Consider the following 72,089-nt stretch of genomic DNA (forward strand, 5'->3'; position numbering starts at 1 on the left):
CAGATTCCTCCTTCCTTTATCTCCAAGTCATTTGCACAAATATACAACACACTAATGTCCAGTTGCACAAGTCAGACTTTTAAAACAGAAATGCACCTCAAAATTGGGATCTGAGGCATTTATATTTGGGGGTTGGGATTTATAGAAAAAAACATAGGAAATTATCAATATAAAAATTGGATATAAATGATAATATTTGTGTGCAATGAGAAAGTATTTACAGCAAATTACAAATTTAAAGAATGGGATGACTACCATAAACACCATCTCAAAATGCAGATGGAATCAGGGCAAGATGCATCAAATACAAATGTATTCCAATATTTTTGGATGCACAAAATAGAGCACTTTGGACTCAGGTTTAAACATTCTTTATAGTAGTAAAATATTGAATATATAAAAGGACAACAACCAGTATATATATGCATATATATATGTATACACACACACACACACACACACACACATGTATATATATACACATATATGACCCATAATCCGAAATACCCAGCTAAACAATAACCCCTATATTATTGGGCCCCAGACAACTGTGTCTTGATTTCTAACCAACAGCTCTTCTAATGTTTGCTCCCTTTTCCAACTGAGAACCAACTGCAGAATGCCAACTATGCACCGCTAATCAATCTCATAGGATATCCTGCTTCTACTTAGCCTTCTTACAGTTTCTCCTTGCCAACAGCCTCCAGTGGAGACAGGTTAGTTAGCATTTTGTTAGGCAGACAGGAAGGTCCCTGGTGAAATAAACAAAGACAGCCATAGTCTGAAATTATAGGTTCTGAAGTAGCCCTGAGGTTAATAAATTATCTCATAAATTCCTTTTGTCTGGACAAAGGAGCAGATCTGATAGATAGGAATGCTTTCCTTAATCCCTTCAGGATGGACAAACAGAACAACCCTGGTAGAGGAATTCCATTAGAAGGCGCTGGCCCCCTTCCCCAAGCAGGAAAGAGAAGGTATAAAAGTAAGAACTTTTGCCTCAGTCACTGGAAATCCCATTTGGGAATCCCCTCCCGCTCAGGAGCTGCATTTCTTTGCCTTTTAATAAACTCTCCTCTTTTATAATTCCTCGCCTCTTTTTAGTCTGTGCTTCCATTCTTCGGTTTCATGAGACACAATCCCTGCACTCACTCACAAAGAAAATTTTCTACATCACAATCAGAGCATACCTGAAGTAGTCTCTCTTTTTCACTATAAATAAAGGCTTCCCATTCCCTGTTGCTTTTGAGTCTCTGCCAAACTAAAGAATGATGGCTGACTCACTTGCTATAGCAATCACTGAATAAGCAGCCCATGGTTGTTCTCATTTGTGTGGTCTTTGTTTATTTCTACAGTACTACTACCAGATTGTTCCCCCCAAAACAGAAATTTTAAATTAAAACAAACCAATTTTCCATAATTCTACTTAAAATAGAGAAACAATGTATGTTGAATTTAAATTCATCCATTGCAATACCAAGTACATTCCTAACAGGTGAACATGTCAGATTTGTTTGGCAATTCATTAGTGAGAACTATATATCTTCATATTTTTCTGATGACTGGAAGACTTTTTCATTGACTATGCTTTGACATTCATCACCTCCACCCTGTTTCCATTTCACAAGCTAATACTTCCTGTGTACCTTGTGACACAATGTTAGGTGACTTGGCACAGCAGGAGGTTGAACATTTCTAGAAGTCTTTTCTACATGAGTACAGCCAGTGATCAGTGTATGTGTAAGTAGCATTGGACTATATCTGAACAAAATATATCTCCTATTCCATCCCCCCCACTGAAAGCTGGATTCCTCCCCCCTGCACACACACAAAAGCCTACACCACTACCACACATAAAAGAAAATCTGATTTAAGGAGAGAGAGAGAGAGAGAGAGAGAGAGAGAGAGAGAGAGAGAGAGAGAGAGAGAGAGAGAGAGAGAGAGAAAGTGATGGTGGATTTAACCAATTCCTATTAAAATATCCTTTGCTTTGCAACTGTTCCATTAACTTATGGACACATACAAGATTTCTCTTGAAACCTTGGACTATCCCATGAAAGAAGGACCCAAAAGCTTAAACTGCATTACTTTCACAACTTTCACAGTAAATACATTTCTGATGTACTACAGCCATATTTAACATTTGCTTTTCTTTCTTGTACTCCCATACCATCGTCAAGGCATGTCTGTCAAAGAGGATCCATATAGATCTAAGATGGAAAATTCAGGCCAGTGTACCTATGGGAAGAAAACTGGAGACCTTCTTCTGGGAAGAGCAGATAGAGAAGGCCTACCTTGAGGCAGTGCATCAGCCTAGAATTGCACTGGGAACTAGTAATAAAAGATTGCTGCACAAGATTTTGCCTGTGAGCTCTGAGGGTTTATATATTTACCTATAGGTTTAAATGTTAGGTTTTCTCTTTGTAGTGCTCGCCCTGCCTTTTAGCACTAAGTGTTCAATAAAAGCATGATAACTATATACTTGTGCTTTTGGGAACTAAGGAATAGATTTATATCCTTTCTGGAGACAGGGTTAGTGAAGGGGCACTGTTCCTACATCTGCAAAAAGTCTGAAAATGGAACTACCCTATGATCCAGTAATTCCACTCCTAGGCATCTACCGGATAAATCCAAAACTCCAATTCAAAAATCAGTATGCACTCCTATGTTTATTGCAGCACTTTACACAATATCCAAGATATGAAAACAACTGAAATGCCCATCGGTAGACGACTGGATTAAGAAGCTGTGGTACATTTATACAATGGAGTATTACGCAGCCATAAAGAAGAAAGAAATCTTATCATTTGCAACAACATGGATGGATCTAGAGAACATTATGTTAAGTGAAATAAGTCAGAAAGAGAAAGACAAGTACTATATGATCTCACTTATATGCGGAATCTAAAGAAAAGAATATGTGAATGAACTAATCAGAAACAGTTTTGAGGAAACAAAGAAAATAACCGAGAGTTGTTAGGTGGGCGGGGCGGGGGGGTTGGGGATAAGGGGAAAGGTGAAGGGATTAGGAAGCAGCTGGTAACCACAAGATGGCCTCATGGTTTTTTGAAAATTAATTTGGGGAACCTATTTAATAATGCTGTAAAGATTTTGTTGGGTATCCGATGGACATGCGTCCTATTTCGGAGACCACCTCAGGGATACTGTGGATGCCTGATCATGGCATTGTACACCAGAAGCTAAACATTAATGAACGCCAACTATAATTTTATATATATAATGTGATGGCTCGGTGTGAGGTCGGAGGGATAGTGGATGGGGGGAGGGGGGTTCACAGTGTGAGGGATATAAATGATGAACATCTAAGTATTACCTTGTCTTGTACACCTGAAACTAATAAATTAAAAAAAAAAAAGAAGAAAACATAGTTTAAAAAAAAAAGAAGTAACTAGAACCAATTCAAGAGGTAATCTGTAGTGTCAAGGCTGAAAACAATAGGGGCTGAATACAGAGGAAAGGAACAGAAAATGACAGGAGTCACAGGCAGAGGAGAAAATAGCAAGAGAATTGGTGAGAAAAACCTGTTTCTTTATTTAATATTCTATGGAATTTGCTGGGGAAACAAGAAATTAAGACCCAAGAGAACATGCCACTTATCAATATAGAATTAGCCAAGTGTATTATTGATAAAAGGAATTAGAGTACATGTATGTAGGTAGCCCACAGGTGACTGCAAAGTTATTAAATAATGGTTTTAAGTATTGTTTACCTGGAATTAAACCTACTGTTAAACTTTCATTAGTCAGAAGTCATTTAATTTGAGTCAGCAGATGCATTAAGGTTACTTTGATATCCATATACGTATATGTATGTATGTATATATATATATACTTCTGTATCAGGACCTCCTATGGCTGCTCCAACAGTGCACTTACTACAATACTGGACATACAATTTGTCATATTTTCCAACCTTCCTCAATTGGGTTAGTTTAAGAATAGTTTCCCATACATTACTATACTCTACCACAATGAAGAGCAGTACTTAGGAACTTGTCAATAATGCAACTGCAAGGGTCTCATCTCAGACACTGTATCACAATTCTGCGGCCAGGGCCCTGAAATCAGGCATTTACCAAACCTCCAGGTGATTCTGTCCCACTCTTAAGTTTGAGAACCTCTGGTCTACCATAGCTATTCAGCTAGAGATATTCCACTACTATCTCTATAACTGTATAATTTCAAAAAATGTCACACATCAGCCAACATGATTTTTCCAACATGACAATGTCACCGTCCCACTCACCAGAGGGCTCTAAGCATAAATCATAATCTTCACATCAGGTTATATGCACTCCATTGTCATTAATTCATGGAAACTGAAATAGTTTGTCAAAATAAAGAGACAAATGACATATATTTTTTTCAGTCAACTACACAAATTTTATTTGATAAAAGAGTTTCTGTATTATAACTTCATTTAAATTTAATATTAGAATACCAATCCTTTTTCATTATGGCAAAATATTTTAAAACGAATATCCTACTCCTCATTTTCAAATGGACTTAAATATCAAATTATGTGGTCTTATGAGTCCTGGGCAAAGCAAGACCAAGTTTAGGGTACACCTAAAAGTAATGGAGAATCCCCAATTATAAAGCAGAGATTACACAGGGATACTTAATGTAAAAAAAGAAAAGCCCTTTCTGAGAAGCTTACCTATGAATATCCCACAGGAGTTAGTAGCCCCAATTTACACTATCATTATCTATGTGAAGGACTTACTGTAATTTATTTACAGAATAACAGTTCTTCTAGGCAAATGTCCTTTTGAAAAATAAATCTTGGTACTCGTCTTCAAATAATTTAGGCAGATAAGTTATTGAGGAAAATGAACAGAAAATCACCCAACATGTATTTGAGTTTCAAGAAAAGAAAATGAGAATGTGACAGTTACAATATGAGAAGATGAATTGGCTGAACATATTCCAAACTTAAGAAAGATACCAATATACAAATTCTAGAATTTCAATACAATTCCAAGAAGGATAAGAAAAAAGAAACCCATGCAGAGACACAACATAGTGAAAATGCAGACCAACCAAGAGAACAATATATCAAAGAAACAGTCAATGAGGAAATAAAAAAGAAATAAACAGGAAAAATAATAATGATCAGAAAAAGTGAATTGTCTTTCAAGAAGCAACAACCAGACCAACAGTTATCTCAACAAAAATTGAACCTAAAACTGCTCTAAAAAATAAAGAGTATTTAAAAAAATGACTGATATAAATAATCTGAATAACAGAAATAGCAAGATTGATCTCATGTACAAACATACAATTCATACTGAGTAGCTTAAAAAGACACCCTTTCCACTTAAAAAGATAGCATTTTAGAATATTGACAACCTACTGGATCATAAAACACACTCAACAAATGTCAAAGGATTGAAATCTTAGAGCTTTTATCCTCAACTACAATATGATTAAGCAAAATATCAATTCCATTTGCACCTCCATCCCCAAAGAATATACACAACATTTGGAGATTAAAATCCATACTTGAGGAATTATTTTAAACACATTCTCCTTTTTCTCATTTCCATTTAAAATATATGCATAAGTGGAGCACAAAATGTGTGTTATAATTTCTTATAATTCTTTGTTCTATTTTTTCTTGTTTTTTATCATAACTTTTTAAAGCTTCAATTGCCTTGTTTATCCCAAGTGTGGATTTTTAGCACATTTTTTTCATTAACTTGATTCTTTTTTTTTAAGTTTATTGGGCGAGGCAATTGTTAGTGAAGTTACATAGGTTTCAAGTGTACAATTCTGTAATACATCATCAATATACTGTTGTGTGAGTGGGTGGTAGATGAGGGTACAAGGGATCAAATGTATGGTGATAGAAGGAGAACTGACTGGGTGGTGAATTAAATTCTTATTAATTAAAATATTGCTTTATTATTTGATTTAAAAAATGGAGCTTTACAAACTAAGCATAAAACATATTTGAAAACAGGATTTTATAAAAATATATATATCCTACGCAGTGAGCATTTTTTCTATGAGTTAAAAATAAATCACCATCTGTTTATACTTTGTTTTCCATTATCTACCCACCCCTAAGTTCTTTTCTTTGAATGTACAGTTTTTAAAAAGCAACATTAGCCCTTTTTTTTTTTTTTTTGTAATTTTCTTAAGCTTCAACCTTATGTCATTAATTCTTATTGAGGCAAGTTTTTAGCCTGGATCATATTAAAGTATTGATTTTAGATGTTATCTTATTATCTTGCCAGATGGCATGAGAGTGAAATCTCATCTCGGGATTTTAAGAAATGAAATAACCTATTTTCCAGAAATAGAAGGATGTTGCATGAGGATGCTCTTTACAGATGTTTGATTTCTAATAACGTAAAAACATAAAAAACGAAATGCAGTTTAACTTTGCAGAAAATAAATTCTTTTATACAGGTCCCTGTCATAAGCTTTATAAGTTTGAAGTGACATTGCTACTACTAATTATAGCATCAGAAGATAGAAAACATAAGTAATATTATTTTGCCATAGAACAACAAAGTCAATTAAACTCCTAGGTTAAAATGGCATGTGGCTTGAAGCGCTTTCTTTGACATACATTACTTTTAAACTTTTACCTAAGTACACAAAAATGGGTATAAACATGACCCAGACTAGAATTGATGGGAGGCCAGGACTTACACGATTTTTTCATTTTCTAGAAGGAAAGAGGACTTGACCATTCACATAAAACAGAAGCAAACTAATCCCTTGACAGAACAACAATTAAAAAGAGCATTTCTCCTTTGTGGATTTGCAATCACAGATTAATGTGTCAGGGGTAATAATTGAAAATTAGGTTCTTCACTTAACTCAGTGCACACTTACTTACTTCTGCTGTTTCTGTATTTTAGGACTCTACTGTTAAAAGGTAGGGAAAAGGTTTAACTCAAAAAGGGTGCTTGCGTTCTTGGAAATATAGTGTCCCAATGTAAAATAATAAGGATAGTCAACAGTATTTTTGTGGTGGTCATTTTTAACAGTTCAAATTATTAGGGAATAAGAAAATCCACCTCTGTAAAGCAGGAAGACTAATCCATTTGCCAAGAAAGTGCTAAACAGGTGCCAACTACTGCCAACTCTTTGATTAAATGAACACATTTTTCCCCCCCACACATTTCTGAGTTAGGTGCTCCGGCCCTCATGGGTTTACAGACAGAGAAGCTAAGTAGAGGTTGTGTAACGTGTTCATGGTTTCACAACTTATATGGATTCCTTTCAACAATTGAGGATTAAAGGTTTGTGTGCAGATAAAGCTGTTGTCCAACAGTAGGTCTAATGTAGAAATATAACCAGCATCCTAGTGCACAGAGCACAGAGCTATGATGAAACCACATAGACTAGTTATTGGCAACAGTGTATTTGAATAGAAAAATGAACACGAAGGGAAAGAGATATTCATTCTGAATAGTTCAAAGTAGAGTCCTCCTGAAAATATATATAACAGAAGAATGTCAAAAAACCGGTGGCATCAACTTGCAGGTGTAAAAAAACACAGCCTCTTGATCCTGATCATAGCCTCTTTGATCACAAAGATGGTGACAAAAACTCAAAAGCTTTAATTAATATATTTGCACCTGTTTACTATAAAATGTTCTGACTTAATAACAATGTAAAACTTGTTGTAGTAAAGTTCATTTATCTAAATATTTTTCAGAAACAAAGGGAAGAGAGTTGTACAAGGAAAACCTGAACACATACATATATATGCAAGAACATTATAATGACAATAGAGTGAAAACATCTAATTTTCTGATACCTGGCATTGACAGGAAATAAAAAAAAACTTTTCCTCTACCAATGTGAGTTCACTAATTGGGGGCCTATGAATTAAATGTCAAAATTCAAAAGACATTTAGAGGAGAAAATACAAAGTTTATTCACATACATGTGAGCACATAAAGAAGGGGCTCCCCAGACAGCTAGAGTTAAGGGTTTAATAGGGGTGTTAAAACTTTAAGGGATATCAAATGGTGGGAAACTAATGAGAAAAAGTGGGGAAAAACAATGGAAGGTACAAAAGTTTTGTATATATGACTTTTCATCCAGGTCTGTCTCCTTTCTGTCTGTAGACCTCATGGAAAAGGGATTTATGATGGCTGTATTTGGGGGATGCTTTTGTTTATGTTAGGAAAATACTTTAATATGATTTATTTTTTTTTCTTTTGCTACTGTTTGTTCAGATTTTTATCTTAACATAATCTCCATAAGACATTGGCGGGTCCAAGTGGATCCTAAAACTGTGATGCTTAATACTTTTTATATCTCATTTTTAAATTTTGTTATGCAATATAATAAATACAGCAAGTTTAGACAGCTCTGAAATGATTCATTTCTTCATAAAATTTTTCAACTTTTTAGTGGTGTCTCCTTTTATTTGCTATTAACTTGAATTTCTTTTGAACAGAACATAATTTAATTACAACCAATATTTAATGGTTTTGATTCTTCTAACATTTACATACTTTATGTTCTAGTTACAAAAAACAAAAAAAAAGAATGGTAACACGTTCTTTATCTGTAATTTTTAAATTATTAGTTTTGCCCGTATTAATCTTCCCCTCAAATCCTCCTCAAGGAACATCTCATATGAGACAATCTACAAAGGGTAAAATCTGCTACTATGTGTTCACTACCTATTCTATTCAAACATTTTGATGGTTACACTCAACTTGCGGCTTTTCTTTTATTTGCATTTATGTTTGTGGTTAAAAAGTAGGCTGGAAGATCACTGTGGAAGGGTTCAAATCTTAGATCTAATTTAATTATGAAAATTTTGATAAGTGATTTCTAACACCGGCTGCTTCAGTGTCCTCATCTGTAAAATGATGACCATAATAATACCTATTTCATAGCATTGTTATGATAATCAAATGAGGAAATTTAAACAAAACATTTAGGATAATTTTTGGCCATCATAAACATTTAATGAACATTAGATATTACTATTATATCATGTAAACTATTAGCTCTTAAAGAATAAATACCTTATTTTTTTCTCGTTTTACATTTGTCCTCTAGGACAATCATATAAAACCATCAGAAACTATTAAAAAATTAATCATAATCTAATAAGGGATTTATTCTCGTAAGAATCTTGTGAAATTCTTGACCTTAAAAAGACTGCAATTTGCAAAAAACAAATTAAATTATAAAAATGTATAAAATTATAAGCTCAAAATTTTACACGTTTAAAAATAGTATATCCAATTTTACAATGTTTTTAAAAAGAGATGCCAAAATAATTATAGAAATATATAAATTACCAATACCTCAAAGTTTTGAAATAGCAACATACTATAACTGAGAGCAACAAAATATGTTACAATGTGAATTACATTTAGATTCCACTAATTTACTTAACTCCATTATTTACAGCACCATTGTAAAAAATGTGGAGTCATATTGAAAGTAGGATGATTTAAGGATACCTTTTTCCTACAGTTCAAGTGATAGTTTTCCAAGCTTCAAAATGCTTTAAAAATATTATCCAAGGGTCTGTCTAAAACAATTAGAAAATGAATATTTTTCAAATATCATCAATTAATTATTTCTTTGTCTTTTCCTAAGGTTCTTTGGTAGTTTCCACACATAATTTAAAATAATCAAACACTATTTTTATAAGATATGTGTAAGTCAGATTGTGTTTTCAAAAAGTAGTTCAAGAAATCTTTTATTATACAGGGATATGCATAAGGAATTGATTAAATAACAACGCAGGGCATTTAAAGTACATTTATTCATTATTTTTTAGTAATGTAATATTGAATGAGTTTATAGTTTATAGAATGAGTTTATAGAAACAGTTTATAGTTTTTTTTTTAATTTTGGTACAACGAAACTTATTTTTTTAATTTAAAATTTTTGATAAATTATAGGTGAGAGACTATTAAGATCATAAAGAATTAATAATTTGGCAATAAAGTAAAGTCAACAACCATTTAGAATCTACATCGTGTCTCTCTGAGGGTTTGCTAATATGCAAAAGAAAGTAAGGTTCTTAAAACGAACAGAAAAATTGTGGGAAGTATTGAAACATATCTGTGAATTTGGGCTTTCATTCTTACTTTAAATTCTATAAAATAATTAATGGATTTTGTCAGTTTGTTTAATATTTACAAATCTGCTATTTATTTGAAAACTGCTTAGTACCTACACTTAACCAGTTGAGAGTATCTCATCATAATAGAATGTAATTGTAACTTTATGTCATTTTTACTTTAAGAGCAGTAGCTTTTTGATATTTAGTTTTTCCAGGAGAAGTTGTTCTTTGCGGAGAGTTGGTAGAACTTTTTAAGAAAATCCTGTTGAAATAACATTAAAGATGAAACTTTAATAGAGCATGATAAAACTCTATTACCAAAAGGAATATTAGCTTGAGCACATATTAGCTAGACATTTCTGCTTCCTTCAAACAACAATCCATACCAGCTATGAAAAATGTTTCTTTTAAAAAATTTAAAATAATATTTTAAATTTCATACTATCATATATATACATATATATATATATATATGCATATATATATAATTTCTGTAATCAATCATTTCAAATAAAGTGGAGTGTTAGAACATATCTTAAAGCAGAGTAGTTCAAAAATATATTTTCGTTTCTTTACTTTGAAAAAGTACAACACAGTTTACAGTATTTTAGGAACATTTTTGATTAGGATTTTTTATATACAAATTTAATTAAATACAGCAAATACATACTATACAGCTCTCCAGAGGTGAATGCTCACATTTCCTAAGAATTTCCCTGAAAGTGATTAATTTTTAGACAAATAGCATGCCATTCTTCAATGAAAGAATTATGATAAAAACACTGATCATAGAGGATCTCGGTGTAATAATAGACATAACAAGACACAAAGGTATTCAGAAGTGTAACAATCCATAAAACTCTGCAATAATATACATTCAAGAATTGTGGCAATTTAAAGTACTGTGAAGTCTTTGAAAGTGTATAATTCTGCTAATAATTACTTATAAGATACTTAAAAATAACTTTATTAACTAGTGAATCAAGAAAAACATACTTTCTTAGTTAATAGTGGGCAGATATTCTAGACTTTAAGATATGGATATTGTTAAAGTGGTTCAGAAAAGCATACTTCAGGTTAGTGAATTAGAAAAAAGTAAGCCAAATAAATAGCAAGAGTCAGCGTTTCCATTCTAGTGTAGGAAAAAAAATATATTATTTACATTTCTAGATGCAAAAGAAAGTATCTCTCTGTTACAAATTTTTCATAAGAACATTGTAGGAAGAATGACACTATTTTGGCATATGTTCTAGAACAAATCTCAATAGCTTTCAGCGGATAGCAGACATGGAGTACGAATGGAAGACAGGGCTGCTAAATTTCATTTAAAATAGTAACTATACATGCTTTAAAAAAGACATATAGATGTTGACAAATAATATTTTTGGAAATAAGAAATTAAGAAGTCAAAAGGTAAACTTTTTTAATACAAATAATAATGATATTATTTGTCTAGAGGAAGCAGAATAAATGCTTTGAAAGTACCTGAATGGAATAAAAGGCAAAACAACCAAACAAAAGCCTGGATCTGGAAACAAATGCATTTGAAAAGTTAAGAGAAAGGTAAATAAAGATGGTCTTCCAAAGAATTGCAATTAAAAGAAAAAAAGATATTAACCTGCTAAAACTTGCAGAGACTTTTTTTTTCTCCTTAAAATCACATCAGCTAGAAATATACCACTTAACCTTGCCAAAGAGACCATAAGAATCATTGTTGAGAAAGTGTTGTAGAGATGAAGGTATGTAAAAATGTATCATAGCATTAAATTTTTACATAGTAAAGCCATGAAAACATGTAGAAACCTTGAGTTTTAATCATAAATGTGTAGCATTCTATTATTCCCAATAATCTGAGTTAACTGTGTGACCTCGAAGTCAATATTCAACTTCTCAGAGACTGTTTCTTTTTTATACATGTAATTGTAGAAGTCAGGATTAGGGTAGAGAAAAGGTTAATCAGATTGTTTTCTAAATCAAAGTTATCCCATATTTTTCCACAAAGATGCAAAATATGATTTGCTTTTACATAACACATACTTTCAAAGAGGCTAGCAATAGTTGCACTCAGTTAACAAGAAAACTGCTCAGACTACTCACTCAAGAAAAGATGTCAGTAAAAGTAATTAAAAGTCCCCTTTCAGTTACAATTATATTACTCTTTGATAGTCAAACTGTCAAAAAATATTTATTTTTTCCTGTCTTTCCTCTTATTCTGACCATGTCATGGACACTGTTCTTATCTATCCGTGATCACCATGTTGTTGAACCCAATTTCCAGTTACCATCTGACTTAACATCACCACACTCTCTATTCCTTAAAGATTGGCCTCCCTTCTCCTTTCTTTATAGAATCATGGGAACTGCCAAGATGAATTCTTGGAATTTCTGCATGTAGAATATTTTACAATCTTGTTGGAAATATTTATACAGGACGTTCTATGGTTGTTTCTTTTTTTTGGAAATAAATAATAATAATAAAAAAGATACAGTAAGCAGAGAGTGGTTTGAGGAAAGTTCAACCATCTACCAACATTTACTTTTATAGAGAATATTTCCTTTTAGGAATGTGCCACAAACAAGAACATTGTCTCATCTTTGCATCTCTGACGGCGATTTTCTAGACTGTGGAGCACTGTTTTGTCTTAGCACAAAACTCACATTTGCTGTTTAAACATTTTTCTACTACATTGATTAGGACGTGAAACATAACAGCTGAGGGGAAAAGTCACTCAGACCCTCTTGTTCATTAATTTTTCCTTTCCAAAGATGTGAGATATATTGGAGATTAATTTTAATTAGAATGCCAGGTTTTAATCTAAGTGGAGAAAAATAGTTGTCAAGATTATTAAACATCCACATGACCTTATTCTATCCTATCAGTTATCTTCTTAGAAAGAACACTAGGAATATGATAGGAGTTTCTTGCTGATCTAGGCAAAAAAAAATCACATAAATAACAGTTATACTAAAAACATACTTTACCTGTTTGATTTAAGAAACAGCCTAGAATTTAAGTTGACAGTCTAGTTTCAAGTTCTTCCTGTACTTTTTATTAGCTCGGATACTTTGGCAGTTCTCTTATTTAAATTGTCAGAGTAGCAATTTCATTATGCTTGGATGAAGGATAAATATCCCCAGCCTGAACAGCTCAAAAAATCACTCTAAGGATCAGGTGTAGCATTGTATAGGAAGCCCTATATAACCTAGAAAATGATGAACAAATACAACATAATATTTTTCCCCAGAGAGAAAGCAATTACTACTTTTACTAGTTAGCTAAGGCTGTAACAAAGTGCCACACACTGGGTTGCCTTTACAACAGGGATATATTCTTTCACACGCTGGAGGCTCAAAGTCCAAGATCAGAGTGTTTAATAGGAATGGTTCCTTTGAGGGCTCTGAGGGAGGATCTGTTTCAACCTCTGTCCTAGTTTCTGGTGGTTTGTTGGTAATTTCTAACATCCTTTGGATAGCTAGACATATCACATAGTATTCTTCGTGTGTGTGTGTGTGTGTGTGTGTGTGTGTGTGTGTGTGTGTGTGATGTTTAGAAGAACATCAGTCATATTGGATTAGCTGCCCTTCCCCCCTTCCAGTATGACTTCATCTTAACTTATATAATTACATTTATAATGATCCTATTTCTAAGTAAGGTCACATTTTTAAATACTGGAGGTTGGGACATCAACATATGATTTTTTGGAAGGACACAGTTCCATCCCAGAAACCATCATATCAAAAATGGTCTTAGAGTTCACCCTTCACTCTTCAAGTCAGTAACACACTTCTTGACTCACCAAGTGGAAATCACACAAACATTTTCTATCCATACTCTTTAAAACTTTATTACCCGCAGAAGAAAGATAAAAAAACTCTCCTAAATCCTTACTTATTTGCTAATGTCCCTGCTTAATTAGGCCATTAAACATTTTCCACTGTTTCCATTAAGAAACATTTTTAGTTAAAAGGGTTGTTCTCTGTAAATCCATTTCTGCAACAAATTTTGAAAGCCATAAAAATCTATGACAAATGTTTGTCATGCCTTCCAATATGACATTTTAAAAAGTACAAGTGATTATAAGTGTTTTCATATCTAAATTTCTAAATTGAGTTCAGAATAGTACCAGAAAAGCTCTTCCTGATAATGACCTCTCAGGCTTTCCTTAGTGTTTATCTCTTCTAACTTAGGCTAAAAAGTATGCCTAATTCTTAGTACCTTGTCTAGTGAATCGTCTCTAGAATAGTTTGAGTTCAATATTCCTTCAAGTTTCTTAGACTATTTAATGTAAGTTAAAAGACCTGAACTTATCTTGAGTTTCGTGTTTTTAAAGCATAAGTATTTGTAGATTTTAAACTTTCCACAATCTAACAGAAATTAGTAAGAAAGGTTTCAGAGAGGCAACTGCCATGGACCTTGAGCACTTCTTCACGTTTCAGCTGACATAACAAGAAAGCAGGAGCCTGGCTAACTTTACCCAGAACATTTCTCATGGTCGTGTTCACAGTGATTAAACCTGAGAGATGAACTAAGCCCCACTCACAACTACAAACCAGACAAAGAGAAGCCTTGGTACCACTTGCTATAAAGGGAAGCCCACAGTTCTCCTTCAGCAAACCTGTTGCACATGCAAGCATCCTTGATGGGCCCTTTGCATTACCTTTGGAGAACTAGGGGGAAAGATGGACCTGGCACGAACTGTTATGAAGGTCCAGCTATTGCTCTTGTTGTGAGTCAGGAAATACTTCTTTAGCCCAAGAATCTCCTGTCTTCTACTGATGTTCACAAACAGTTACACAATAGCTTATTAGCTTGTAAGAAGGATAAGATCTAAGACCCTACACAGTTCTTGACAGGAAGAAATTAGTATATGCTCTTTCTCTTTGTTTCTGTAGTTGAATTAGTGGGCAGACAGATAATTTGTGTCTTTGTAATTCTTGAGGACCATTCTTTTCTCACTTCTTCCCAAGTTATTTTAAAGAGGTGTGGAAACATGAAACAATACTAGCATCTTGCAATACCACATAAAAAGATCTTTGTATTCCTAGTACTTAAGCTTTCATTACTACTTACAACTAAAGAAAATTAACCTTATGCGACTTTCAAGGAAGAAGAAGAGAGATAAAAAAGAGAGACAGAGGAGGCAGTGAAAGATATTGATTTTTAATCCTCAGGTAAAAGAATTTGGAATGTTTAGAATGTCCATCTAATGGAAAATATAGAATTCAATAAACCACGTGGACAAGTTATAAATATGCAAAAAAGTAAACATAACACAATGAAACTAGAATATTTGTTGAAGTATGATGGCTTGTATAATAAATTCAAAAAGTAAAATGACATTTTATTCACTTATAAATCAATGCAAACATTGTTGCTATTAGCCATTACACACTAGAACTGCAATATTAATTTAACAACCTGGTACAATTCTGAAAACTGTTCTAAATATACTTGTATTCAGGTACTATGGCCTTTTAGTTGAAATGAATCATCTCTTCCGAATATCTGCCTTTACCCAAATTCATAGGGATTCCTTCAGGTGTGAGTTTAGTTCTTTCAGCTCTCATTTCACCAAAACCTATTACATGTCATATCTGAGGAAAGGACATATGCTAGGAATACATTTGTCTCAGAATCAGTTGAGTTGAAAGTTCCCAGGGAAAGAAAAGCACACATCTCATGGCACTTCTCAGAATTTTATGTTTATGTATTAATACATGTGAACTGTATATGTGCCCATTTGTGTATAACTACACACAATTTCGTTATACATCACAACGGATAGGTGGTTACATTTTAAATGGATTTGATCTGTAAACACTGATGATCCTAAATAGACAGGATTTTACTTCCTGAGTACTATAATCACTGTTTTTAATCATCATATGATATTACCTAGCATTAGCATTCGTATTCGTATGCTAGAGTCTAGGTCCTCATTCTAATTGTCTAAATATCCTTGAAAGATTAATAACTATAATATGGAAGAAAAATTATTTTGGGCTTATACTGTAAGAAATTAATTTTTCCAACAGTGAGTCACATGACATTTCAATATGGAACATTCCTTCAGAACAGTTTTAAATATACAATTAAAAATAAATTTACACCAATTGATGAGATAGCTTTACTGATCACACTACTTTACTTTTTTAGAGGCATTTAAGCGTTAGATATAGTCTGATAGAAAGCAATCCTATTTATGCTTGGAGTTTAGAGATATGTTGATGATAGCAAAGAAAAAAGAACTGACCATCGCATTGCTAGCATTTCCAAACTAAGTCTAAGATAAAGGGTCTGCAAAGTCATGGAAAGGATATCTTTGTCTCCATGGAACATCCTGCATTAGGTGTTTTTGACTACTGTCCAAGTCCACAGGTTATTATGGTAAACATTTATTATGGTGTAATGTGTTCTGTGCTATAAGGTATGGCATTCAACATAGGGAAGAAAACAAAATGATGTTATGAAAAAATTTATGTATTTGTCAGAAAATGTGAGTGCTAATTTCAGCTCCACAGTGTTGGCTGTACGATTTGGGGAAATTCACTTCATTTCTCAGGCTTTGGATTTTCTTATCTGTAAAATAAATACTTTCTAAAACCCTTGCCCAGTGCAATCCTTCTTCATCTATGCAGTAGACATTGAAAATATATTTGAGACACTAGCAATACAAAAATGAACTAGACATGCATTTCTAGAGCTCTGTGATTAGTTTGAACATATTTTATGACAGAACACACAACCAACTAAGAGAGGTCGTATTTAGATTGAGCCTGGAAAAATGGCAGGAAGAAAAGTGTTCTAGGTTGAAGGAAACCCTAAATAAAGAGTGAAATTCAAGAGTACTACCTAACACGGCAGAATGATTGTGCAAGGTTTTTATTGTTGATGGTCGTGTTGGTGACGATATTAATCATTGATGTGTGGTTTTAAACTATTGGAGGTTTGAAGTTTTTCTAGGCTAACAAGGCAGCTAAAAAAGGAATATGATTAAAAACACAAGCTAGCCTAGTACAGACCCTATGGAAAACAGTATGGAGATTCCTCAAAAAACTGAAAACGGATATACCATACGACCCGACAATTCCACTTCTGGCTATTTATTCAAAGAAAACAAAAACACCAATTTAAAAAGACAAATGCATCCCTATGTTCATTGCAGCATTAGTTACAATAGCCAACATATGGAAGCAACCGAGACATAGGTGTCCATTGATAGAGTAATAGATAAAGATTTGAGATAGATAGATGATAGATAGATAGATAGATAGAGAGAGAGATTGGATACGTATATGAGAGATTGGATACGTATATATATGCAATGGAATATTATGCTGCAATAAAAAGAATAAAATCTTGCCATTTATGATAACATGGGTGGATCAAGAGGTTATTATCACTAAGTGAAATAAGTCAGGCAGAGAAAGACCGTATGGCTTCACAGTCATAGATGTGAGTCTAAAAACAAAAGAAAACAAAAACAGACTCATAGAAACAGAAACTAAAGGGATGGTTACCAGAAGGGAGAGGGTGAAAAGGGGAAAGGAAGAACAGTCCATAATACTGTGATAAGTTCATACAGTGATAGATGAGCACTGGAATTAGGGGGTGATCACATTGTAAAGTATAAAAACGTCGAAATACTATGTTGTACACTTGAAACTAACATAACTGATATAAGATGGTTTACCAACTATAGTAATATTAAAAATAAATAAAAATAAATAAATACATTTGTATATAAAACCAAAAATAACAGAAGCTAGAAAAGTAAGCCTTGGAAAGTGTCTTTAGTTGAGCAAGGAAGGGAATCTATAATCATCAAGAAAAAATAAGGTATATATACTGGGACTATTTGGATGGTGAAAAGTTAAAAGAATCTAGATATCTAGCACCAGACATTGCATACATTGCCATATACCTGGCTATAATGAGTAGGAATTATTAAAACTTTTTGAAATTATTCATTTAGCTCTAAATTGAGGTATTTCTTAAATTTTTAATCCTTACGTCTGCTATAACAAAAACATACATGTTGTATGAGAGAAGAAAGTTATTGAAAGTCACTCATAAATGTTTAAGATTACTTTTTGTATTCATATATTTCTAAGTTACTAAAGTGAATTTTGAGTTGTTTTCCATGTTTACACATATAATATGATTTGGGAATCTAACTTAAGGACTTTCCAAGCACTATTTAATGAGATGATCAGGTTATTTCAACAGATATTTCTTTGATGTTGTTGATGAGATGAAAGTTTAATTGTTAAATACTTATATCCTTTTCCTTTTCATAGCACTGTATATTTCCTTATTATTGCCATTAAGTTAGGTTTTTAGTTTATTTGTCCCTCTACTTGGAAAAGAAAAGTAAACAATTTTGTGTAAAACAATTTATTCCATAGGGTTTAAACACAAGACTTTTTAATCTACTGTTTTCTACATTAGGTTCAGGTTTCAGTGTTGATAGGTGAGAAAAATATGTTACTGAGGGATCATGAGAAGATTTGGAACACCACAAAATTACATTGCTACCTATATTTTGGACCAAATCAAATTCAACAATATCCTATCTTAGGGCTGTATTAGATTTTCTCTTCAGAACTCTGTTACTTGCCTCAAAGAGTACTGGCTTTGAAGGGCAGAGTGCTGCAAAGAGAGTTCTTTCTTTTAGTGTTTTGCTTTTTTCTCAGCCTTGTGTACATTTGTGATAACACCATATCTATATATGCATTCATAAGACAAATTGTTTTTTGATAATGTTTTGCATAAAAGTGCACAGTAAGTGTTTTACAAAGGAAATATTAGGATATACTTTCTCTTTTTTGAGTTGCTAAGCAGGAATATATGGCATTGATTGATGTATCATTTTGAAATCTGCAATGGTCTTTATGGTTTAAGTTTTGAATATGCATGAAAAATCAGTTTTAATTACTGTGCTATTAGAGATGGTCTAGGACTATAATTCAATAGCAATTTCCTTAAAAGACAAAGGAACTTGAATTACAATAGAGTCAGTGTTGATAGCTGAATATCTTATTGAAAAATAGCTTCTTATATTCAGAAACATTTTCAAATAGTGACAAGAAGTAACGGCCAAAGGGGAGCATGCTTAGAGATATTTCAACTCCTAGTTGAATTACTGAAGAAGAAATACATTCTGTCCACCTATGTCACTTTATTAATAAAAAAATTGTGAAATCATCATCACAGCACTGTTATATTGCTGCTAAAGGACCATAGTTTTACATTTCTCATGTATGCATATCCACCCTAATTAGATAAAGGAATATATTTTGACTTTTTTAAAAGTTAGACTTAAAATACAGCATTCCTTGCATTCCTAATCCTTTTTTTTCTGACTAACACAGCAACAACAATTACATATATTCTGTTGTCAAATCAGCCTTTACTTAACATTTATATGCCTTCTTGTTAGGATTACTTCAAGTAAAAAAGCTCAAATTAGAGAATACACACATACCCATGCTAAGCTCAGCTGTCCAAATATGATTTATCATAATTAAAATGAAAACAATACAAAATCACTGACTATTTGGTAACACAAAGTATTTTATGTTTTGTTGTTGTTTTGTTTTGTTGAATTTGGTTTTTCTTTGAACTAATTAAAGTTCGTTTGATACAGACACAAACACACATTAATATACAATCTTTTAGATCCAAATTTCTGACATAATGTTTTGCTAAAAACCCTGTCACGTCTTAAAACCATTAATTTACTATACACTATAGAAAAAAAGTAACAGTTATGGTTATGAAATAATTGCTCTTTTTATAACTTCTTATTTTATATGCAATAATCTTCCATACTGGATTTAATTTATATAGAGGGCCCTATGTGATAGTATATCAAAGCAGATTAACTTCCTGATCACAAGGTCAAATCCTGATAGAATGGGGAAACAATGGGGGCTCTTCCTAATTGTGGAAGTTTCAGCCTTCTTGTAAAGCATGTGGTTAAAAAAAATAAAGGAATAAAGAAAACATATACTTATATGTCCGGGTAGTCACAGTGAAGAATATTGTTACACAGCCACAGAGGAGACTAGGTAGGCCAGCTATGCTGCATCTATTATTTAGGAAACAACATAAAATGTTAGCGCCACATAATGGATAACTGTAAATGAGTCAACCTCTTGACACGCAGACTCTCAGGCACCAGGTTAATGTCACAGAGTCAAACTGGTCAGCACGCAGGGCAAGGAGCCAGATGTAGTATCTAACTACATTCTCTGAAAGAATGCAGCTCCAAGAGAAAGTGGAGCAGTTTCAGGAGGCTTATGAGACAGTAATTTATGGTAGAATTATATTGGGCAGGTGGAGCCTATTCTGACTAGACAAGTCTATATAGGACTCCATTTCTCCACTCACAGCAGCTAAAACTACAGAATGTATCCTCTGCAAGATCTTAAAAACAATACACATTTATTTGTAAAAGCAATTGTAATTAGTTACCTAATACTACTATTCTGTTCCTTATTTTCACATAAAACTTTCATTCTATGGCCTCCTAAACCCATATCATTTTTTTTCTGTAATTATAATATTAGAAGATGTCATCATTTACTTACAACTGAAAAAAAGTTAGAGTTTAATGTTTGACCACATTTGTAGTCAATCCAATGAAAAATTATAATTGCATTTTAAAATATAATACTTAGTATTGAATTCTTTTTAAATAGCATTGTTTATTCAAAATTAATCGGTAGTACATTTCAAAGTATTGATATAATTGTGCTTGTTTTCTTTTTATTTCTAGTGATTTCTATGATTGATATAGACAGTGAACATATATTTCATTTATAATACAATGCATTTGAATATATTGTAATTTACTGGAAATTATTTTGAAGATAATTTGTTATTAACCTGAAATAATCTATACTTGCTTCCTTATACTATATTGGATTTCCTTCTTATATGTGTATTATGTGTAGATTATAATATTGATGCTATTCAAGTTACCAGTGTTTGTATAAAATTTATTATAACATCAGATTACATAATGATATCCCAGCAGGTCGCAAAATTTTGAGTTGTATATATATTTTTTTAACTTTAAATAGATGGAAGTCAGAAAATGTTGCACTCTTTTTTCATTTCATAATATCATTGCACTAAGCAAGCAGAAGTAACTACAGCAATTTTTTCCCAGTTCTCTACAGAATTCAAATCACAATTTCAATGAATGAAAAGCCCTACTTAAATTATTCTTAACACAATTTTCTTATTTGAATAGACTTATTTTAATATAATTATAATTTAGGCATTAAAGTACATATTTAGTGGCCTACAAATCCCATATATATTTTTGAAGTAAAAAGTCAAGTAAAAGTGAAGTAAAAAGTGAAGTACAATACAAACATTCTTTTTTTAAAATTTTTAAGTGAGTTAAAATTTTACGAGTAGTTAATTTAAAAGAAAATCTGTGGAAAGAGAGAATAACATTAATCAGTTGCAGAGAAAAGCAGAAACAAGAAAAAGAAGTAGATACTCTCAAATGTTCAAATAGCTAATCAAGATATATCCCTGATTTTCCCAAGAATAACTTTGCAAGATATTTAATGATACTGGTTTAATAGTGATTTCTCTTATTTGCCAACCAAACAAACCTAAGTAATCCCATCACATGCTGTGTCTCTATTCTAGTTATTTTAAATTAGAGTTTCTCTAACTGCTTTTATTTATATTGTTTAGCAGTTGTCAAGAAATCATGTCCAATATTGAATTTCACTGTAATACATTTATAAACATTTTTAGTTAAAACAATGATCCTGGCTTAAATCAAACTGCCTGTGATGCTTCGAATAACAATAATTCAAAAAGGTTGATAATTAGGTGAATTGGACCATTTAAGAACTGCTAAGTTTTCTTATGTACACATCATGCCAAAGTTCTGAATCATAATGTATTTTTCTGCCTACTAGCTGCAGTTTCTTTGAACATTTATTGCAAGTTGTATTATAATTACAGAATCTACAAAATGTGAAGAAAAAAAACAAACTATTTTTAAACTTGTGAAAATGTGTTAGTCTTTTGCAGTGGCCAGCAAACATGCTTATACTCAAAACCAATAATGGATTTAGACTAACTAAGACAAATTTGAGAAATCAGTAAATGCCAGAGCTACACAACACTAATGACAATAAAATTTTGTTTTTCTCCCAAATTAATATTTAAACAAAAAATAAATATATACTTTTTAATAGCTTGGCACTATTACATTTAGTTACCCTTCTAATTATTCTGAATTAAAATCATAAGTCTCTTTAGTTGTAAGTTTTTTCCTCTCAGGATTTCAGCTAGTTAAGTACATCACACCAGTAGTCTTTGTTCTTCAATCAGAATTAATCATCACACATACTGCAGAGGCAGTAAGTGGCCAATTGTAAAGCTATGTATATGATTCACTTTCTTTTCTCTGTTTCATTTCATCCTCCGACAACTTTTAATTAATTCTTTCAGTTTTAGGGTTTCTGTTTTTTCTTCCACTTTTTCCTATTACATTACTTGGTATTGTTTTACATTTATTCTGTATTTTTAGAAATATACATTTATGAAGAGAGAATTATATACAGGTAATGAAAGAAATGGATATGCCATAATTGGTTTTAAAATACTTTGTGGGGATTAGTAGGTTCAATTTTATCTAGTTAATAAAAGAAATATTTTTTAAATCATAATTTATACAGTATTTATTATGTAAGGCTCATAAGTGTGATTGCTTTCTAAGAGAATACTTAAATTTAAATAATATGTAAATTTAAATAATATGTAAAATAATATGCAAAATGAATTTGTTGAGGATTTTTGTAAAATTATTGTAATATTAAACAGGTATCCCCTGAACTCTTGATGAAGATATTCATGGAAATAGCAATATTTAATCAAAACTTTATATAATTATAATAGAACTCATAACAAACTAAGAAGAATTCTGTAATTTATTTGAGCTGTACTACAAACGTCAAAAGGTTTGTCTGAAAACTGAAATTAAATTGTTGATATCAGTTGGTCTTTGTCTATGAATTGATATAGAATTATCTATATCTAATATGAATAGTTTATACAGAGCATCTTTAAGTAAAATTAGTGTTTCACCTGAAATTTCAAAAAAGTTAATTTGAATTTTAATAAAATTATAACATGTTTTAATTTTAATAAATACATAATTTATATTTTTCCAGATAACTTTTCCTTTATCTGATTGAATAATGTGTTAAAATAAATCAACAGGACATGTTTTCATTTAATTAATAAGTACTTTTAATATATAAATATATAATTTGACAATTATATAATTCATAATTATTTAAATTATATGGGATGTAGAAAATTTATAATGTAATAGAGATGTAGGTTTGGTAGCTTGATAGCTCCTTCACTTACGTAAAATATAGCTAACACAAAGCTGACATGCATCATAGAATTTTGGCTAACATAATGGCCAATGTATGGAGTATAACTTAGAACCCCTCTCATTCTTCCAACTGGTTATCCCTTATCGTGAGAACTTTCTTACAGGACATCCCTCCTTGAGTTTTGGCTTTCTTCAAAAAGAGACATTCTCAGTCTTTATTCAATATCTCTTTCTGCCCCACCTTGTGGGCCAGCCTTTGGTCCCCCATTTCATTATCAATCCATACAGGTCAAATTAGCACTCCTGCCCATTTCTCTTCCCAAACTAGACCTAAAATCCACCTTTCAATATATAAATGTTATTTAACTTTACAAAATTAATGGCCATCTATAGCAGATCTCTGCCCTTAGCAGAAAATGTCTATGTCATTGGCCTACATTGGTAATAGTAAATTTTTAACATGCATTTTTTAGATGGGGTTCCTGTATCAATCATCCAGATTAATCATACGGGTTTAGGTGGGGATGGGGATTATTTCTTGCTCCTGAGTAATGTTTCATTATTTTGATAATTTATTCCACAGTGGTTTACATCCCAACTATACGTTAGGCATTGTGTTTGGTTCTGGGCATTCAATAGAAAACAAAAAGTGCATTGCTCTGAATAGGATATGGAGTACAGCACAGGGAATAGTGTCAATGGAATTATAATAGGGATATACGATGTCAGAGGGGCGATAGATGATGGGAGGGGAATTATCACTTTGTGAGGGGTGAAATGTCTAACTAGTACATTGTTTTGTATACCTGAAACTAATTTTAAAAAGTAAAGAAAGGATATTGCTTTTGCTCAAATACAGCTTGCAATTAAGTATTAAAGAAAACAACATGGTAATTTTTAATGAGAAAAAGTCACTGCCCCTGAGTCCCTTTGCCAGTAATTTTAGTTACATTTGGAGTATAGAGTATAGTAGATTTATTGGTCCAATATAATTTAGACATAAGAACAGGGAAATAAAGAAATCATAAATAAATGGTGGCTTTCGAGCGGGGATGATTCAGAAGTGATTTTTTAGTTGAGAGATAAGGAAAGACAGGATGTGAGGGCTCATGAGAAGTAGAACAGATTTAATTTTAGATGACAGTGTTTTATCTATATAGAAATGGCCAGCTAGAAGTTAGAAGTCTCGGTCTCTATCAAAGTGTAAAGTTCAGTGTTCTAGAAAGGTTAAAAAGGCAAACAACTCAAACACAGTCCATATTCAGGAATTTCAGTACAAAGCACAGGAGTCCCCTTCACTGGCAACCAGCCTGGCCTAAATTTTCATTCTTCCAGCCTGCACCCCAGGGAATGATTTTCAATGTCTCTAGCATACAGATGTTTCAGCCAGAAGTCCTTGGCATTCCCTTGGTTCCTGAGGTTCAACCTGACTATTACAGATCCTCTTCTTCCATTTCAATGCCCCAACCCATCCACATGGGAACTATTCCAAAATGTATCATTTTAAGTTGCATATTTCACCACCTCCAATACTTTTTTTTTTTTAAAAATAATTCTATTTCTGATTCTGATATATACCAAAGACCTAGAGGACAGCAGTCCTTAGAATATTTTAAGCAGGGAAAAAAAAATAAAGCCAGTAGGAAGCATGACTCTCAAGGTAGCAAAGGAAGAAAGGGTGATGATACCATGCGGTCCAAGTTGGAAGATGGAGGCATTGTGCAGATAGAGAAGCATTGTAAGTGGGTGGGAATAAGGGCCCTGCAGGGACAGAGGTTTTATATTTGCATGCCTTATTTTAAAAGTTGTAAACACCTAATATGTTTAAAGTTCATAAAATGTTCTTTCCTTGGGTTAAGAGCAAAATATTACATCCTGCCTCTTTATGTTCATTTGTATATTTTGCCCCACACTCTCATCCTGTAGTTATTTCATTTTGGAGTTGCGTCTCTTCTTGTTTTAGCTCCCTTTAGTATTCTTCCATATATATTTTTTAAAACCTCAGAATTGGCTGTTCCTCTGCTTAATATTTCTTCTTTAATATTCGGAGAGAGGAAAACATAATTAAAGGCAGCAATATTTGAGCATACCATATGTGGATAAAAAGTAAGGGTCATTAAGTTTTCCAAGTAGAATAAAAGAAAAAAATATTAACCTTTCTTTATCATCATTTAAAGGTACATACAAACACAAAAAATATCCAATACATGAAGGAAAAATTAAAAAAATATATATTTAAACATTTTAGTATTTCAAAAATCAGGTAGCTAATTTGTTAACTGACTTTTTTAGAACGCTTTTAGTTTTACAGAAAGAAGTGAGTTCTCAGATAGCTTATCTACCCCAACCACACAAAGTTCCCCATGTTATTCATTTTTTAAATATTTATTTATTTTTATTAATTTTAGGCATACAGAAGAACATAGTGATAAGACATTTCCATAACTCACAAAGTGATAATCCCAACAAGTCTATTACCCACCTGACACTGTCCATAGTTATTACAACATTATTGTCTATATTTCTCATGCTGCACTACACATCCCCGTGACTATTTTTTTTTTTAATTACAGTTGACATTCAATATTTTTTTATATTAGTTTCAGGTGTACAGCACAGTACATTTACATAATTTATGAAGTGATCCCCTCCATAAGTCTGGTACCCATTTGACACTATACATAGCTTTTACAATACTATTGACTATTCCCTATACTGTACATCCCCTTGACTCTCCTGTCACTATCAAATTGTACTTCTTAATCCCTTCACCTTTCTCACCCAGCCCCACAACTCCTTTCCCATCTAGTAACCATCAGTTTGTTCTCTCAATCTATGGAACTGTTACTATTTTGTTTGTTTATTTTGTTCTTTAAATTCTACACATTAGTGAGACCTTATGGTATTTTCTTTCCTAGTCTGACTTATTTCCCGAAGATGATACCCACTAGGTCCATCCATGTTGTCACCGATGGTAATATTCTGTTTTTGTGGCAGAGCAATATCCCATTGTATATATGGATGATAATTTCTTTATCCAATCATCTATTGATGGGCATTCTGTGTTTTTTTCCATATCTCAGCTATCATAAATAGTGCTGCAGTGAACATAGGGGTGCATATATCTTTCTGAATTAATGTTTTGGATTTCTTTGGATAAATACCCAGGAGTGGAATTGCTGGATCGTAATGTAGTTCCATTTTTATATTTTGAAGAACTTCAGTACAATTTTCCATAATAACTATACCAATTTGCAATCCTACCAAAAGTGCACGAGGGTTCTCCGTTCTCCACACGTTGTTTGTGGATTTATTGATGGAAGCCATTCTGACAAGTGTGAGGTCGTATCTTATTGTGGTTTTAATTTGCATTTCTCTGGTGATTAGTGAAATTGAGAATTTTTTTCATAGGTGTACTGGTTATCTGTATGTCTTCTTTGGAGAAATGACTAATCAGGTCCTCTGCCCATTTTTTAATTGTATTGTTTGTTTTTTGAGTGGTGAGCTGTATGAGTTTTTTACAGATTTTGGATATTAACCCTTTATCAGATGTATCATTGGTAAATATCTTCTCCCATTTAGTAGGATGTCTTTTTGTTTTGATGGTTTCCTGCTGTGCAAAAATTGTTTAGCTTGATTCCACCAACAAACTATTAGGTAGAACTGATGGATGAATTTAGTATAGTAGCAGGACACCTAATTAATATTCAGAAATCTGTTGCGTTTTTATAGATCTATAATGAACTATGAGAAAGAGAAATTAAGAAAACAATCTCTGTTACAATTGTATCAATCAATCAACAAAATACTCAAGAATCAATTTAAGTAAGGAAGTAAAAAGACCCGTACTCAGAAAATTATAAGACATTGATGAGAGAAATTAAAGATACAAATAAATGGAAGCATGTACCATGGTCAAGGATAGGAAGAATTAAAATGTCCATACTACCCAATGCAATTCCTATCAAAATTCCAATGGCATTTTCCACAGAACTAGAACAAATAATCCTAAAATTTATATTGAACCGTGAAAGACCTAGAGTATCTACACAATCTTGAGAAAGAAGAACAAAGCTGGAGGCACCAGTCTACCTCATAGTAATCAAAACAACATAATATTGGCATAAGCGACAGATGCATAGATCAAAGGAACAAATAGAGAGCCCAGAAATAAATTCATGCCTACATGGTCACTTAATCTATGATAAAGGAAGCAAGAATATACATTGGGGTAAAGAGAGTTATTCAGCAAATGGTGGGAAAGCTGAACAGATACATGCAAAAAAAATGAAACTGGACCACCTTCTTACTTCATATAGAAGAAAAACTCAAAATGGATTAATGAATTAAGTGTAACCATAAAACTCCTAGAAGAAAAAATAGACAATAAATTCTCACACATTATCCTTAGTAACATTTTTACTGATATATCTCCTCAGGCAAGGAAAACAAACACAAAAATAAAATAAAAAACTGGATTACATCAAAATAAAAAGTTCCCCGATTATTGGCATCAGTGTGGAACATTGTGTATCAGTATGTTTCCACCATTAGTTATCAAAGAGAATAATTTCACCACCCTAAAATCTCCTGTGTGCCACCGATTCATTTCTCTCCCTCTCTCTGGAACCCTCCCACTGAATTTTTTACTCTTTCTACATTTTTGCCTTTCCAGAATGTCAATCTGTTGTAATTATATAATATGTAGCATTTTTAGACTGGCTTCTTTCACTTAAAATATGCATTTAAGTTTCTTCCACATCTTTGTGTAGATTGTTAGTTAGCTTATTTCTTTATATTGTTGAATAATATTCCATTGAATGTCTGTACCACAGTTAGCGTTTTCATTCACCTATTGAAGAATATCTTGGTTGCTTCCAATTTTTGGCAATTATCAATAAAGGTGCCATAAATATTTGCATCAAGGATTTTGTGTGCTGATAATTTTTTTTAACTCAATTGAATAAACATCTAGTATTTCTATTGCCTAATCATATGGTAAGATTAAGGTTAGCTTTGTAAGAAACTATGAACTGTCTTCCACAGTGGCTGTTCCAGTTTGCATTCCCACCAACAAGGAATGTAAATTCCTGTTGTTCTGCATCCTAGTCGACATTTGATGTTTCCAGTGTTTTGTATTTTAGACACTCTAATAGATGTGTAATAAAATCTCTTTGCTTTTAAATTTACAATTCCATAAATGCAGGTGTTATTGAACACATTTTCATATGTATATTGGCCATCTCTGTGTTTTCTTTAGTAAGGTGTTTGTTGAGCTCTTTCACATATTTTTAAATAATTTTCACATATTTTTAAATAATTTTCTTATTGTTGGGCATTAAGATTTATTTATACATTTTGGATTCCAGTCTTTTACCAAATATGCTTTGCAAAGATTTACACCATCTGTCACTTGTCTTTCTATTCTTAACCATGTCTACACAGAATAGAAGTTTTTAATTTTAGTGAAGTGCATCATTTTACTTTTTTCATGGATTGTGCTTTTGTGGTTTTATTGAGTCATTGCACAACCCAAAGTCACCTAAATATGGTCTTTGAATTATCTCCTAGAAGTTTTATAATTTTGCATTTTAGTCACATGATCCACTTGGAACTTAATTTCTTTAATGTGTAAAAGGTGCATGGTCTGTGTCTTGATAATTTTGGGTGGGGAATAAACTAGATTTCCAGTTATTTCAATACAATTTGTTGAAAAACTATATTTCATTCATTGAATTACTTTTGCCCTTTTGTTAAACATTAGTTGAATATACAGGTATGACTTGATTTATGGCCTCTCTATTTTGTTCCATTCATTTATTTTTTCATTAATACCATACCATTTTGATGTTGTAGTTTTAAAGAAAAACTTGAAGATGAGTAGCCAATCACGAACTTTTTCTTCTTTTGTATTGTGTTCCCAATTCTGGCTTTCATTTCTTTCAATATAAACTTTATAATCAGTATGTTGGTATCCACTGGGATTTTCGTTTTGATTCCATTAAATATATAGATCAACTAGGGGAAAACTAAAATGATTCTTACCAATATTGACTCTTCCTATTCATTTTCATGGAATATCTCTACATTTACTTAGTTATTTCTGATTTCTTTCACTGGAGTTTTGTAGTTTTCCTTGTACATAGTTTGTGAAATCTATACTTAAATATTTCTTTCAGTTTGGTACTGATGTAATTGGTACTTTGTTCTTATCTTCAAAATGTATTAGTCCTATATCCCACAACATTGCTATAATCTCTTGTTAACTCTAGGAGCTCTTTTTTGTCAATTCTTTGGGATTTCCTAGTTTGACAATCTGTCATCTGTGAACAAAGACTGTTATATTTCTTCTATCCCATCTGTATTCATATTAATTCATTTGCTTGTTTTATTGAATTAGCGAGGACTTTCAGTATGATATTAAGTACGAAAGATGACAAAAACGATCTTTGCCTTGTTCCAGATCTTACAGGGAAAGCATTTAGTTTCTCACCGTTAAGATTATAGTTGTTTTGTTCTTTTCCTGCCCTCTCTTGTTTTAATTGAGCATTTTTCTAATGATTTTACTGTCTCTGTTACTGACTTATTATCTATACCTACTTTTTATTTAAAAAAAAACTTTTTGGTATTAGAAATATTTTCGTTTTATAACGGAAAAATAAAATTCGTTAATAAAATTAGAATTATGCAAACTTACATGAAAACCCACATTCTCTTCACATCAAAATGAGAATAAACTTTACATATACTGTCTTATCACTTCGATACATATAGACCTGTCAGACACATAAAGGGTCTTAGACAATCTCTAAGACATGAAAAGTAGTAAAATTATTACCAGAAACAATTCTCTACGATCCCTCTATTCATATTTCCTGGAGAACTTTGGAAACTATTTGAGGTAATCTATTATTTCTATATTTCTCTTGAAACCAAATGCATTAGAGTACAGCTAAGACTCCTCAATAAAGACTCAAAAAATAAACATTTTTAAATAGAATAAACATATTTACCATTATTCTTACATAGCAGTTCAGAAAAGATACAGTTCTCGATTTCTCAGCTCATTAAAGCCCTTAGTCTTTCTATCTTATTGTTCTATTTTTCTTGATTGTCTACAAAATCAAGCCTTTTGGCACCACCATATACATATTCCAGGTCCCAGGAAGGCATAAAGAAATTAAGGGCACAGGGCAAATGACCTGAGAGTTACTTTGCTTTTACTCACATTTTATTAGCAAGAACTTAGTCATATGAAATCAGTGGATAACTAAGACATATACGAGCAAGCAGAGGATGGGAGTTTTTACTTAAAATAAAGAAAAATAAAGGGATGGTAGAAAAAGACAATTAGCACACTAAGCATTTAATTTTATAAAACAAATGTATCTTTGTAGTTATTGTTTGTTTGTTTTAATAATAAAAAAAAGTAGTATTGCATAAGTTGTCAGCACTGGAATAATTAAATAACATAGATGAATCTCTATTATTTACTTGGGGGCAAAGTCTAATTTTGGGGACTGTAAATCAATATTCTGTAAAATCAATATCACGTATACATATATATGTCTTTATATTTATATTATGCATTTATATTATTTATATATATTCCTATGTATTTATGTTATTTATTAATATTACTTATATTATGTATTTATATTATTTTATATATTTATATTATGCATTTATATATTCATATGTATTTATATTATATATATATGTGTGTATATATATATATATATATATATATATATATATATATACAAAAACTTTGTAGCCAGCTATCCAAAAGCAGTAGTAGGAACATGTGTGCTACTGATACTACAAAAATATAAACACTTACAATGCCTGCAGGTAGAACTCAGCAGGATTGAGTAAGATATCATTTATTATCTATAGAGTAATTAAAGCCTTTTGGCAAACTGTAAATTGAATATGAAATCTATAAAATGAACCAAATCATACAGAACAATTCTATGTGTTTTTTTCCTTGCTGTATATTGATTTATTTATGCTTATGACTTTAGCAAAAATTAATGTTGACAATGCTTGAAAGAATACATATATCATATATGTCTATATTATATATATATATATATATATATAAACTGTATATATATATATATATCTATATATAATCTGTATATCTGTATAGATTCACTCACATGCAGACAGAGTATCGGAACTAGTGGATTGTAACATAGGTTAAAGTGACGACAGCACACAGAAGACTTAATGAAGCTAAATCAAATTAATTATAACTGTATCTGTGGCATCAAATGCCCCCAAACTGCCTCCTGGCATTGCACAAACTTTGGCATATGTGAGCATAGGTCACACTACTCAGAATCAAGGAACTGACAGACCAGATTTTCTTCCCTAGGTTTTGCTCGTTAGCTAAACCGTAATACTTAGTACATCAGGTTACTCTACTTGAATTCCCCAACAACACATGACTTTGGGATATGATGCCATGATAACTCATTGAAAGTGTCTACATACCTGGGCCTGGTATAATGGGACATAGATGACAACTTAGGAAGAGGATTTTTTTTTTTGGCCTCTGTTACATATTTTTGACAGTTTTACAATCTGCTAACAACAGCCTTCAGACTCCATCTGTATATTTTGTTTGTTGCACAACCATGAACTCTGTTCCTTTAAAAATCCTTATAGACATTATTATAACAATCATTTGTTGGTTTCAAATTGAATGAATATAATTACAGATTAAATTGCAGATGTGAAAAAGAAAACATTAACACTGATTAGAAGAGAAAGCAACATTTTCTTGAGCAACATATTTGTTATATATTTATAGCAATATATATTTATGATTTATGTCTCATTATTGTAAGGTTTTAATTAATACATTGTTTTCTATAATATGTCTAATGCTTCTTAACATTTATGAAACTGTGGGCTACTTAAGGGAATATATTTTTTTATAGATTGTACCTATTAGAACGAGATGCAAAAAACATATTCTGTACTCTCTTAGGAGATATATAGGGCAACACAGCACTTAAGACAAAATGTATAGGACATTATAAAGATCATATGTGAGTTTTCAAAACTGTTGAAAATCACCAGAAAACCCCTTAGCCCTCTTCCATACTGATAAACAATATATTTGCCCATTAAGTGAAGTGATCAGGAGATCTGATTCAATTTCCTGCTACTGTAATAATGAGATACATGCCAATCTCTTCCTTTCATACTTTCTTCTATTATAGTAAAAGAAGTATGACTTCCCATGTCAGAAGTAATTTCTCTATTTGTGTTTTGGGAAATATGACTTTTTATATTTCTGGCACACCACGGACAAAGCTTTCTCAGATATAATCAGTGATTTCTCTTAGGGATTCATTCACTTGAACAACTAAAGAGAAATAGATCAATTCATTAAACAAACAGAAAAGCACATTCTTTCCCAGTAAATATCTCTTCACATTCATAACCATAATTACTGTGAGTTATTTATACTCCTCGCCTCCTCATCTTACTCCACTACTTAATGTATTCTGAGACATACCCCTATTTAATTTATTTTTTTCAAGAATCAAAAATCACTTTAGTATTACTAGTCAAGTTTGAACTTTTCAGTTACCCTCTCAATTTCCCCATCAGCAGCATTTGAGATACACTTTACTAGTACTTCATGCTCTGATACTGATTCCTGTCACAGCATGCTCTCCTTATTCATAGTCAGATATTTAATTGTATAACGGAAGTCTCCATTTGAATGGTTCTCAGAGAACTTAAAGAAGACATCACCCTGCACTTTCTCACTCCCAACAAATTAGTTCCTTTGTGTTCCTTAGTTTACTGTCCATTCAATCGCCCATGAAACCTGTCTTATTGTTTACCTCAAATTTTATTTCCTCAATTCACGTTAAATAATCCATCAACATTCTTCTATTATATTCCCTCACCATGGTTCAAATCTGTCCACCTATATGCATCATTTCAGTTGTCATCTTGAGTCAGATTATGTATTTTATGACCTGATTCTCACCACCAGTCTATGTTTCTAACTACAAACACAGTAATCTTTACAGTTCAAGTGAAATCATGTGATTTTACTATTTAGAGACTTCCCATTTTCTTTATAGCTCTAATTTTGAAGCCTTGCACTGAATTTCCCCAAAACCTAGACCTGGTTGATGTCTTCAGCTTTTCAAATGTTTCTTTACATTTAAAATACATCAATGACCCTCCTTTAAGTAACCCTCTTCCACGTCTTCACAGTAGCTCCTGAACACAACCCAGAAGCCTCAATCCTTCCAACTTTCTCTACCACTCCAAACCTGAGTTATTTTTCAAGTTGAAGTATTATATTAATTGTGAATACTTTAATCAGTTAACAAGTGTAAAACCATGCTACTATTTTTTACTAGATTCCAGTATGTTTAATTTTTTTTTTTTTATGTGTCACTGAAAATTTTTTCGAATGTTGTGTCTTAACCCCACTTTTTCCACAAGCTCTGTGGTTTTTACCGTGTAATTTTGTATATTGTTAAGATTTTTAGAAATCTGTAGATTACACCATATATTATTAGTTGACTATAGTATAGTTTTGCCATTGTACACATGAGAAAAAAAGATAGCTTGCCAATTTCAATAATCTTTTCAACACCACTCAGTATTAAGAGTTAGGATGTAAACGAGGGAGATTAGCACAAAAGCATGTTCTCGTAAATAAGTCATCATAGAATCCATATATTTTCACAATTTTATCTTCAGTATCTACCTAAGATAAATATTTTTAATTGAAGTAATGAACAAATAAGTAAAAGTTTAAATACAAAGTAAGAGTAGAAGTATGTAAGGAATATTTAATTATTTCTCAACGTTAATTTTCCTATTATGAGCTATTTGGAAACATATTCAGATGCTCTGAATTCAGAATTTGAACAACCATGTATCATTAGGTGAGAAATAAATTTAGTGTATATTGTACATAGTATGATTCTACTGGTGAGTTTATATGTATTACACCCACACCTTTATGTAAAAGATATACAACTTTCACTGATACTTTTATTCTTTGCAAACATGTGTTCCCCACAGTGTGAGATATTGTAAAGAAACATTTATTAATGAGAAATATTATAAGAAAGTCTTACTTATTCAATTTCAATCTACTTTTTTGTGTCATCTCCAAGGATACTAAATGCTTGTAGGATGAGGTATTTAAGGTTATTTGCTTTAAGTATTTCACTTGTTAAACAATATTTTACCTCAAAGATAATGAATATCATGTTGTAGAAATTTCTCGTAAATAAATTCTAAAGAAAATATATTTTACATGGTGATGACATTCATAGTGAAGTACACTCTAAATGTCAGATATTTTTTCATAATTATTTAATCTTAAAATACATGTCTAATTTTCAAAATAAAATATTATATTATATTAATATTTAGGAGTTTTCAAAAAATTGAATATTTTGTAATTCAATATAAAAATAAATGTATTTAAAATAATTTTCTGCAGTAGAATCTTATTATCTAAAAAAATCAGTTTTTCATCAAGAAATTTTTATCAATATATTTTGTTGAGGATTATGCTCATCAGCATTTTAATTACTTTTTTGGTAGAACTCATAAATAGTCTATATTTTGTTTATTTTTTATTTACTTTTTCTTTATTTTTATATTTTCAATTATTTTTCAATTACTGTTGGCATTCAGTATTATATTACTTTCAGGTGTATAGATCGTCTATATTTTAAAGTACACTAATATAGAAGAATGATGTAAGCAAGGCGGAGAATAGTTTTGTTACTCTTTAACGGAAAATGCTCTGCATAGTCCCTGGCTGGTCCATAGCTAATATGATTGTGTAGTCCTTCTGATTGGCCCTATCATAGCACTGAAATGATTTGCCAAATAAGATTTTTTTTTTCATGTCTGAGTGAAATGTTACAACAGGACATTGCAGAAAGCCAGAGGGTAAGTGGGGACACACTTAATGAAGCAATATTATAACATGTTAAGTACATTAATTTTATTATTTGTAAAGTTTGAAATTTGTCCAAGACTCCTAGTTCAAATACTAAACAAAACCATTGTGAGATACAATCAGATACCTGATAGAATGGATATTATCAATAAGACAAAAAATAACAAGTGTTGGAGAAGTGGGGAAAATAAAGGAACCCTCATACACTGCTGGTGATAAGGTAAGTTGGTATAGCCAGTATGGAAAACAGTGTGGAGGTTCCCGGAATAATTAAGACCAGAGCAACTGTATGACATGGCAATTCCTCTTCTGGGTATCTACCCCCAAAATTTGAAAACATTTATCTGTAAAGCTACATGAACACCTATGTTCATTGCAGCATTATCACTGTGGCCCAGACATACAAACAACCAAAGTGTCCTTTGATGAATGATTGGGTAAAGATGTAATATACACACACACACACACACACACACACAATGGAATACTACTCATCATGCTAAGAGTAATAAGTCAGACAGAAAAAAGCAAGAACTATAAGTTTCATCACATGTGGGATATACAACAGAAAGCAATGAATGAACAAACAAAACAAACTCATAGACACAGGCAACAGATGGGTGGTTACCACAGGAGATGAGGGGTATGAGGAAGATGAATAGGGAAAATGCGGTCAAATATTTGGTGATAGAGGAGACTAGACTTTGGGTGATGAGCACACACTGCAATATACAAATAATGTAGTATAGAATTGTATACCTGAAACTTATATAATGTTATTAACGACTGTCACCCGAATGAATTTAATTAAAAATAAAAACTGAAACATAAACTTTGCATGATAGCCAGTCACATTTCCTTACTTTTCCCATAATCCATATGCTCATTTTGCTGTGGTGGATATGATGTTTTTTTATGCATCTGGGAAAGAACTCTACCCTTCCTTCCCATTACCCACAGCCATCTATGAAATCTCTCTTCAACCTTCAAAGTTTCATTTATTAATACATTACAACAAACCACCACCATTCCAATAAACTTCCCATTAAATTTTAAAAATAAGCAATAAATAAATAAATAAATAAATAAATAAATAAATAAATAAATAAATTTTTAAAAAATCATATACCTAGCCAATTAATTGGTTTAGTTCTAGCACCCTCCCAAGCATAAGAGGATACCTTAAATCTATGTAACTTTGCTAACAATTGTCACCCCAATAAACTTAAATAAAAAAATAAAGGATACAAAAAGAGGCAACAGAGTAGATTATTTCCGCTTTAATTATTCCTGGTTTTATTTGTTTTTTAAAGGTTTTTACAACTGTTGGAATTACTGAGTCCTTTTGATAGTTTTTCAATAATTCATAAAATGAATGACTATTAATTAATACTCTAATATATCAGAATACATAGATGTATACTACATATACACACACACTACATTTATGTATGAGTGTATAAATCTGTGTGTATATATACACATATTTTCAAATTCATTGTTAGTAAGGATTTTTAAATATAAATGAATATTCAATATGTTTTTCACACATTTGATTACATTTAATACCAAACGCTTCTTCCAAAAAAATCTTCTTTGGAATACGGAGGAGGGATGTTTATAAATTTCCTAGTGAACAATTTGGGGATTAGAGAAATAATTTTGTTGAGTTCATATTTTAGTCAGTACTGTCTCTGTATATAATGCTGGTATCTTACATATTTTTTTATTTCTTTACATAAAATTACATTAGAAAAAAACTACAGTATATGAAATCGGTAGATATAGATTCAAATACCATTTGAACTGCTGACTGTGTGATTTTTAACAAGTGAGTTGATTTTTTTCAAGCTCATATCCTCATTTGTAAAATGTATACAGCAACAGGTAATACATATAACAACTACACAGATCATAATAGGTCCTCATCAGTGTTGGGCCTTTTCTTCCTCCCTATTTTTCTTAATTTATGGTGAAGAAAATCCATGCTTACAAATAAAAATTTTATATATGTATATCCATATGTGTGTGTCCATGTTCAAATATGTACGTATATGTATATATCTTTAGTAATCACACGTTCTTACAAAAAGTTGAAATATCCTTTCTCTAAATACTTCAAAAATATTTGAAAGAATAATCATTGGAGTTACCTTTGAAAAATTTAGTGTAAACACAGATTACATATTTGAGAGATCCTTAAGTGTTGTGTAATTTAGAAATCTGTGAGAGTTAAGATTTGACTTGAAAGGAAAAATATACATATAAATCAAAATACTCATCTGGTAAATACCAGATTCAGTGGATTCACTGAAGTGATAAAGCAATCTATGTCGAGGCTAGCAGATAATGCAAAAACTAAACCCAGGCTAGGAAGATGAGAGACCTTTCCATTTTGAGGGAAGAGATTAGTAGTCTTTATTGGCATGCTACTTAAACAGAAAGATGAAAAAAGTGCTTGATATGTGTATTTTTAGATCTCCCATCTTGTCTAAGTCTGGTTAATAAACAACCTCAGCCCACAGACAAATTGGCCCACATAATTGGGGGATGGTGGCTTCCATTTCCTTGGTGGACATCTTTAAATTTGAGTCCTTAGAATTAAAGATGAAGATGAAGTGACTCAAACACAAAACATCAGTATTTTCATGCTGGCTTTTAGGAATAATCTGTATTAATATTTAAAGTGCATTTAATGCTTAAGTGATATATTAGCTGTGAGAAATACCAAACAACAGACATATGGAAATGTTTAAGGTAGCCTAAGATTATCTAGATTTGTATGATATTTTACTATATTTACTGCATGTATCTAAATAGTTGGGATGATTTTGCTTGATTGAAGTATTTGAAAAAGAAAATTGACCATATTATATATATTAAGCAAGTTTACATTTTTTGAGAAAACTCATTTGCCTAACTAAAAACCCTAAGAGTGATTTCAAATATTTTTTTGAGTTTTATATAAATAGTAAGGTTATACAATTTTAATCTAAAAGGAAAAAATTCTAGGTTTTTAAACTTATTTCAGTAAATTGAATCTGAATTTTAAAATGCAAGAAGGTGAAAAGATTTTTTTTGCCCCAAAAGCCAACTTCAAATATACCAAAACATGGATTGATTGATAGGTAGGTGCAATTTATGTAATTTAAATTGATATAATAATTTCTCACACAATTATAATATTTCTTTTTTGAAAAAAACATTGTTAATGAGATCCTCTGAGGAAAACAGAAAAAGTGATGGTTAACTTTTTTTACTATTTCATATATGTTAGCAAAAATTAAATTTGTGTGTTGTCATCACCTAGCAAATCTAAGTGACCATCAACTTTTCCCATTATGTTATTATTACATTTAGCCTGTTTCTAGGTGAAATTTCCTGCTCTGAATCACCCACCATTACACCTGAGGAATTATATTTGTCCATGAGGACTATTCATGTAGTCTTTCTCAAATTTTATTATCAAAATAATGCTGGACTGGGAGATCATTTTTTAACATTTTGTCAACTGAAAAATCATGTATCAGTCAATCTATTTAACAAAGTGCATGAAGTTCTGGATAATTATGCACTCCACTGAATAAAGTTTAGTGAAGGTCGTATGAAGACAAGCTCTATATACTATATACTTAGCTCTGTGCTATGAATTTAACTTTTATCCTTATAGTAAATCTTAATGACGACTCTACGGAGTAGGTAAGATTATTATCTTTGCTTAAGTTTAGGTTTGTTGCATTATAAACCCCCTCAAAATTTAGTGCCCTGTAAAAACAATCATTTATATGGTAATTCCCATGAAACTGCAAACTGAACAGGGGTAGACCCATCTCTGCTCTACATGGCATCAGCTGGGACAGCCTGATTGGGGACTGGACACCTGATGATTAAGACTGTCAGTTACGCAGAGACTGCTGTCTGAGTCCTCAGCCATGCCTAACATCAAGGACCCCATCTCCACTATACATGGGCTCTCTGTGTGGTTTTCTTTCAAGGGCTAGTGTTGGCTTTCTCACACATGCAACAGAATTCCAAATGTAAGAGACTCAGAAGAACCCAGTGGAAGTTTTGTATGATCTAGCTTAGAAATTGTCCATTGTCATGTCCACCATTCTATATATCCGTGGCAATCACATAGATTCACTGAGGTTCAAGAGCAGAGGGTGTTGAATTCACCACACCAAGGGGAAGAAGACCAAGTCATACTTTAAGAAGAGCGCGTAAGGGAGAAAACGTTATAACCATATGTGCAAAATATAATGCTTTTTAAAGTTTGAGGGCACAGAGACTGTGACATAAAATAACCTGCCCAAGATCACAAAGTTTAGCAAGTAGCAGACCTAAATATGTTTTGTACGATATATAGATGACTTCTTTAAATGTTGTATTTTATTTTCCATATTACTCTTAAGAGTAATAATAATAATACTGTTTGCATGGATCCTAGTGCTTGTCATCGGGTCATGTAATATTGGACAGTGTATTTAGTTATAAAACAGCTCTTCTTTTCAGCCTCATATTACATCGATCAGCTCAATGTATGCTTATGATAATACAACTATACAATCATACAATGTATGATTATAATATTAGGCACTACCGTGGCAAACAAACTGGGGAACACACCTTAAAAGATTAAGTTCAAAATGAATTGGTAGGAGCAGAAAAGAGTTGATTTATTTGAGAATAGTTGAACCGTGGGCACCAGTCAGCGGTACTGAGTGAATAAATGTTCATCAGGCGAGTCAGTTAAATGGAAGTCAGCTTTTGCTGCATTTGGAAATTTAAGAAGTCACATCATTCATTCAAATGCTTAGAAATGTTTAAACCACATATATGACAAATGAATGTTCTATACGTAGAACTATTGTATTAAATATATTCTATAAGTTTATATTATATACAATATTATATGCATAAACATATGAAGAAATAGTCCGTGATCACCATCTGAAGACGTTTTCTTTGGTAAATGGTCAACCTTTCCCTTGATGGATAGATGGTGTCCTAAATCTTCTGTGGGTTGACTGAAAAAGAGTGTCATTCTTATCTGTGCATAAAACAGAGATTATGACCCAACTGTCATGTAACAGAAGGGATCATCTGTCTTTCCTGTTTTGAGTCAAGGGATTTTGGCAGGAACATAATACTCCCTTCAAAATCAGTTTGTCCCTTTGACTTTTTTTTTTATAGACTCCGTTTATCTGATTCTGCCTCTTCCATACAGTCTTTGGACCTCGAGACTGATTAGATCCTAATTCTTTTGGCATTCTGTCAACACATTCCTCTCAGAATAAAAATTAAGCCTTTGCTTTGGTGACTCCCCTGCAGTTTTGTTTCCCTTTTTGTGCTTCATGTCTCTGCTTTGTGATTTTCACCTATTTTTGCCTGAAGCTATCTTCTGACAACGTGTTACCACTACTCTCTATGAATTTGTTTCTTCTTTACCTATGTAATTGATTTATGTCTCATTCCTTATTTCTGTGACCCACCTCAACTCAAGATCCAAATTATTAACTTTTTCTGTAAATGTTCTTTTATTTTGCTTCAAAGCATTACGGATATTCAAAAAAATTAGACATTTTAAGTTACCTTAATTATGCAAACAGTTTATTTTTAAGACTAAAAATCTTCACCTCTAAATACTTATATTTCAACGACAATAAACCAGTCTCCAAATATTAAGGGGATTTTTTTCCACTTAGAAAAATGAAATGCTAATGTAAGCTAAATAATTCACTCAGATTATGAGTTAAGTTTTTCCATTCCAGCATTTGTATGCACTGATAAAATTAAATTTAATTTTATCAGTGCATACAAATGCTGGAATGGAAAAACTTAACTCATAATCTGAGTGAATTATTTAATTTTATCAATTTTATCAATTTTATCAATTTAATTTTTTGGAGACTCACTGGATACCCTGCAAGACGACCTCAGCTCAAACCATTGATCACCTGACCTCCATAAGTCCCTACTCTGTCAGGAGGAACACAGTGACATGTAGGATCTCCTATAGTTAATGACATTTCAGAGCCATTATCTAGTAGTCCCTGAGATTTCCAGTTATTTTATTTTCTTCTATGCACAGGTACCCTAGTAAAAACCCATAATTCCTTTTGGAAAAAGCTGAGAGAAAGATTAACAGTATTGATTTTGGGTAGTGTCCTGGTTTCCTTTGTCCAGGAGACCCAGCCTTGCCTTCATGGGAGGGGAACTAGGTCTGTAAACTGGCTCAAGTCTGGGACTCGATTGGGATGCTGTGACTCTGTTTTTATGATTTGAGTTAGACTTTTATTCACTTGACCTAGAATTTTTTCTGCTTAAACAGATCAAGTAAGAACTTTGGCTTTCTATGTATCTGTTTTGCTCTAGGACCACCATGATTAACTTGCCAAGGTCATAGGTATGCACAATTCAGACTATTCTGAGTGCTGTTTTGACTCTGCCAACCATTTGAATAATCATGCCCACCTTGCCACTCAACCTTAACTTGGCCCTTGTCACCCAGATATTCAATTACTCCCACAGCATTTAGGTTTTCCAATTGAGTTCATCTGGACTATTATGGTGAACGATCAAGGAACTCTTCAAGGAAGATGGAGCTCCTGTCACAAATTTGTCTCAAAAAGTTGTTGAAACACATGTTTTTTAGACGCTCCCAATATGAGTAGGTCTTAACTATTACTTGCTTTAACATTCCAGTCTCCCTAAGATTTGCACCCTTCCTTTACCTTAACCCAAGGGAGGTCTAGCATTTTAGTTTGCTCAAGGTGTGTCATCTTTTGATACATGTTTCAACCAATGAAACAAATTCTTAGAGGCCTTTTGAGCTCCCTCAGTTGAAACATTAAATATGTAATCTCTGTTTAATGAGCCCATGTCCATCAATTCAAAGTTTACCAACTTTACGTTCCTTTCACCATTATGCCTCGCCCTTAATATTCATTTCCACACATGTTCTCTGGATTTCTGTTTGTATAAATTAGAAAGCTCAAGTAGTTCTTTTTGAATGTAGCATACCCCATCAGGGGTCATACTTTATTCCTTCCTTTTAGAGGCCTGCCAGGACTTGAGGTGGAGACATTTTACAAGAAATCTCAGAATTAGATAATTTATATTGATAAGATGATAAAATCCCTTCAAATTCTGACACCAAACACTTGTATAAAGAGATTGAGAATCATATAATTTTCACTTTGAAAGTAGCTGAGATTCAGAATTAAGTGATTTTGCAATGACTGTTAAGTAAGTTATGTATGACATGCATATACATGCATAAATGCCCAAAAATGGGGTAGCATCATTTGTGCATATGTATGTGTGTTGTGTATGTGTGTGTATGTGTGTGTCTGTTTTTTAACCAAAAAAAGAAACGTACTAATTTTCATTGAGAAATTTGTTCTAAATATGAGAATCTAAAATGTAACACATTCCTCTATTTTTCATAATAAACTATCAACACTTATCTGACATTCAAATCTGGGATGACTTAGAGAATTTGCAATGTATTTTGTCTAAATGCCCATCTCCCTTTATTTGCTTCACAGGCTCAAATCCATCATTCAAGAGTCAAGTAAAATGTGTCAGATTTCTTGGAGGCTTCCACTAACTTTCTCTCCCTAATCTCTAGGCATATATTCAATATTCTTATTTCCCCCCAAATGTATTATATTTTATTAAATTGATTTTTCAATTTTTTTTACATTAAACCAGGAGAGTCAAAGGTGTGAGGACATATCTCTTTTTCATTTGCTGACACTTAGCATGGTGCCCAGAATTTTAAAATCCACAAAAGCTTGAGTGAATGAACTACTGACACAATGAGTAAAGTACAATTCTAATATATATCGCTTATCCTGCTTAATTCATTCCATATTTATGCTTTCAAATGTGAGCTTTGGATCATGGTATTAACATTTTCTACTTTCTTCTAACATCAAAATTAGTTTTTAGTCCCATCTTTTGGGGAACACGTTCTCTAGATTTTGTTTCTGTTCTCTCTGCATGTGTCTTTTATACTACATTCCCAGGTACTACATTTCCAACCCAAGTCTTGGGACTGCATAGGGCATGGATTTTCATCTAAAATGAGAAATTGGCTATTGCTTTTCCATTTGCACCATTTTTCTGAAATGGAATCATTAACTGTCATGATGATTATTTTGAACACAAACTGAGATTATATTGTTGAGTGTATTTTAGAATATTTTCATTTGTTAATTTCAAGGGTGAACATCTTCCATTGTTCTTCAGCTTTGGCTATCACGTTATTTGAAAGACTCTGTAGCATAAGGGTGGGAGGGCAAGTCAGAATTTCTTCAGTGCATTTCCCACAAATATTACCATATGCAGACTGTGTCTTAGATAAAGTGATTCAGTCATGTGGTGAATTATGACGAGCAAGCTGATAGACATTCTGACACTTAGAAAAGTAAAGAATGATATAGTGAGCTGAGAAAAAGCTAACTGATATTTGACACCTATTTTAAAGACAATGAAGAAAAGAATCACCAAATATGTTTTAAATTATATTGTTTAAAACACATACTGCAATACTGTTTATCAAAGTTTAGATTTTTTGCATTTATAACCTTTATCACTTCATATATTTTAGTATATTGTAGTCTCAGAATTGGCAATCTTGTATCATGAGTCAGTTGTTTTTAGCCTGCAAGCAACCAAAATCCAAAAATGGCAATAAAGAGGTACATTTTTAATACATATACTCTCAAGACATATTTATGTTCATGGCTGGAAATGCCCAGAATTAATTAATTTATTGTTATAATAAAATTTTATATTTAATTCAAACAACATGAATTAAGCAGATAGGTTCCAAGTAGAATGTTTGACTCTAAAGATCCAGAGATGAATGTGCACGGAGTTTGCTTTCAATATACTTTCAAAGTGCTAAAGAAAACAAATTCAAAGCATTTAATGTAACGGATTCAGATTTGTTCTAAGAAAGATAAATATAAGTGCCATGAAAACATTGAAAGGAGCAAGATTGCTTCAGGACGGAGAAATGAAGTTATACCTTGAAGAATAGGGTGCATTTGAGCTTGAGCAGTTGAAAAAATGTAAAAATAAATAAATAAAGCCCAGGGTTTCCCAACAGTGTTGTGAAACTATATACAGGGAATAACAGATATCCGAGTGTGACTGGAGCATTCAATAAAGAGAGTGAGGAAGACAAGCTTTGAGAGGCAGTGAACGGATTAGGAGGAGTAGATACAACAAGGCATGCAAACAATTGTAAGCTTCTGGGGGCTCTTCTGGGGACTTTGATGAGGAGCAGGTAGCGACAGAGACACGGAGAGTAAGACCACCCTTTAGGAGCACATTCCAGCATGCCAGACCTGAGAGAGGAAGAACTTGACAAGCACAGCGAATGTGCAAATAGAAAGGAGTTCAAAGGTTTGAAGAGCATTTTGTTCCTTACGACAAATTATAACAGTAATCGATTCTTCACATAGCAGCTGGAGTTTTTTCTGTTTTTGTTTTTTCAACGTTAGTAGTATCAGATAATGGCCAACTTGAAATCATATAGTCATTTTTCTTTGCACCTAGAATAAAACCCTGCATTCTATGGCCTCTTGAATCACATCTAACCTCGTCTCATTCACACAACACCCAGGGATGTTAGCCTGGGCTTGATGGACCATATATTTTTCTCTCCAGGACATCTAAGAAGCTGGCCTCTGCCTGGAAAGCTCCAAATCCTATCTTCTCTCCTCAGAGTCCTTTCTCAGCCTTCATATCTTATCTTATGTGTTGTTGTTTTTCACCGATAGCTTTTCTGCTCACTTAATGTAAATTTCTTATATGCAGATATCTCATTTTTTTGTTCTTAAAATTTACTCTAATTTGTACCTATTTGTTTCTGAGTTTGATTACTTTAATACTATCTATCTCCTTCTCTGGACTATTACACACTTTAGGATAGAGTCCATATCTTCTTTTCTGCATCAAGAACCTTGCACCACAGTTACTAAATATCAAATGAACATGAAATGAATGTTACATAAATATTAAATGAATAACTGAATGAGATACTGAATTCAGCATGAAGGACAGGCTTTGGGGAGAAGAATGTGTGTATGGTTCTGAACGTTTGGATTATGAGATGCTTATATCCCCAATCACTTGGTCATCATTCTAATCATCCCCACCATGATCTGCGCATTCAGTGTGGGTAAACCAAGAGCTTTACATGCAAGTTTTTATTTTATTCTTAACAAAAAGTAGAGGAAGTAGATTTAAAGGTTAAGTAACAGTCCTAAGATGAAAATTATTGAAAGTGAAAAATTGTAATTTAAATTCAGTTTTTTTTAAACTAAAAAACCCACTGTCCTTAGTGCTATGATATCTTGCTGGAATTTCAAGCCAATCCAAACCTAAAAAGTATATTGATCTTTGAAATTATACAAACTAGAAAAGACATATAAAATTATTTGCAATGTAAAGCAAAATATTAATTTGTAGGTAACTTTTATACCCATTATACATTCATTTTTATTATAAAAGTAATATGTGGATTGATACCAATTGTGGAAAACAAAAATCAAATGGTTGGACGTATATTGAAAGAAAAGAAAGCCCTGCCTTCTCCCGTACCCCAACGAATCTCACATTTCTCTCTCCCACATAAGAAAGATATGATTAAAATTCAGTTTATATAATTCTGGATATGTATAGATAATAGATAATAGATAGATAGATAGATAGATAGATAGATAGATAGATAGACAAACTGCCACTCACCACTGGTTTTGATCTTTGAATTATGTCTTTACCTTTATTGAATTTTAAATTTCCCAATTCTCTTGAGCTTTTGCCACATTATCTCTGCTTCATATTATATTTGTATTAAATATTGAAGAGAGAGTTCACACATACAGTGTATGTTTTCTGAAATTTTTTGTTTACTTAAATCTTTATTATATTAATATATATTTCTTTTTACAACTGTATTGCTTAGCAAGTCATGCATTATATGTTTCTTTAGTGATTTCCTTTACACATAAGTACTGATGGCTCTCATTTTTAACTCAAAATACAATTCCCTTTCCATATTTTCACTTCAAATCTCTCAAAATTAGGTTTTATATTTTGTTGCAATCATCTATTAAAAATTACAGTTTAGAATATTAAATTTAATTAAGATTTTTTTCAGGGTTAATTTACTTAGTGACACATTGTGTGTGTTGTTTTAGTCAACAGTTTCCTGTGTATCTTTCTTGTATTTGGAATTATCTTTCATTTTGCTTAAGAACATTTATGTATAATTCCATCAGCTTTTAAATGGTAAATTTTTATATGTGAAAATGCCATATTTTATGCATCTAATTTAATTCACACAATTGCATCAGTTTCAAATTTTAAAAAATCCTTTGAAGATGAATACTTTATTCCATTTCTTCTGGAAGGTACATTTGGTGGACATTATCACTCCATTATTTAATTAATTGTCTGGTTGGTTACCCGTGGCTGTTTTTCTCCCACTCCCCACTGATTTTGATCTTTGAGTTCTTTCCCTTCCTCTCTGTTGAATTTTGTATTTCCCATCTCCTTGGGTTTTATCTTCATTCTCTCTGTTTAATAGCTTCCAGAAAGTTTTTACCTTTCTCATCTGTTGGTTTCATGTCTCTTGCTTTCAATGGCTACTTTGGCATTTTTTCTTTCTCTATCACATCTACAAGTTCCATTAGCTGTTGGAATAGATGAAATCTTATTTTATTCGGTTAGATATCTTGGATTTAAGTCTTCCACTATGATTTAAAGTTACGAAGATTTCTTTATTTGTTTCAAATACACTGGTGTCCATACTCAAACACATCAGTAGAGTTTCACAGAGTCTGAATGACTCTTCTTTATTTAATTACCCTAATATATGGTGCTCTAATGACCCAGAACCCTACAGCTCATTGTGAGTTGAGTTATCCTCCGAAACTACTAATAAAAGGATGTTGTAGAATTTTTATCATCAAAAAATATGGCATCGCTCAATTATTGTCCAACTTTGCACCTTACATCACACTAAAAGTAAGGAAAACATACTCCTCTTTCAAAACTCAAATGTTTAACACTGGTGATTTTCCATCCACAGTATGGGTTGTGTAAATGTCACCAATGTCCACCTTACTCTAATGCTCTCCAAAATCTCAATTAGTGAAACAGCACCTAAATAATTGAATTACAAATATGAAAGAAATAAGAAAAATACTTTATTTATTTAATTTCTTCTACTCAAAATGACAGGTCTACACAGAGGTTTCAGGTCATCTTCTGTATTGATGCAACATTATACTTTGGAGACAGCAGTAGCAGAAAGCATAGATATGCAAATGTACTGCAAAAGGTTCATGAATTTTTCACACAGCAGATATGAAATCGTTGAATATCAGAGTCATGGGCTGCTGCAGCCAGCAGGGATGTTTGATAATGTGCTTTGTGACATACGAAGTAACACAAAATCAATGACTTCTGTATGGCTAGGAGTTTTTTTCTCTGGTTATACTCAGCCTCAAGTTATTCTTTTCCTGCCAAGATGTGAAGTTGAATATGAACTCATTTAAACAGTGCCACTTAAACCGAGAAGGGAACCAACATAAAGGATTTAGCACACAGATTGAGAATGTGGAGGCAAAAAGCAACTGCAGTAGGCATTTTTTTGAGAGTGTACCTGAAGGACAGCTGCCGTCTTATGCCCTAGAATGAATGGCACAGATTTATGTATTATCTACTAAAAACAGCAGTAGCTAGAGCTCGATAAATGCAGAGACAAAAATATCTCTGTAAATGCAATGGATGAAATGTGTGGACTAATTAGGCTTACAGAAATAAAAAAGAACCCTTTGAAACAATTGATAAGATATTCAGCACCTGTCTGTAATGCTTATTTCTGTAGAGTGGAATATATAAATATATTTTGTTTTTAACTTTTTTATATTTTATTTTATTTATTTATTTATGGCTTTTGTGAATTTTCCAATTTTACAAAAATATATAGGAATTATTTTGCAGAAAAATAAAGTGTTTTATTTAGATGTTTTTGTTGTTATTTTTACTTGCTTCTTTAAAATTTTTAGAAGAACAACAGAAGATAATTGAGGATTGAAGGAATGAAGAAAGGATGACATTCTAAAGGACCAGAATAGAAGCAGTTCATGAAATTATACTTGACAAATTTTTCTGCCCAGAGAAGTTGCTTAGTATTATACTTAGCAGTGCATCCAAGGCAGCAACCACTGTCAGGAATCCCTTAATCATCAGTGCAGATACTGCCTACTGAAAAGACCTTTGTCCATTAAAACTCTCCGAACCTTCTGTGAATGGGTGTTACTGGATAGCAAATATTTCCCATGTTAGGGCCAGAGCCTACTTGAATGATTTAGTTTCATTCATTAAGGGCAGTCGTCTCTGTGGGAACTGAAAATGAACAGAATCAACTGAGTATGTGCCAAAATGTTCTCTATTATAGCATGCTAATAATAATTATATGGTCTATAAAATTGATTTAATTTCAACAACATTCTGTGCATCCTATGCAAATTATTTGGAAAATGCTAAAAGTAGTATAAGTCATAGCTACCTAAAATACTTTTTGCATTTTACTTATTTCTAGCTTTATGAGGTGGTACAGGTATTTAAATATTTCAAAATCCTGACAGGGCATATTATAGACTTCTGTATTCAAACTTTCTATACAATGTCTGGATTTGAAAAATAATACATCTGGAAGCACTCTTGACCAACTCTATCATAAGAAAGAAAAATTTGCAGCAAAGAGCCAATATGGTCCATTTTATAGCATATCATCTGGATGCCTGAACTGTAGAGAACTCTGGGGAATCATTACATTTCCATATCTTATATGGAGTGACCATTAAAGAAGATAGTGTTATTTGTGGACCTGTTAGAAAGACTTGGGCTTATGGCACTTTCCTTTGTAATTCTATGGGTTTTCAATGAGTTGTAATTTGAAATTCATGAATATAAACCTTCTTTTGGTATCAAACACAGGGAATGGATATACACAGTATTAATGACAGTAGAAAGAATGGTGTTTAATAGTAAATCAAACTGAGAATACATCCTTGAACTCCTATTATTTGTCTGTGTAGTTTCCTATTTCATTTTTAGCTGTTTATATTGAAAGTTTGAGGCTAAATTATGTTAATTCTCAGAGGACATGAGTACACTCAGAAAGTCTTTGGAACACTTTCCGGACAACAGTACTCTTTCAAGCTATTTAGTCAGCTTTTATTGCAGTGCCTGTTAGAAGGAAGTCTGTGGCTTGAGAAAAAGGAAACATCTCTAATAAATTGAAAGAAACAGAATGTTGAAAAGGTGGTTGAAGACAAGGTAGGAAACGGCCAGATAAATAAAACTAGGCAGCTCAACTGGAAACTAGGAATTCTAAAGGGATGTATAACGTTGACAACAGGTTTATAGTTTCGCCTTGGAAAAGGGTCTTAACTGAAGTGCATATATTGAGTACCTGGTAGCGGTGCTTCTGAGTTCCTCCAGCTATGTTCCTTTTTCAGTAGTTTTCTTTATGTAGTTTTTCTACCTGTCAAAACCCAAGTTTCTTCTAAGGTCCTCTTCCTACAAATGATTGCTTATTCCCTCATTCAAGATGAGGTGTCCCTGATTATATTTTATGCAACAAATTATACAGTAGTTTGCCATTTATCACAGACCATGCTCTATAAACAGAATATTATCAAGAACCAAAATGTATAATAAAGAAAATAGGTCTGATCTGCTCCAAGGAGCGATCAATGCTGACTGAAATAATCGTAAAGCCTGTACGAAGGAAATATTTGGGCCAGGCCTTCGAGAAAATGCTGAAGAGCATGTTCTTAACATAAAAGTCACTCCAACTTACCTGTAACCCCGTTGAGAATTAGCTCAAGTGGTGAAAAGAGAACAGTCTTTCATAAACTGACAATATATGTGGGTGTGTTGGAAAACTTAGAGGGCATGGGGCTGACAATCCCCAGCTTCTAATGACGGTTTGGCCCTTCAGGCTGACTGGTCCCCATCTAGATGCCCACCAGGAGTTGCCTCCATAGAAGAAAAGATTCTCCTGGTGCTCTTAACACTTAGGAATTTAACAGGATTATAGGTGCCTTGTACCAGGGACAGATGACAGATCAAATATTAGCACAAGAGATGCTTCTCCTATTCTTATCACTTAGGAAATTGCAAGGGTTTTAGGAGTTCTGTGCCAAGAACCAGGGACAGAGATGAATTATGCATGTTTTCTATTTCATCACAGCAAGGCTACCGGGAAATTAAGTTGAAGAAGTCTGATCAACAGGAGTGAGGAAGATTATCAAGATGATAGGAATACTGCTGATAGGATGATCAATATAGTAGTCCCCACTTATCCTAGGGGTATCCCTTCTAAGACTCCTACTGGATGTCTGAAACCACCGTGATAAAGTTTAATTTGTGAGGTAGACACAGTAAGAGATTAACAACAACAATAAAACAGAACAAGTATAACAATACACTATAATAAAAGCTATGTGATTGTGATGTCTTTCTCACTTTCAGAATATCGTATTGTACTGTACTCACCCTCCTTCTGAGGGTGAGATGATACAGTGCCTCCGTGATGTGATGAAGTGAGGGGAATGGCGCAGCATTGTGAGGCATTTGGCTACTACGGACTTTCTGATGATATGCTTGAGGTGGGACAGCAAAACTAGCACACATTTCTTTTTCCTTCTTCACAATTTCATGGATAGAAGATTTGTTCTTGCTGTAGATCTTAGCAACCTTGGCATACACATTTTTTTTTCCTTTCATTTCTTATCAAGTTGCAAAATTTCTTCACCTTTCCACTTAAATGAAGCACTTCCCAGCTTCTCTTTGGCGTATTTGAATTGCCAGCATTACAACTTTTTCACTTGGGGGCCATTATTAAGTAAAGTAAGGGGAACTTAAACACAAGCACTGCGATACTGCTACAGTCCATCTGAGAACACAGAGACTGTCAGTGACTGAAAAATGGGGAGCGTTTACAGCGTGGAGACCCTAGACAAAGGGAAGAGTCACTTCCCGGGAGACAAAGAGCAGGAGAAGGAGATTCCATCACATTACCCAGAATGGCACACAATTTAAAACTTATGGTGACTTTTTGTCTTCCAGTGATTAATCCACACGTCATTATACACATATGGAAAGTCAAAAGAGGAAATTGGTCAATAAGATAAAAAATGCAGTAAAAAAAAAAAGAAAAGAAAAAACTGATAACACTGCAAGTGAAATTCAAATGGAATGCAGAATAAACCCACATATATATGGTCAGATAATTTTTAACAAAGAAGTCAAAAACATACAATGGAGAAAAGACAGCCTCTTCAATAAATGGTGCTGGGAGAATTGGATAGCCACTTGCAAAGGAATGAAAGTAGACTGCTATCTGTTACCATGTACCAAAATTATTTCTAAAATGGATCACAGACCTAAACAATAAACTGCATAGAAGAAAACATAGGTACTAAACTTATGGACCTTGGGTTCAAAGAGCATTTTAAGAATTTGACTCCAAAGGCAAGGGAAGTAAAAGCTAAAATAAATGAATGAAACTATATCAAACTTAAAAGTTTCTGCACAGCAAAAGAAACCATCGACAACATAAAGAGGCAACCTACCAAATGGGAGAAGATTTTTGCAAACAACACCTCTGATAAGGGGCTAATACTAAAATATATAAGGGACTCATACAATTCAACAACATAAAAAACAAACAACCCAACTGAAAAATGGGCAGAAGACGTGAAGAGACATTTCTCCAAAAGGGATATACAAATGGCAAATAGACACATGAAAAAATGCTCAACATCACTAATCATCAGAGAATTGCAAATAAAAACCACAATCAGGTATCAACTCACACCAGTTAGAAGGGCTATCATGAACAAGACAAATAACAACAAGTGTTGCAGAGGCTGTGGAGAAAAAGGAACCCTTATACACTGTTGGTGGAAATGCATATTGGTGCAGCCACTATGGAAGGCAGTGTGGAGGTTCCTCAAAAATTTACGAATAGAATTACCATATGACCCAGAAATTTCTCTCCTGGGTATCTACCCAAAAAATCTGAAAAAATTTATCCACAAAGACATATATCTTCCAATGTTCATTGCAGCCTTATTTACGGTGGCCAAGACATGGAAACCAAACTGTCCTTCAACAGGTGAGTGGATAAAGAAGTTGTGGTATATATACACAATTGAATACTATTCTGCCATAAGAAAAAAAAATGAAATTGTACCATTTGCAGCAACCTGGATGGATCGTGAGATTATAATGCTAAGCAAAATAAGTCAGACAGAAAAAGTCAAGAACCATATTATTTCACTGACATGTGGGATGTAAAACCGAAAACAACAAAAGAACAAGACAAACAAATGAAGAAACAAAAACCTATAGACACAGACAATAGTTTGGTGGTTACCAGAGGGTAAGGGGGTGGGTGGGAGATGAGGGTAAGGGGGATCAAATGTATGGTGATGGAAAGAGAACTGACTCTGGGTGGTGAACACACATTGTGACATATAGATGATATATTACAGAATTGTACACATGAAATCTATGTAACTTTACTAACCATTGTCACCCCAATAAATTTTAATTTAAAAAAAATCATGAACTCTGAGGATATGATATTGTTGCAGTTGGAGAGACTAGATATGCAGTCTCAGGACTTAGTGAAGGAGACTTTATTGACATAAATGAATAAAATGATTGTGATGAAAATAATGAATATGTCAGAGAGGAAGTGATGCTAGCAAACAAACAAACAAAAAACATTTTGGAGATTTTCCCATAACTTTGAAAGCACAAAGGATAAAATATTGTAGACTGATACAATCTTGGAATGTAGTATGACAATTCACCAAGGCATAGAAAAATTCCCACTCTCTAAGTTTCAAGATGAGAGGAAAAGTACAAAAACACTGTTCAAACTACTCTTGATAAGCTTTTACAAAGAAAGAATACATTTTAATTCTTAATGTTTGAATTGTTTGAAATTACTGGCTACTAAATAAATATTAGTTTCGCTATTTTTTCATTTTATTATTATTCATAATCAACAGTAAAGGAGCTTTTAGTATTTTGGTGAATCAATGTAAAGATGAGAGAACAATTTTAATTTTCCCATTTATTATTGAGATCAATTTGTTCAGTTTAAGTTTGTATGGATATTTTTACAGACTTGAATTACCATGCAGCGAGAGGACTGTTTGTACTTCCACAAGCTAAAAAAAATCTCATTGGTTTCACTAGTTCGTACTGCTGATTAGAATAATTTACAACATGTCTATAGCAAGAAGTCTCAGAAAAAGCTTGGAATATATTTCTTGTACTCAGTAATTCCACCCTAAGGAAATGAAGAAATGGCCTTAGCAGCTGATAACTAAGACCTCAATATTCCCAACTGAACATAAACGGTCTTCAGATCACATAAAACATGATCAGACAGGCCACTCTATGATTGTGGGGAAACAAAACAGAGACAAGGGCTCTCTCCACACACAACAATAATTATCTTCTTATTCCAACATGACTTACAACTGCTTCTTTACCAGTGACAAACCTGTCGCCAGCTTTGATCTTTCCCCATCCAAAATTACTGTGATTCTCAATTGCCAAATTGTTTCTGTTTTCTGGCAGTACCCAGTGCAGAAGTAGACCCTTGTTCCTTCAACCCTCCTTAGAATCACCTACCAAAAGCTGAAATTACATCACAGTCGCCTCTCAACCACTTCTTAGCAAGACACTCTATTCCTCGGATGTGCATTCTCTTTGACTGCAGCCAGTTCACTGGACCTGGCCTTGTTTTTCGTGGTGCCCTTCGGCTGCTAGGCATCAACAACAAATTACATTGAGGAAAAAGCGGGGGGAAAAGAAAGAAAATAAATATATATATATATATATATATATATATATATATATATATATATATATAAAGTGAAATAAAACTGCCTCACTTTAGCACAAGTGTTGTATACTGTAGTAATAGATGCTAAACACTATCATTTTATTTTGATAGTGGATATCTCCTGCTCAGTGTGAGGAACGCAATTAAGTAGGGGTTTGTGAAAATGTAACAAAGCAAGTGGTTAAATTATAGAAAATAATCGTGTTTAGTAAATGAAAGTAGTACTGAAATACTTAAGATTGAATCAAATGAGTCAATCTCAGGCCTTTTAAAATTTAACTTTAAAAAATCAGAGGTTGGAAATATTACTGGTGATATTTATTCATATGCATAAGAAAATAGGTTTATAACATGAGCATAAAACGATAGTGGTAGATGACTTCCTGATTTATTTTTCATTTAATGTGGCACATTCTTAAATATTACTTCTATTGAATTTCTGATATTTGTCATTTATTTCTAGGCCTATTGCTTATATCGGTGAGACAATGTTTTCAATTAATCATTTTAGTTTTAAAAACTAAATTCTCAGTGTTGTAATTTTGTCACGGATACACAGAATTAGTTCCAGTAGCGCACACTTAAATGTAGTACATATTCATTTTCTGAACAAAATGTAAAAAATATTGATCAGTATTTGTATTTTAGGATGAATAAATTTATTCTACAACATTCAACAATAAATATTACTCATGTATAAAGAATACTGTGTTAGGAAGAAGATTATAATAGAGAACAACAATTTAATTAGTTGGAGGAAAATTTCATAAATACTAAGAACAATTCTAAAACAATCAAACGTTACGAAGATATGCGTTTTTGATACTATCAAAAACAAGAAAGGTCCCCCAAAACATGACTCCTCTACAAAGCAAACAGCAGAAAAATGAAAGCATAATTTTACTTTCATGAATGTGTTTCTCTAAGCATAGAAAAGTGATTGTATGTTGATTATTTATGAACATATTCAGCTAAACACATTGGGAAGACTTGTGCATTCCTTGTGTTACTTATCCATGATTATTCTTTAGTATAGGACTTCCCCTGGTACCATTCATATTTTCTTTATCTATTTGATTATTTGTACTGTCTTCCATTTATTCAGGAAATGCAAGTGCCTGATGAAACCATAAAACATTGTTCACTGATTGTAACTAATGAATAAAAGAGCTCACTGCAAATGTGAGCAGGGTTATTGTTTTCTACAAGATTCATAAATATAAATACTTGAAAAGGAAATTGCCAATGTAGCTGCTAAGTGAAGCATGTTTCTGGATGCCTTCTTTTGTAATTCCATTCTGAAGTATTTCTATATCAATCAAGATATCAGCCTTGTTGAAATCCATTAGATATCATATTTCATGCAAAACATTTTTTTTTGGCAGTGGGAATAATCTTTGTTCCCTAAAAAGAATTTAAAAATGAATTTTTATGAGAAAAGAATTGGCTCACTTGAGAACACTATTTGATTCAAGGATTTTGTGAAAGTACTTTTAACAATTATGAAATTTATAGGAAAGCAAGTGAGATGCCCGTGAAATCAGAAGGTGAACGAAACCAGTAATATTACACAGGGGCATTATGATTGCACTTCCAGAAATGCAAGGCATCAACTATCAAGAGCATCAGTCATTGGCCTTATGAAGCTGCCTCACTTGAAACAAATATCCTTCGTTGTAGCAGGGAATATAACATATATTTTATATGGGTATTAAGATGATTCAATAAAATGATGCATGTAAAACGGTTTTTGACTGGCATTTTACTCTCCAATATTTTGATATATCTGTATAGAACATCTGAAGGCTCTGAGCTAATAAATATTATAAAAGTAAAACTGGTTCCAAAGTTTTCTCTTTTGTTTTTTCTTTTAAAGAGGGCACAGCTCAAAGTGGCCCATGCAGGGATCCAACCTGCAATCTGTGTCAGTAGCACCGTGCTCTGACCAACTGAGCCAACCGGTCACCGGCCCCAGAGTTTTCAATTGCAAATTTATTGTGTGATAATTAGATAGATAAAAAGTATGATCATCAAATTCAATTATGAAGCTAGTCAAATGGGTTGGTAAGGAAGAAATATCTTTTTGCTCATTCCCAGCCTATAAAAGTTTATGTGACAATGTCACACGCAAGAAACCTATAGGAAACTCACCTTGGGCTAAGGCTTCTTCTGGCTCTGCCTCATTCTGTCCCTATTTGTGCAACGTGTTTCTCACTTTGAATGTTTATCCAGAACATCACATCCCCACTGTCAGAACATAAGTGACCATTCAAGTTCATTAGAGCCTTCCTCTTCCTCTTATCACAGAAAAAGACTAAATTCAAAGTTACTAAAGTTACTAATGCTATTCACTTTAAAGAGGTAATGTTTTCATGAAAACTCCTTAGTGTCTCTGGATTTCTATTTCAGATTCATCTGTGGGTTTTTGCTCAAACTGTGTGACAATAAATGCTAGTCTGTCGCATATGAGAGTCAGGATTGAAAAGCATCTTACACTTTATGATGATTAAATGAAAAGCCTGTAATTAGGCACAAATATGCTAGTTGGTTCAAAAGCCCCAATAAAGTTGAGTTCATACATTTGAAATTACAATTTGTCTCTAATCCTGTTGATCTTCTAACCTTGTTTGTGCTAAATATAGGTCTGTCTTCAACTTAATGCATAATTTTATACTATGTGTACTTAAATTAAATGCCAAATAACATCAAAAGCTAAAATTAATTGCAAAAATGAAAAAAGACATACATCAAAGATTCATTTTTAACCTGATATCTATATAGCATTTCATACCCATTTAAAAACAGTTAGCTTATTCCTAATTTAGCCTCCCTTAACAATTAAAATCTTGATATACTACAAGAGTGAAATACAGAAAATGATATGTGCTATTAAATCCTCCCTATCCTAAATACTTTAAAGTGAAAATGCGTTATAAAATTTAGTATATAAATTTTAGTTATATAAATTTTTTTCTTTTCAAGTATAGACAATTGACTCTTTCAAAATATAAAATAAATATATAAATATTTTAAATTGCGACTTTTTTCTAACGTTCAAAAACTATTAAATATGTTCAGCAATAAGAAGAAACACTGCTAATACAAATAAATGGACAAATTTCAAACAATTGTGTTGAAAGAATGGAGTGGCAAAATAATATATAATATTAAGAATATTATACATGACATATAATATATACATATATGTATATGCTTCTAGAACAGTTAAAATAAAGATATAGTGATTTAGTTCAGATTGGTGGCTGCCTGGAGGTTTGTTATTGATGATGGGGCTATATGAGAACTTCCTGTGTTGATAAAAAAAAAATGTTCTTTATTTTCTTTTGGGTATATGTTTGTTGAAAATCTATTAATGATAGCCTAAATTATAGGCATAACAGTGCATGTCAGTTATACTTTAATAAAGTGTATGCAGAACAGAACAAAACTGTAAAACTACGAGACTGAATATCAACTGGTTAAAATAAAATAAAACTGTAAATAAAATGCCAAAAGTTTAGAGAATATAAGATAAAATTTACATTGTGGCATTAAATCTATTAATATGAAAAAATATTTAAATTTAAATGCTGTTATTTCTGTTTTTTTTCCCCGTTTTTTTAAATGCCAAGTTCTTCTTAGAATATAATCTTTAATCACAGAACTTCCTTTACATTATGTTTTTTCTCTCTGCCATTTCCATGCTGTATACATCTTTATAAAATGGAAGGTATCTCTAGGGCTTTATAAGCCAGCACTGTGCTTTCAGGCAGGGAGACAACCTGAGTCTCTAAAACAGATGGCTTTCTGGCTTATTCTTACTGATGTTCAGAGAAAGACATAAATCCCCTGGGTAGTACATTTTGGTGTTTAAACAACCCTTAATGTCAGTAAGTTGCTTCTTACATCTAACCTGTGTCTCCCTTTCTCAAACACAAGTTTCACATGCTTTTGTTGTATTCTCAGTGGAGCAAGAGAACAGATGGCCAGTACCTGCTTTTGAAAAACTATTCATACACTGAAGACAGTTGCTAACAACCCCTTATTTGATCTTAAATTCAATTATTCCAATTCACATAATGGAAAAGATGGATTTTATCTCAAGTTTATCTAGTCTAATATCCAACAGCTTATAGGATAAAATTGTATCCTGCAAGATGTTCAATTAATATAAATTTTTATGTCAGCAAATATATTAATATTTGATAATATGCATTTCTGGAGACTTATCATACTCATTCTCATCCTAATATCTCAGAGACCCAGTGATGGAAGAAGTTTGTTTAAATTTGCTTTTCCAAATATTTTCAAATGTTCTCTTTTAACTCCCACCCTTTTATTGCAACTCACTAATACTCACAGAACACTATGCATACCACAAAATTCTGATTTTTTAATCACTATACTCCCTTAAAGATTAAGCAAGCTAAAGTGTCTCAAAGCCATGAACATTATATAGTCCTTTAAATATATATCTGAGAAACACCCTGCTTTATAGATAGATCTTTAGAATAACCATTTTAAGAATAACCAGAAATATAAAACAAATATGTAAAAATGCTGTGTTTCAAATATTCAGAAAACTGTAGCACAGAGAACAAAATATCTGGAAAACAATAAAAAAAATAACAAAGTTTAAGGGAAGACAATAACTTTCCAAAAATCAATAGACAAAATAGACAATACAAAGGTACAGAGATAAAGCTAATGAATTCATTACGTTATGACCTCTAAATAACTACAATTAAATATTTCAGGAATTGAGTGACCAGCAGAAAATTTTGAGTAAATAACTGGAATCTGTTAAAATAAATCCAACACAAATTCAAAAATTGAAAAGAAATTCTGAAATTAATAACTTAAATGATGGGTTCAATACCAGATTAAATCTGGTTAGGAGACAGAGAATTAGTAAACTATATGGAACAAAATATCTAGTCTGGAGTTTGGAAAGATGAAATGAAAAAATAAATAATACAAAATACTTTTAAAAGTATAATATTTTTGCAATTGGATTCCTTAAAGAGCAGAAGAGGAAGAATGTAGACAAAAATAAATTTTAAGGAATAACAAATAAGAAATTTTCAAAACTGATTAAAGTTATTAGATCATCATTTCAAAAACCACGATAAAATTAACAGTGCTAAATCAAACACATACACACGTGTACACATGGACATACGTGCCACCGAGTCATGTCTTAATAATCTTTCAACTCAAGAGGAGGGAAATTTTAAAATAAGCCAATGGTAAAAAGACAGTTTACATTCAGAGGGGAAAAAAAAATAAGTAGTAGCTAATTTTTTCAACCATAAAATGGAGGTCAGTATAAAATGGAATACTATATTGAAAGTTCTTTAAAGAAATAATTGCTAATCTAGAATCAACATTGAATCAAAATTCATTTAAAAAATGCAGACAGCTTTCCAGACAAAGAAAACAGTAAGAATTCAGTATTAGGTAAAAGCCCTTCTTCAGACAAAACAAATTATTCCATTTAGAAGTTTTGTGATGCCAGAAGAAATAATGAGAAAGGAAAAATGAGGACAATGGTCAAACGGGTGGCAAATTTAACTGATTGCTCACTGTATATAAAGGTGGTTTTGAGATGCTAAAATATACATGAAATTAATACATAAAACAGCAACATATATTGGGAAGTGATGAATAAATATTGTGTAACTGACTCCACTACCCAGAAATGAAAAAGTAACGTTTTATATAATATTTTAATAGACAAGGGAAACCTGTTGAAATTTCCAAGGTAAATATTAATGCAATAGTAAAATAATGTATAGTTGACAAGTTAGTATTGAGGAGTATAAAATTATCTTTTTAAAAAATAAGGAATCCACATGAAATGTGTGTATGTTTTGTTTTTTCAATTTGAAAAGTTAAATCGAGCATAAAGCCCTTTGTGTGATATGTTTTAAAAGTCTTCTCTCATTCTGTATTTGTATGTCCTCTTGGGTTCAATTAAACTTACTAACTACATCAATTTAAATTTTATGGATACAGAAAACTTTTCATTAACTCCTTTATTCTAACTACCTGAAAGAATTTCTGGAACATGACAGTTGCTTAATATTTGTTGAATGAATGAATGAATAAATGAATATTTTCCTTTACATTTTCTGCTGTTCATGTATTATTTCCTAGATGATATCCTATGGTGAGACCACTGAGATAGTCTTTTATATTTGTATCTAATAATTTAACGTTTTATTTTTCTTGTATGTTAATCCCACCTGGAATTTTTTACTGTATGATGTGATGCAGGGATGCAATTGTATGTATGTGTATTTATTTGTGATCTATATGTGTGTTTATACATGTATATATGTATTCACAAGTGATAGATATTCACTGTCCACACACAATTTACTGGTATGCAATGTATCTTACATCACATGTGTCAATGGTGACATGTCACAAATAACTATATGCCTTTATGTCTCTATATCTGACATAGTCTCTAGTTCACTGACTTAGTTTACACTTTTGTCAAATCATAGTCTCAGTTCTGTAATAATTTTCTGTGCTTCGTTAGTTGTGTTCTGTTTCTGTCCTGTTTTTACACCCTTGCCTTGATCTTCCACATGAGTTTTAGAATCCTTTTTCTTAATTTCTATAAAAATCATCTCATTGATGCATCCATAGGACTGGCACAGAATATATAGATTAACTACAAGAAAAAGAACATCTTGACTGTTTTGCTTCTCAATGAGTAATTATAGGAATGCTTTGTATTCTTTAATAATGCTTGCGGGTTTTCTACATTCAAGTTTTGCATAACTTGGGTTGTATTTATTCTTCAGTACTTACAAAATCTTTCAGCAGACATCATACTTAATACGGAAATGTTCATACATCCTAACAATAACAACATGCATTGTTATTCTTACTATTCAGCATCTTACCAGAAGTCCTGGTCACTGAAATAAAGCATGAGTCAGATACTAAGTTCCATGTGGATTTGAAAGACATTCAAAATGTATGGTTGCCTCTAGGTAATGTAGTTATTTATATGGAAACTGCAACATAATCTATGAATTACCAGAAATAATAAAATATTTTAATAAGATTACTGAATAAAAATGTATGAACAATATCGATAGTGTTGTTGTATAGCTCTGATAACCAAGTAGAAAACAGAATTAACAGGCTACAAAAAAACCATTCATAATACTCTTCTTTCTATTTCAAAACATCTTATAATGTGTTTAAATGTGTATATAATTTTATTAATTTTCTCCTGTGATAAGAATTTTTGTTCTGCATGTTCAAGTATTTCTTAAACTCTGGAAATATATTATTTCTATTTAATAGTTTATGTTTTTCCTCAGAAACCCTTTGGTTTTTATGTTGTCACCAGCTCCTATGCTTTTGCCTATTATTCTTACCCTTAATATTTTCTGTTATCACTTTCACCCCATTCTAGCAGATAGTTTTCAAGTTTTCTACCATTACATTAATTTTACTTTCTACTGTTAAAATTCTGTTTCTGTTACCTTCATATAGCCTTTAATCCTGGTGTTACTTTTTTTTTTTAGGGGGGGGCGGACTTTGCAATAATTTTTATTCCACTTTTTCTTCCATTACACAAATACTATCAATATTTAGTCACTTCAAATTGTTAAGTAGCATACCAGACTTAATACCCTTAAATATAATTTTCTTGTTGACTTTTGATTTGTGCTTTCAATCTCAATTTCCCTATTTATGTCTTCTCCTGCTCTTTTTCACCCATAAAATAATGATACTGACTCAGTGGTAAACACACAATGTAATATATAAATGATGTATTACAGAATTGTACACCTGAAACCTATGTAACTTTACTAACAATTGTCACACCAATAAACTTTAATAAAAATAAATAAACAATGATACCCAATTGTACTGTTAGTAAAAATACCTCCCAGAGACTGAGGATTGATTGTATAATAGTTCTTTTCAAAAACATCATATAGACATTTTATATTTTTCTTTGAATTATAGTTAACTATTGGGCAATTGAGAAAGTTTGTAACAGGGCTTCCACTTACATGCCATGCTAAGCATATACTACTGCAGATTGATTTGACATTGAAATGTTGACACCAGTTAAAGTAAAATCTTAAGCACAGGAGAGATTATCTGAAGGGATCATTAGAATCTCTCTTTCCCTGAATTTTCTCTCATATTTGATTTTCAGATCACACACCGGTAATCAACAGTTGTACTGAATACCCAACCTGAGACTCACATTGCATAGAAAGTGACAGAAGAAGATAAAGACTGACAGAAATAAAAGCGGGAAATGACCAAGATAAATACTAAAGATAATTTACTTGAATATATAAACTATTAATTCTAAAATAATAAGAGTAGACAGAGAACAAAGGTCTCTTGCTTTACCTGGATCAAGGTACTTATTCATCCGTAGCATATCCCACTACAAAACTCGAACAGTATGCAGATGGTAAAGTAGTTAAAAGCTAGACTTAAAGAGCAAACAAATGTTTCTAATTAGTACATGATTTCCTTTGAAGTGTGGATGAATAACTATTTTACTTCAGAAAGCCTCAGAAATACATGTTAACATGAAAAGAAGAAAAACAAAAAACAAATCTTTTTAGACATTCAAGCCAGCAATAATGTAGGATTTTGTTTTCCGTGTCGTAGCTATAGAGAGAACCTGCTCACTACGGGTTTAAAAAAAAATGGCATTTTCTGTTCTTACTATTAAAAAGAAACCACAGGAATTGAACTACATGTTTTTTTTTTTTTTCAAATATGAGATATATGAAATTGAGAAAATGTACAGTGACTTCATTTCAGTATAAGGTTGTTGCTGTAGAAATCAATTGTATATGACTGAAATAATTTGTTTATACAAATGTAATTTATATTTGAGTCCATGAGGTCCTATCAGAAGGTGGACAAGAAGTTACTTAGTGTTGATAAAAAGCCTCGTATGTTTCATTTATTGACTTTCATAAGTTTGTTTTTAGCAAAAGGCTATGAGTTTATTTTTTGTTTATTTTTTAATAAACTCACTTTTCCAAACACAATTGAAAACACCGTCTTCTAATAGTTTCATGATTATTAGTTTTTGTAGGAAGTTATTGGTCAATAGTACTATTCACTCAACCCAAGTCTGGGCCTGTACAAGTCTTAGGGGCTTCTCTGCTTCATCCGGGTGAGTACCACAGACTAACAAAACAAGAACATTGAAGCTTTTCATTGATGAGTCAGCCACACAGAAGGAGAAAGTACAGGGCCCTTGACTCTCACTTTCTCATTTTTAGAAAAATTTCTATAGTGAAAGAGATCAATTTGTATTTGCATAGAATTAATTAAATTAGTTATATTATTGTTATATATGTACATATTAATATGTGATGTGATTCTTAGAGATTTTATTTAACTGCCAACTCATTATATTCAGATATTGAAATTATATTCATTTTTATTATAAACGTTTCCATATATGAAGTCATAGCTTCAAAGGAAAGTTAAAATTTATGTATGAAAATAAATATTCAAAAAACACACACTTGATGAATTAGATTAAGATTCTTAGTTAACAAGAAAATAATGATTACCCCCTAACCTAACGGCCATTGATTGCTGTTCTTCACTTAATGATGGAAACAATGGAAAATAATGTCAATAGCTCTGATATTTATGGCATATCTGATTATTGGATAATAAAGTTATTCAATGATAATGTCAGAATGAAAGCATCAAAATTTATCATTTTTCAAAAAAAAATATGTTACTACTTTATTTTATAACCCTAACTGCATTGTTAACTACATATGTTAAATTCCTACAATGTAGTAAACAGATTCATGAAAACATGAGTAATACTGCGATTACTTCTTTCTCATGTCTAAAATATTTGTTTTTTAAAAATCCTTCAATTATTTAATGTATTGAGAATATTTCATTTTTTATGCATGTAAGTTCAGGTGGGGTTGTATACACTTGATTTACATAGGTTTGCATTTAATTAGTCAGTTTATTGGGTTACATTGATAGATAATATTATATCAGTTTCAAGTGTACAATTCTACAATACATAATTTATATACTGCATCATGTGTCCACCACCCAAAGTCAGGTCTCCGACTGTCACCATATATTTGACCCCTTTTACAGTCTCCTTCTGCTTCTTCCAGTCCGCTTACCCTTTGGTTACTACTAAATTGTTGCCTGTGTTTGTAAGTTCCTGCTTGTTCAGTTGTCTTGTTTGTTTGTTACAAGTGAGACAAACTAACAGACTAATATTATTTATACTTCATAACCATGCCACAATTTTGTATTCATTTTAGAATAATTTAAAGATGAGTATGTGAAAATATCCCACAATAGGAATAAATACAAGAGGGAGGTTTATTTATTTGTAAGAACTAAAAGTTATCTTAAGTTGTACTTATTCTTAAAATGAAATTATTTTGAATATTTGATGAATCTATCATTAAACTGCTTACTATAGTTATTAGCCTTATGCTTAGATATCTGTGAAACTTGCTTTTTTTTATTTTACTTACAAAATCATGTATACAATCATTAAACCAGATCCCATATGTAAACACTCCTTAGTGTTTATAATTCCTGTTAGGAACTTGTTCATCTCATCTTGGCTTATTTCTGAACACCCATAAACTCTAATTATGCTCTAATTAACAATTTGGTAACATAATACACAAATATAAAATGAAAAAAGTATCTTTAAAATGTTTCCCTTGTTTATTGGCACTCTGTAATCACTGTATCTTTTTATGTTTTAGAAGTATAAAAAACCTAACTGAGATCCTTTAGAAAATGTAACAGAGTAAAGTTTTAATATATCCACTGAATTCTTTAACATGTTTAAACTAATAAAGTTAACAAATTCTAAAAATTATAACAGGCAGGAATTATTCCTCCAACCCTATAAATCAATTAGATTATAACTTTCTATAAAATGACTGAAATGTATTCAAGGATATATTTTTACCTCTGCTGAAAGTTTCATTAAACTACCAATGAAAGTATTGCTTATTAAATTTTTATGAGGCAAAAGATTAATCTGCATTGTTTTGAATCACAATTTTTATCAATAAACTGTTATGACAAAATAATTCTCAGATGTATTTATTTACAGATTAATTTTGTTTCCATTTCATGACTGCCTCTCTCTTCAAGTGCCCTATCAAACAGTATCTCTGTTTTCATTTTGTTATTAAATCATCAGAATGTTTAATTTTGATATTTTAAAATATATGACATTAAGTCTGGAATACATTTTAAAGAAAAAGAATGATATAAGTTTAACAACATATTCATTGCCTTTTATTGTATCAAATAATACCAGAGATTTAGAATCATTTTATTTTACAGTTCTCATGGATCAAAAAGTGTATGTCTCTTTGATAAGATATAGACTACTTCTTTCTATTTTCTTTATTGTTTCATTTATTACTTACATTTGTGTTCCTATTTAAAGGAGAAATATAAGAAGTAGAAGTCAAATTCTAAAGTCCAAAGCAATATTGGACTTTTTTTAAAAAAAGAATTTGTTATTTTACTTTAAACTAAAATATCTTTAAAGATAATTTCAACAGTAGGTCAGATTCTTCTTAGACCTCTTTGAACCCTCTCCAGCTGTATGCAGCATATACATTATTTACTAGTGTTTTTTTTTCCTATGCTTGTATATCATGACCTCATGTAATATGCTGATTAAATTGTTTCACATTTTTTTCTTAACCAACATTGTATTACGTTGTATGAAAACAGTTGCTATATCCAGAAGAGAAGAGAAAATCAGTAATATTACTCGGTACATATGTGTGTCTGAACACATTGATGCAGTGAAATCTGGACAGAGAGAGAGAGAGAGAGAGAGAGAGAGAGAGAGAGAGAGAGAGAGAGAGATTGTTGTGAACCTAAAACTGTTCAAAAGGATAAAGTCTATTAAACAAACAAAAGAAGCATAGCGGTCCTAGGAAGGGTTATAAGACGCCAATGGGCTGCTTCTCCGAAAAAGACTGATGCTGCTGAAAAAGAACTAAACTACAAAAGCAATAACCTTGTAAGAGAAAGGGGAAAACCATCATCATGGTTGATGTTTGCCCTTTTCTTCCCATATGTTAGGTATGAAATTAGTGTTTAGAAAATACTAGACGAAAAATATTTAGAAATATAGATATATGCATAATTAATTTTATCTCCTCTTCAATTATTAATATTTTCACTATTGTAATATTTTCAACGTGGCTTTGTATATATGATTATAAATGTTAGGTTTTCTAGAGTCTAATTGTAAAGATTTCTAGTTCTGGGGAAAAAGAATAGTGGGCTGACAGTCAGAAGACAGAATTATACTTTCAGCTCCACTATTTACTATTTTTTTAAGCCTTGACTATACCAATTTTTTCATTTTTTTCAAAATTTTGCATAATCAAACATATACTATGAATTTTACCATGTCATATTAGAATCAAAAAATATACTAAATTCATATATGTATATATATATGAATTCCTAAATATATATATTTATATATATACACACACATACATACACACACACATATAAATGCATCACTGTATATGTGCAAGTAGTTACTATAGGAATGCTTTGAAAGTAACTTCACTGTTCTGAAACAAAATATATGCATTCATTAATGAATATTCAGTGAATGTCTATTATATGCAAACTAACATGTAAATCCTTTTGGTGGGTAGACATCAGAAGACAATGTAAATATGGTCTAATAACTCTATTCAAAAATGTGTGTTCCTAGAAATCCATTTTGCAAAAAAATATATTTTGTTCTTGGTATAATTGGTATTTCTGCTAGTGAAGCTGAGAATCTTTTTGTGCTTTATCATTTTTTATGTCTTTTTGTATACATTTCATATTAATAATATTTTCTAAATTTTTATAGGATCATTTATCATTTTTATTTTTTGGAGTTTCTTGTTTGAGGTAATGTTCCTTTATTTTATATACTCAAACTTGTTTGCCCTTCATTTATTGATTGTGAGTTTTGTGTGAATGGTGGGAATCACAAAGCTTCATTCAATAGTTAATTGACTCTAGTTAATAAAGAAGAAGAAAATTCTGTTAAAAAAAGTAGAGATAGAGAAGAGAGAAAGGGGAGAGGAGTGAAGAATAAAATTTGCTATATACTCTGCTCTTTCCTGTACCTTCCCTGAGGACAAAACCACTGGAAAAGTATCCTCAAGAAGTGAGACGTAAGACTCTCCCTTTAATTTAGGGGCTAATTCTGGAAACGGAATGGAAAACACTTTCTTTTCTGGATTTTTAAATGTCATGTACTTAAAAACTGAGCTCAGATGCAAATCCAAGACCACCTAAATCCATAGCAAAAGGTCTCAAAAATATGCAAGTCAGTTGCCCTGAAGTATATTATGGCATTATTCTATTGTGAGTTAAGCCATAGAAATTATTACAAAGGCTAAATATGGGATAAATGGTAATGAAAATCATTTCATTACACATTTCTTGACTGAAAAGTGTTTGTCTAAGATTCAGTTATTTGTTGGATAGTGAAGAATTAACCTTACCCAAAGATAGGTCTAGCCTTTGCCCTCTAAATGATTTCTAGGCCATTGGATTATCCTACCTGCTCTGCATGCCTTTCTTTACCTAGGGGCTTTGACCACATGGTATCAGTTCTGCCATCAGAAGAGAAATGAGAATGATGTTTTTTACCCCTCCTCCCACAGGGACTAGAGACTAAACGTCAGCTATAGGTTTGTATGTGATTGAGCCCAATAAAAACTCTGGACACCAAAGACTCAGAGCTTCCCTGATTAGTACTATTCTACATGTACTGTCACATGCTGATGCTGGGAAAGTAACACACTCCCCCTAACTCAAGGAGGTAAGGATGTAAGAAGCTCCATTTTTGGTACCTTCCTGAACTTTGTCTTATGTACTTCTTCCCTTGGTTGATTTTAATCTGTATTATCCTTCCCTTGTAATAAGCTGTAACCATAAGTATAACAGCTTTAAGCGAGTTCTGTGAGTCCTTTTGGTGAATTAACAAACCTAAAGGTAGCTTTGTAAACCCTGCTCACCAAAATTGCAACTGGTGTCAGAAATAAGGGCAGTTGTGTGTGGGATGTTTACTCTAAACTTTATAGTTGTCCTAAAACTTTGTAGTTAGCCATAATTCTTACAAATGTTTATCTAAGTCTCTCTAATATATTGTATTATCAATGAAAGAGATGCTTGGAAATGAAACACAATAACAAACAAACAGAAAATGTATTTGAAAATGTCCTCTAAACTGTCTTATTCAAAATGTTTATCAAAGGTGTATCCCATCAACAGCTATGTAGGCAGGGCTAAGTCAGAGGAGCACAAGTGAAATAGTGTGTGTGTGGCAGGGGGGTGGGGGGAAGAAGAGAAAAAGCAACTGTATTTTCCAAAATGTACCTGGCAAAAACTGAGAAATGCACATCTGTTTCTGGGAATTAATATTCCCTTATCACAGAAGAGATCCACCTTAGGTTATTTGTTATAGCTGCCATAATATAAAATATCAAAGTGGAACAGAAGTCGAATGTTATATTTTGAACACTCTGAGAATACACTCCTTAGTCTGTAAGTCTCCAAAACACTGAAGAATGTATTTACTTAATATGTACAAAAAATAAGAATAGACACTTTTGATCAAAAAGTGTCTTTTGACATTACTGATGTCAAGGCTTGGTATAAAATAAATTCCTACGAATCAAAACATTTTGCAATGTTATTTATGAAATTCATCATTTTTCCACTGCATAATGCACCAGAATAAAATTTTATATTATCTTACCTCACATTATATTAAAGATTTATATTATATTAAATATTTGTATTTTATTATGCAAGAGAAAAGATACACATACTTCACCAATTGTTAACACCACTGAGGTTATGATGGAATTGAACTCACAAAAGAGATTTTGATCTCAAATAATATTCCACATTGAAATGAAGACAATAGTGTTTCTTTTATCTTAGTAAAGATGCACTAAGGGAATTCTGAATAAAAACAATGCCAAGTTATCAGATATGATATACAAGATGTGAATTCCATAAACATTGCCTCTACAACTAGATGACTATGTTGTTAATTTATACATCATGTGACTGCTTAAAAAGATCAGAGAAGTTACTAACAGTTCAGATCTATCACCAGGTCATTCTTCGAACAGCTTAGTTTAAAATAAATAAGCAACAGCCAGCATCTAAAGTCACTGTAATAAAAACCAATACTCTATGTCAAATATATTTCAGAATGTAATTCTGGTTTGTTATGACAGTGTCATTTTCATGTAGGCTCAAGACTGAGATAGAAAAACTCGCTGAACGTGATCTAAACATTCAGGAAATTTTAACTGCGTATTTTATATATATTTGCTTTCCTTTAAAATAAATAGTTGTTTTTGGAAATAACAATTAAGAAGATAACGATGGGAATATTCAAATACTATGTTTAAATCATTTCAAAGAACTTTAATTTATTGAAATGAAATTCTAGGTAACTTTGAGGACGTACATGAAAAAAGCAACATCCAATAGTTGATAGCTATAATTTTAGGTGAATCTTTATTTAAAATGTACAATTGATACTCAAATCTGACTTCTTTCCACTAAGTGGTGACTACTTTTTGTTATTAATAAATATCAGAATTTAAACATTGTAAGAATATGTAATACTAAAAACATAATATTGATTAAAACCTTAAATTTAAAAATTGCACAATATTATGGTTTTCTTTAGTTTAAAAATAAATTATGGGGTGGCCGGTTAACTCAGCTGGTTAGGGCATGGTGCTGATAACACCAAGGTTGCCGGTTAGATCTCTGCATGGGCTTCCATGAACTGTGCCCTTCTTAGAAAAACAACAACAAAGAGAAAGTAAAAAAAAAAAAAAATGTATAAACAAATAAATGATTACTTCAGTAGTACCTTCTTTTTAATATATTTGTTAATTTTGTTATAATCTATTTTTCACATGTAGAATTTCTGATTGTATAAAATTTAAAATATAGAAGAGCACATAGCAAGAAAAACAATTCACTCCAAAACCCACTGATCAAAAATGACCATTGTCATAGGGTAGTAATTCCACTCCTAGGCATCTACCCAGAGAAATCCAAAACTCCAATTCAAAAATCTGTATGCACTCCTATGTTTATTGCAGCACTTTACACAATAGCCAAGATATGGAAACAACCGAAATGCCCATCGGTAGATGACTGGATTAAGAAGCTGTGGTACATTTATACAATGGAGTATTACGCAGCCATAAAGAAGAAAGAAATCTTACCATTTGCAACAACATGGATGGACCTAGAGAACATTATGTTAAGTGAAATAAGTCAGAAAGAGAAAGACAAGTACCATATGATCTCACTTATATGCGGAATCTAAAGAAAAGAATATGTGAATGAACTAATCAGAAACAGTTTTGAGGACACAAAGAAAAAACCGAGAGTTGTTAGATGGGCGGGGGAAGGGGGGTGGGGATAAGGGGAAAGGTGAAGAGATTAGGAAGCAGCTGGTAACCACAAGATGGCCTCAGGGTTTTTTGAAAATTAATTTGGGGAACATATTCAATAATGTTGTAAAGATTTTGTTGGGTATCCGATGGACATGCGTCCTATATGGGAGACCACCTCAGGGATACTGTGGATGCCTGATCATGGCATTGTACACCAGAAGCTAAACAATAATGAATGCCAACTATAATTTTATATATATAATGTGATGGCTCGGTGCAAGGTCGGAGGGATAGTGGATGGGGAAGGGGGGGTCCACAGTGTGAGGGATATAAATGATGAACGTCTAAGTATTACCTTGTCTTGTACACCTGAAACTAATAAACTAAAATAAAAAATAAATAAAAATAACCATTGTCTAAAACTTGGAGCGCGATTGAAAGTTTTCCCCCCAGTGATAATGTAACTCAGTCATATTTTCTCTATCTCTACAGCTCTCTCTCGTTCTCTGTTTTGAACTCAAGTCAGCATTTACAAGTTTAATATTATGTTGTGTTTTTTTTTTTTTAATTACGACATGGATTAGATAAATTAACATAAACTATTTAAAATGCTTTCTTAACAGAAATTGAAGTGTATTTCATAGAATCACACTTTTTTCTATGGAATAACTATTCTATCTGCCTAATGATTCTCAATTTGGATGAAATATAGTTCAATACAGTCTTTACAATTCCGTTGCATGTCATTTTTCTAGGACCTTTTATGGAGAACATCACTGAAGATATCTGCAAATAAGTTTCAGTAGAAATGTAGGAGGTAGGTTGCAAAGAATTGAGGGGTTCAGAGAGTCAGTGAATGTCCCTGACTGTGCAATTGCTTGGCAAGGTTGAGAAAATGTAATTTTTGGTTGAATCTCTTTTAAAATTATTATGCCCCTTTCCTTTCAATTGGCCTCAAATTTATACTGAAGAACGTAACTGAGGTTAGCTGTATTTTGTGAGATACATTTTTTGAATATTTTGTAGATAACTTATAGAAGACTAAAAGATTAAATCATTTGTCTCTGATATATTCAATAATGTAACGTATGCATGTCAAATATTTAAAAAGCATCAGGTCACATGCCGAAAACTCACAGTTGAAGATGACATGTGTACATTAATATGTATTATTAGCATATGCAAAT

Source organism: Rhinolophus hipposideros, assembly GCF_964194185.1.
Source record: "Rhinolophus hipposideros genome assembly, chromosome: 16".
Classification (NCBI taxonomy): Eukaryota; Metazoa; Chordata; class Mammalia; order Chiroptera; family Rhinolophidae; genus Rhinolophus; species Rhinolophus hipposideros.